Here is a 72,089-nt window from a genome sequence, read left to right on the forward strand (position 1 = left end):
ACAATCAATACGAAACTACACTCAAAAAATTTCACACGTTTGATCGAAGTGTTTAAACACTTGATTTTTTAAATGCAGAATCACATTTTCTTTAAGTGTATTTCACCTTGGTTCTATGTGTTATACACGTTAATTTAGAGTGTTCCAAACTTTGAAATGTTGAAATTTTTTCACTTTCTATTCAAGTGTATTGCACATTGAATCACGCTACTGTTCAAAACAGATGGATTTAAAGTGTTTTGCATTTCAATACGATGTGAATTGCTTGCTCAGAAAGTTAAACATCGAAAACAAGAGTTGTGACTTTATCCTATTAACCCGCCTCATATATGAGAACAACCCTGGCACAGTGAGATAGAACGAAGACTCCGGCAGCAGCACACCCCAACAGTCCATGATCGAATCCCAAATCAGACCCATTAAAAAGATATGTGAAAGCTCTGGCCTCTGGCAGTTTTGATTATATATTTGTCGTTTCAATTTTTAGAGTTGGTAAAGTAGAAGTCGATAAAGTAGAATATTGTAGAATATTGAACTACGGTGTGCAAAGCTATTGATATCACATAGAATCCAAGTGTGTCACAATTCAAATCCATAGTGTTCAGGCATGGTTCATAGCATAAGATTCACACATGAAATGGATGTGTTTCACAATAAGCGCAAAATTAAGTGTGAGACGTGTGGAATTTTTTGAGTGTAACGATTTTAAATTGGCTCACCACTTTAGTAGCCTATTGGTCCCAAGCAAACGATTAACGTACCCTATTCTAGTTGAAATTCTATTACTACACTATGTTTGTTTTGATTCGCTATGAAAGTTTGACAGATAACATCAGGGGTGTGTGGATTCATGCAGAACATGCAGGGGTGAGTGAAATAGCTTGGGACTGCTTGGGACCGTTGTTCTGGTACTGAGTGAGCCAAAAATAATAATGATTTTCTTCGGGACCCAGTGGTCTTAGAGTTACCTCTATGGTAGTATGGTATTATGTATTATGGTATTATGGAAGTGAACCTTACAAATAATGAGTTGTTTAGAACATTCCAAATTCTTGTTTCCTCCACACACTGTTTTGAATCTACCCAGTAACTGGGTACATGGCGCCCAGTCTGGTATCGTAAGGAGTTGTCAAAATCTTGGTAAATTAGTTTTGTTCTGTTGAGTAGAATCTATCCAGATTTTGGATAAATGGTTCTAATTGAAATTTTCCCAAAGTTAAAAATGGCGCAGGTATGAAAAGGAGATTGTTGCGCTGCCAGTGAAATGCTTACTGTTCATAGTATATAATTCTGACGCTAAAAATGTTACAGCTACGGAACTGTTTGGATGACAAATGCTACCAGCATAGTTAGTTAGTATATTGTTAGATTCTGAACTTTAAACTTTTTTATAATTCTAGGTTATCCAGATATTCCGTGCCAACATCAAATCTCAATAAATGGTAAGCATATCGTTACATATCCTTATTAGGGAATTGCAATGCTGTATTACATAGTTATATCATAGAGGTAACTCTAAGACTAGAAGGTCCCGAAATAACGTGCTCAACTTTTTGGCTCAGCTCTGGTACTCTCTTCGGTCCCAAGCTAATCGATTCACCCCTCGAAACATAGGAAAAACCAATAACCCCTCATTTTATCTGTCAAACTTTCATAGCGAATCAAAACAAACATTGCGTAGTACTAGAATTTTGACTAGAATGGGGTACGTTAATCGTTTGCTTGGGACCAGAGCCAATTTAAAATCGGTAGTTTCGTATTGATTGTTGGTTATATTGTGCATTTCACACCAAACTGAACTAATAAGCGCGTTTTCACTTATTAAAAAGTGTGATTAAAGTGCGAGCTTCCGTCTAATCGTCTTGGTGTCTTCGGTGCACTTATTTCTTATGATGCAAGCAATAAGTGCTCCGAAGACACCAAAACGATTTGACGCAAAGGTGCACTTTTATCACACTTTTTGCATTTTTGGGGCAGTCCAGTTTCAGATGCAATCAGCAATACATTTTTCCGACAATCATTAACAGGCTAGATGAGCTAATCGGGTGAGGTTATGTTTGATAGAGCTGCTGCAGCGATCATATCAACAAATTTCTATTAAGTGGGTAAAGTTTACCCAGTTATCAAATGTCAACATCTACCATTACGTTACCCAGTTTCTGTCGCAAGTACTGATTTGGGTGAATGCATGTTTACCCATTTTTTGGTAGGTTCAGTTTTGACCGAACTGCGTACACTCTACTCATTTTTGGGTTGTTTTTAAATAGCGTGCATACATTTTTGGAAAAGGAATTATTAGAACATTTTTATTTATAATTTTATAACTTTAATGGCAATCACACTTAATCTAGCTCGGTAAAATCTCCAACAGCCGATTACCTCGGCATTTACTTTTGCTGACATATCTGAAAAATATCTGTTTGTTAGCTGATATCTCAGCAAAATGTTATTTGTTAGCTGAGTCTCGGCAATTGTTTCACTGAATCTCAGTAAAATAAATTGCAGAACTGCTCGGCTGTTGGAATCTCGGCGAAAATATTTAAGTGTGATGGTTATGGTATACCACGCAGAGAAATATATTTTAATTTCAACAATATTCTGCACGCTTATTTTTTTCTACCGAGCAAATCTCGGCAAAAATAAGTTTCACTGAGATCTCAGCAAAGTGACATTTGATTACTGAGTCTCGGATAATGCTTAGCTGAATCTCAGCAAACAAATAAAAATGTTTACCGAGATCTCAGTAAAACTTGTTTTACGTAGATTTGCAGAGCTGAGCTCTGTAGAAAAAAAAAACTAAGTGTGATTAAAACAATTTTAACCAATTACAAAAATATACTCACCGATAAAACAGCAAATAACCGTGGCGGACAGTACAAATCTGTTAAGAACCTCCACAATTTCAAGCGGACATTTCTTCTACCACTTTTATTTTCGATTACGTTTGCAAAATGGTGGTCACTTTGCTGATTGCGTTTGATTACATAAAATATTGTTGATTCAAAATTTCGAATTGTTGAGTTCAAAAAAATTGTTGAGTTCAAGATTTTTTTTGTCTCAGCCACATGAAATTTCTTTGCGTGTAGTCAGTAAGGTCCATGGATAGTTTTGTAACATCGACATCGAATGTCGCGTGTGGGGTTTTCCGACCGACAATATACAAACTCGGTCGCTCCTCCATACAAAAATCTAACATGGCTGAATCATGAAAGGAATAAGAACACCACATTTCTTGACTTGTGCTTTACAAAATTCATTATATTATAAAGGAATAAATGTTTTCAATTCGATGCCTAGACCTCGGCCTAGACATATCAAACGTTCAGCAAAACTTACAGAATTTAAAAGACACTAGATTTCACACGTTAAAACTGTCTTTTGAACAGTTATCCAGTGATTTTTTTATATGAATTGACAAATTATGTATCTTGACAATGTTATCTCTAACGGATTATTTTATATGGATAGCTGTCATAACTACTTTTTTTTTTAATAATTATTGTAGCACTGCAAAAACTATTTCTGTTCGCCACGATGGTGATGATGGATTTTTTATATTTGATTTAATAGTAGATTAATTAAAAAAAAGTAGTCTACAAAGGTTTGAGCCTCGCGCGCGTTTTACGGATATAGAGAACTTGCATTTAATATTTGATAGAAAAAATGCAATTTTGAAGCTTATTTTGAAGATACCTTAAGTTAGTAGTAAGTTTTCTGGCAAATGTTCGGGGTTCGTGAGCATTCCTGACATTGCTGAAAATTATGATAGCATCAGATTGCGAGGTTGCTAGTGTAATAGGATGCTTTGTTGATTGTTCACTAACTCTTGATTGCTTGTAATACTTATGAATATTTTAGGTGGACAAAAAGGCGAACTAAGAGGTGGATGCCTGAGCTTTTCCACATTTATATCGCTGTGAAGCAACTGTAAACTCTAGAGGGAATTTATATCTGTAACTGAAACCAGTTCGATTTTGTTTGCCAACCTGGTTAAAATGTCATATTTAATTATCTTAAAGATAAATCGTCCAGCTCAAACCTTAAGAGGGGTAAGAGGTGGGACCATAATCATTTAAATCATGAATTTGCCTCATTAGAGCCCCTATATGTACTCACCTCGGATCGATGGTTGTTCATTTGTCATTTTGTCACTCCTATAGGGAGCTGTACCGTCTGGTTAACCCATTTAACCTCACTTTTTTGACATCTGGCAGTGGTTTGTTTCCGTGGACTTAAAAAAAATGAATAGTTTATTAATTTTTTTTTAGATTTTTTGGAAATCATATCTTTTAATTCGTTTTATTTAAAACCTCAAATCCACTTGAAACGACTAACAAGCAAAGGTAAACAAACCACCACTGGATGTCAAACTGATGAATGCGGGTTCATCGCGTTCATTCGTGGCGTCAGCGTGCAGCATCCTAAACAGCAAAAAAAAAAATGTAATATCGATCAATGTAATACCCCGGACACACTGTGGCTTATATCATGTAATATAGGCTGCCTTGCAATGAGCACTCATACATATAGTTTTCACTTGAAAACCTATGTTTGAGTGCTTATTGCAAGACAGCCTATATTACATGATATAAGCCATAGTCTGTCCGGGGTATAATAGCAAAAAGCAGATACAATATTACATCAATGGATGTAATTTTGTTCGCAAAATCGATGTACATGGTACAACGTTATATTACACAACCGATGGATTCCCTAATAAAAATTGTATGGTTAATTTGCTTAACGACGTGTTCTGGGTATCATCCAAACCATTTATGGAATAGTTCAATGATTTGGGTTATCGTTCGTTTATGGTTATTTTTTATTCGGGTTGACCTGGTTGCATCAGTTTGGATGTAATATTCAACAACTTTTTTTCTGTGTATAGTTATAACTTGGTTTATATTTTTAGGTAGGTTCTGGGGTAGGTTCAGTTTTGGCCGATCTGAACGGATTCTACCCAAATTTGGGTTATTTAAAAATAGCGTGTTTTATACCAGTCCAAATGGCACTGCTCTATAAAATGTGCGGAAATGTTGGCAATACCGACTGTCAAATTTCGTTGTGCCCATTCCTGAAAATGGTCTAAATTTCATCCTCCTCTCGTTGTCCCTTCGCCTTGCTCCCCCCCTCTCATCCACAAACCGTACGTCGAAATTTCTTTCTACGAAACTGACAATATGGCGACCTTTCGCTTGGTTTACAAAAATCAAATTCAGCACGTGTGTAAAGGTGCCAAACTACAATCGTGAAAATGTACGTGAAAAATGTACCAAAACCGGTGTTTAAGTGCAGTAAAAGCGAGTTTAAGGAATCGGCAATCGTGTGGTGATAAAGTTGAGACACAATTTGGCGTATTTGTGTAGAAATTTTGTGTTTAAATTCCGTGCAGAGTGGTAATTTTCATCGAGAGGGCCTTGTTCAGTCTCGACATCTTTTTCCTCTTGGTCTTCCCAACATGACATAGCGGTCGGTGCGGGATGTGAGCTGAATAAGCAACGGAGTTAACTAAATTTTAGTGATTCTGTATTACAAAATGTTGGCGAAGATGATTGTTGCTTGTTTTTGGAACATACTGTGCTTTTCATTGTAAGACGTTGCAAGAGATAGCAGAACGAAACTATTTACATGTAATTCCATTGAGCCAAACAGTACTGTTACGTTGTGAGTCACTGTTATTCAACTGGAACAGCAGTGATTCCGAAAGCACTTTCAAATCTAGAAAAATAGGTTATGTGACGGAATATTTTCCGCTCCTAGTAATGCGAAATTGTATTATAAAATGTATACATATACAAGTTATAATCGGCTTGGTTAGGCTCGTGCTGGTTTTTGTGTCAAACAAAAGAGATTTTCAACATTTCAAAGGAATAATCATTCCTTAAATCTAGACTTCAACGGTCTATCCTTGAAAATCGATTGGAGCAATCCGCAAGTGGCCTTTTTTCCATACATGATTCGCATAACTACGATGATTCAAGAAAGAAGATACCGTTTTCCATGCCTTGAAGAAAATGCAAGTGATGAAGAAATCCCACATGAATGGACGATGGAAAAGCAAACGAAGATGTGGACCGGGGAAAAATAGTTGAAGCTCCATCAGAATCATTAATGAGATCCAACTGAGCCAGAGCAATGATTCCACTGCAGATAATTATTTCGAAACTGTCTCATCTGTTGGGAAGTGCAAAAAATTACTCATGTCCACACGATTTTGTAAGGGATTGGAAAATCTGTGACATGTTTTTTTGTGGATTGAATTTCTTGATGGGACTGATTTATCTACGATGTTCAAATTCAACTTAGCATTGTTTTTGCTTGTTTCCTATTTTTAAATAGCATATCTTCTTTCCAAAATCGAAAGGTAGTCTGCCTCTTAAAATTGAATAATCTTAATTCAAAATTGATGAACATGCAGGTAGGACTGTCTTGTTCATTTGGGAAGTCCAGTTCAATACATTGTTGGATTGGGATTATTTTAAACGTTTATGTGGTAGTGAGAGTGAGAGCAGGGAATAGACGGGAGCATGGAGCAAAGTTCGCTCGACTGTCGAAGTCGGCTACTTTTGGAGAGTGGTGCCATGCATGGATCATATTACTTAGGTGAATCTTCATAATATGCTTGAACATTTTGATTATACAAAACATTTGTGAATTTGTTGGTGCTGCGTTTCTCGTACAACTAGGTGTACCGTAAGGCATTCTTAAAAATGCGTCTCCTCGACGATCTTAATAACGTACTATTTGTTATTGCGCATTTTGTACCACTTCAGACTATTGTGCAAAGAATAACTGCACAGTAATATTTTCGCAAAGATCAGATAATTTAATTACACGGCCACAACATTCAAATCTACTTATTTAAAAGCAGTAATAGCTTTTTTTTCTACATGCCTAACGGAATACAGTACCATTTTGTTTTTGTGTGTCTTCGCTATGCTCATTGCGAAATGTATCAAATGTTAGAGAAAAAATGTTAAACCCCAGTACTCGTGCCATCACTGGTCTGCCCCACCAGACTCTACCTGAAAAAAACATGGAAATAATTGGGAGTTCTTTGAAATATCCAGGAATTTTGCCACTAATCAATCAAATATTCAATCGAGTTGTTAAATGTTTAATTTTTTTGTTCAGTTTTTGATGCAATTTTTAAGGAGTACATGGAACTTAGTGGTGCCATTGTCTTTGAAATACAATGAAATCATACTTTTCTTCATCTCTTGTTTCATCTTTTATATTATTTTTTTTCTCATCAGAAATCTATAAAATACACCCAGAATTTTCAAAACATTTCTATGTACGTAATACCGTATTTTTTCCTAGTTCCAGAATAATTGACACACATAATACCTATAGTCGCTATAGTCGCTATATTGATTGAATATAATGTACCTGTCAATTTTGCTACATGAGAGTCGCAATAAGCGATTTTGTCATTTATCTTACCCACTTTTCGCGAAGAAGCGATCAGAAAATCGCTCAGTGACCCTTTCAAAGCTAAATTTGCTTGCTTTGTGTGTCAAACACAAACTCTACAATCTTTTCTTGTTACTTACATATACAAAATATCATGATAATATCTTATTATTCCATAATTTAATAAAACATTTTGTTAGCCAAAATGAATGAAAGGCACCCTTACAGAATAAATGGATTTAAATTTTTCATAAAAAGATCTCGAAGAACTAACCTTAGTTGCATGAAACATTGATTATTATTTTTGTAAGTTTATCAACCCCAATGAAATTCATTTAAACACATGCTTGGCATGCACAGTTGTACACACCAACTGCTCATTTGTTAATAACTTTTCACTCAGTTGTTGAAATTTAGATATCTTTAAAGTGATTGATAGATTAGGATCATATTTTACTGTAGACATGCAAAGAGTAGGTAAATCTTATCATTTGAATCAACACCAATGAATTTTTACACTTGAAACCCGAGATGTGCATTTTTGCAACGCAACATCAAATACAGTTTATTACTAAAGTTAAAATCTCCTTTTTTCAACGTGTATATAACAAGCTTAAACTGCTTCAAACAGAACTATGTTTTGTTAACTCTGTGCAAAGTTATTTGCAAACGAGCAGTTCGTGAGCAAAACTGTGTATGCCAAGCAAGTTTAAACAGAAAAAATACACTTCAATCGGAGTTACTAGAAACTTGATTTCTCACTATAAATCATAAGCGCAAATATTTAGGTACCAGAATCTCATTAACGAATAATAAAAAATACAAAATTATATTGCGCGTTTCACAAAAAATTGGACTAATAAGCGCGTTTTCACTTATTAAAAAGTGTGATAAAACTGCAAGTTTATGTCTAATCGTCTTGGTGTCTTCTGTGCACTTATTCCTTATGATGCAAGCAATAAGTGCTCCGAAGACATCAAAACGATTTGACGGAAACGTGCACTTTTATCACACTTTTTGCATTTTTGGGACAGTCCAGTTTCAGATGCAATCAGCAATATCAGATTCGTTAACAATTCACAAGAAGAAAAATCGGTTTAAACCATATGTGCCATGTACATCCACGTTTTGAACATTTGTATTTCAAGTTCAGTTCTCGGGTTCCACATTCTTTCGCGTAAGGATACGAACTCGTCAAAACTTAATTCCTGAAGGCCATGTTCAAGGCCAAAACCAACCCTTTCTATTTACTATCTCCACTTGGAAAGAAGCGTAATCGAGCTGACCCCAATCTTCCCACTCTGGCACAAGCTTAGAGCATTATGTGATATGGTACAATATTTGACGCTATGTACCTTTTGGCGGAAATGAATCCAATGTTTACTGAAGGTGGCAGAACACCTTCAAAATACTCTGGCGAATGAGAGTCGTACTGACGACAGAACATATCCGAAGCGTTTTTGGAAATCAAAATTCTATCTATCTAGATGAGAAGGGCCGCTTTATATATAGCCTATGTAGAAATTTCACAAGCAAGCTAGTGCCCCATAGTGAAAACAATCTGAACTGATATGTTAACCATCGGGAATGCCTTTACTAACGACACCAATACCAACTTCACAGATGATCAGGATTTTGAAAGACATTTTGATTTGATCATTTTTTGATTTCTAAATCTAGCGTTGACGAGTATCTAAGGTGCATAAAAATTTACAAAATTAGTTGCAGCAACTTACAGTAAAAGCAAGTACGGGAACAGACCTATTGCTTCTGCAAAAAGGTATGCACGCTAAAGGTTATTCCGCGAAATATCCGACCGCGTAAATAAATTTTGTTAAATACTTTTCGGCAAAATTTTAGTGCCATTAGTTTATAAATGTTTTCAAACACTTTATGAAACGTAGACAATTTTTGCAACTCATTTCATTTAGCGAATGCCGTGTTTTAGTTACCGTTACAGTCCTGTTGAAAAAGGGATAATGACCAATTTTAACCCACCTGACTCTACATATGTATGTATTAGGAATAAACCGGATCTGATAACAATGGTTAAGCTACAACAGGCGTAGTCTGCCAACTCTGTTCGAAACCGACAGTTCTCCTATGTGTTTGTGCAACTTCATTGACTGGCTGGGAAATAACACATCCGAAAGGAAAAGAAGTGACCGACCGTATCTAAAAGAGCACGAAATAGAGAGTGTATGTTTTGAGAGAACCCCTCGCTCTTTGTCATCATAGAACAATGTTCACTCTGCCGAGTAGGTAGGTAATATTCCTACACTGACTACGACGACGAAGCAAAGTATCACCCCATCACACACCAGCCAGCACCACACCACGCAGTACGAACAAACGAGACTGACTCTTTAAACTCGCTTTACGCTACCTTTGCCTGGTATGATTAATCGCCATTTCGTATTACACCACGCAAAAAAGTACCGATAGGAAATTTTGCCTAAGGAAGAAAGTGGCGAAATCGAGTGCATTTCGTGTCATCGCAAAATTAACCGCATTCTAATCGAACGTAAAATCCATTTCTTCCATCACATCAAACACGTAGATGGGTGATAATAGACAGGAGCAGACTTACGATGGCCCCGCCGGAATGAATCCAGACGGAGTCATCGAGTCCAACTGGAACGAGACCGTCGACAACTTTGACGACATGGGTCTGAAGGAGCAGCTGCTTCGCGGCATCTATGCCTATGGTTTCGAGAAGCCGTCTGCTATCCAACAACGCGCTATTATGCCGTGCATCAAGGGTCACGATGTCATTGCCCAGGCCCAGTCTGGTAAGTGTGGTTTTTTTTTAATTATTGTTTTCTTTTCTTCGAATAAAGCATCACTACTAGTTTGTTAAGAAAGCATCGAAAACAAATTGAATCTTTCCCAACTGCGACTTCTTGATGTTAAGAAGACGGGAGTGGAGAGAATGATTATCGATTTTTCCTCGCCGCTGCCAAAGAGCTATCAACGATAACCTCGTGTGAGTGTAGTATGTAGGTGCCTGTTTCTCCCATGGCATTCCTTGTTCGTAGATGATTCAGTCACATTTCCAAAAAAGGATATACCTAGGGCACAGTATAGAACTATTGACGGAAAAGTTAGTTACTTTAGAGAGGGACGACCTTGGTAGTGTTTCTGGTGTTTCTATAATACCGTCATTAGGAATTACTTTTCCTCAATCAGTGTTACCAGTGCTACGGTTATGTTTTGGTTGACGTTTGCTGGAGAAAAAAGGAATCTTCTATTACGCATCAATGAGAATCCAGTAAGATTATATCGGGTGTCTACTTATATGACAAACCTGAAATTAGCGTGGAAATTTTCAATATATAAAAAAAAAAACGAATGCTGCGAAACTTCTAGACGAACATGTGAAAAAGGCCAATGTGCCAAACATAAACAATAACTTTAAACGCGGATTGAGGTAAAACTCTCTTCAGAAAATCAACAACAGCAATTTGCAGAGGAAGTTTGTTTCTATAGTTATTTTACGTTTTGTGTTTTGATTTGTGAGGAATTGACGTTTTCATTGTTTACATTTGGCACTTTTCACATGTTCGTGACTGAAATTTTTCGTAGAAGGTATACTACCGGTAGACGCATAATTATCCTTAATCTTCAAATCAACAGAAATACTTCAAGTCTCCTCATCCATTCATGTATGAGTTACGTAAAGAAGTGTGCGTTTGGCTAGTACTGTCGCATTAATGGCCCTTCGCTCATTTTCAACTTCTATTCAATTTTCATACTGCCGTACTCTAGCGTAACTATGAACCTACCCTCTTCAGACCTTTATATAGCTAATAAATTATCGCACTAAAGCTAAATGTTAGTAGATAGCATTTCCAATCAACTCTTAAAAACCTTAAACTTCACGTATGAAGTAACTTAAAAACGTTTTGAATATTATAAATTAAATAGGATTAAAGCTTGTCAAACTGTATTTGATATTACTGACTTAAATCGTTTATAAAGAAAATTAAATTTGCTCGTATATGGCCTACATTTTTGTACGTTTACCATCAAAACGTAAAAAAAAAAACAGAATGTAGCTGAGTTTTTAAAGAAAGATTAAATCGATTAATAGAATCGATCAATGCAGATATGACCTTTTGAAATGTTCATTTAGTATGTTTAATTATCTAGACTAACATTAGAAAGGGGCGGAAGAGCCAAAATGTAAACAAACCATATTTTGCCACATATAGAGAGAAAAGTTCACAAACTATTCGATAAATACGAAAAAGTAGAAGAAAGTATCATATCAAATCATCAAAAACATTTGCTTTTCACATGGCGTATTTCCAATTTTCAACTCTATGATACATCTGGTTGTTACACCTTGCACCAAAACTACGAATTATATTCTTTTACGGAGCAAAACGTACTGATTCTATAGTAATTAGTCACACCCGATTCATTTTAAATGCATCCGATTGATATTTCACGTTTGAACAATGAACAAAAAGAAGACCAAAAAAAATCTCCGAGCGTAAATCCACTCTCACAAAATTTGCGAACGAAGAACCAAGGCGGAACAACAAACCAAAAATCCCGAGGGTATGTTTCCAAGGCGTATCACCAGTGTTGGCAGTTCAAAGGGTGGAAGATCCGGGGGGTAATAGTAATGCAAGACATTATCAGGGCGTATGATGTTTTCTTCTCAATTTCACGGCAAAAAAAAACGTTTTACGCTTCTTACAAAGAAGGGTATAGATATTACTTGAAAAACCGACTATCGATCCGAGGCCCGGAGGGCCGAGTGTCATATACCATTCGACTCAGCTTGACGAGATCGGAACATGTCTGTGTGTGTGTGTGTGTACGTGTGTATGTGTATGTGTATGTAACGAAATGAATGCGCTCACGTTTCTCAGCAACCGCTCAACCGATTTGGACAAACTCGGCGCCAAATGATAGGTCTTGGGGTCCCATTGGTTTTGGAATCGGTGAACCGGTTCCGGAGATATGGCCGGAATAAGATCCGGTGAATATGGGCCTTCACGCTGGATTTAACGGAAAACGTATCAAAACCATCATGCGACACATCAAATTACTACAGAATTCAAAAATAATATCAATGCAAGTCGTGTTAAGTGTTCCAGACCACATTGGACACACTTGGACATGTTTCGGGTACCCCGGGGAAGTTGCTTGAATATGAATTGAATTAAAACCCATTAAATCACATTAAAATACGATGATAAGGTGATTGGTAGCCTCACCAAATAGACTACACCCGGATATATTCCGGGTACCCCCAGGCAGTGGCGTAGCGTCACTGGATGACACGGGGGTGGGGGGCTTGGTCATTGATAATGACAATAAAATAAATAAACTTGAATAAGTAAGAAGGGTCTGATCACACCATAGGTGGATAAATTCGGGTTTTTTTTTTAGTTTTTAGTGATGCATGATGATAGATTACACTATTTACTATATGTTAAGCTAATAAAATCATCCAGAAAATGGAAAGTCGTGAATAAGGATTAATTTTGAGATCTTTAAAATTCGGAAGCGATTTTCTCGATATGGTGATTTTGGAATTCCACCCTTTTCAAATGTTAGTCTAGATATAATGAAAACAACAAAAAAGCATATCAGTTCCATCTGGAAAAACAGCAAGCCGAGAACAACGCTATTGGAAATTTATTTGACCATAGCTCTTATGGATGGGACAACCTGCTTTTGGTATTTTCAAAATATTTTTTGGACAAAGCATGCAACTTTTAGTGCATAGTATAAAATGCCGGTACAATCGGTTTTTATGGAGCAGAGAATGAAAACAAAATAAAACCCAAATTTGATATTTTGATAGGGGAAATGTTGGCTTCGGCAATACCTTAACCTATTATCGTCAGGGGGGTAAACAACGTCCTTGAGAGCTCAATTTTGACATGTGGATACATTGTGTTTCAGAGCATCTAATGGCCAAATTTGAGTGCTCTAGGACTTTGGACGATAATAAGTTAAGGTATTGCCGAAGTCAACATTTCCCCTATTTGTTTATTTGTTATGGTTGCATCAACAGACTAGAAATAGTCCCAATGATGTGTTATAAAAAAAAGTACAGATTATACAGACGACATACATACACTACAGTTATTACAGTTACAAACGAAAATAACTAGGAAAGCATTGTGAAGTTACTAAAAATTTATAAGTCTTAAATTTTACGCTTAGCTGTTGGGCATCAAGCGCCTTCGGTCAGCAAAAAAGGCAGAGAATCTTCGGCGAAGCATATTCCGTGTCAAGTGGAAATCGAACATCGACGCTACTCGGTTGAACACTCGCTGCAAGCCGTAAATAGCGCTCCCTATGCTATAATTTGTTCGAAGAAGTTGAATGTCTCAGCATAAGACTGTTGCGTAGTGATCGAGGTTGAACATTAATGTTCACTTGTAGCAGAATTGCTTCGCAGTCGATTCTTCCTTGCAGAGTATCGGCGACGGTTAAGGCTCTGAAAACATCTCTTCGGATACGTAAGGGCTCGACATTGATCAATTGGCAGCGATTCTCGTAGCTTGGAAGACGAAGTGGGTATCTCCAAGGCAGCTTACGGAGCGCGAAGCGAAGAAAACGTCGTTGAACAGATTCAATTCGCTCGGCCCCATTATTGTAGTTCGGGCTCCAGACAGCAGAGCAGTATTCCAACGTAGATCGTACGAGAGAGCAATAGAGCGATTTCAAGCAGTAAATGTCCGTGAAGTTCTTAGTAATCTTGAAGACAAAGCCAAGCGTTCTGGACGCTTTGTCGACGACATACGATATATGGTGTGAGTATGCCAGCTTTGAGTCTAGAAAAACGTCTAAGTCTTTCACGCAGTGCACCCGTTCGATAGTCGTGCCTAGTAGTTTGTAGTTGAAAATAATCGGTTGTTTCTTGCGTGAGAAAGTAATAACTGTACACTTAGCTGGGTTGACCACCAGTCGGTTTATACTACACCAGTCAGCAAAGATGTCAATCTGATTTTGGAGAGAACGGCAGTCGGCGAGTGAGCGGATGCGCAGAAAAACTTTCAGATCGTCTGCAAACGATAATCGTGGCCCTGTGATAACATGGTGAACGTCGTCGAAGTAGAGTAGAAATACCAATGGTCCCAGATAGCTACCCTGAGGTATACCGGACTTTGCGCAGAAGCTTGCTGAGCGACAAGTACCCAAAATTACTGTCAATTGGCGCTTCGTGAGGTATGAACGAAACCATCTCAAAAGATTTCCACCGATCCCTAGCCTATCAAGCTTAGCGATCGCAATTTCGTGGTTCAGCTTATCGAAGGCTGCCGTAAGATCTGTGTAGATAACGTCCGTTTGGGTCCGAGCAATCAAACTGTCTGTGATGTAAGGCGTTAGGCACAGCAGGTTCGTAGTTGTGGAACGCCCAGTTATGAATCCGTGTTGATCTGTACTTAGATATTGCTTGCAATGCGCATTTAGGGACTCTATGACAACAAATTCAAAAAGTTTTGATACAGCACTCAGCGACGTGATTCCCCGGTAGTTGTTTACGTTGCGTTTGCTTCCCTTTTTATGAACAGGAAACATATCCGCAGTCTTCCAGCAAGATGGAAAGAGAGAGCTGGAATATGCGGCGCAGTGGATCTAAAAGACAAGTGATGTTCTTTTTAAGAATAATCGACGGAACACCATCGGGTCCAGCCTTAGTTGAAGTCGTAAGTTTAAATGCTGCTCTTGAAATCGTATCTGTAGTGGCTTTGACCATGCTGAGCGTTTGGTTGATCAAAGGAACATTACTGGCCGCGGAAGTAATGATATTAGCGGAGAGTTGCTCGTCTTCAAACACACTAGCAAATTTGGCTGAGAACAGGTTGCAAATGTCTTGTTGATTTCCAGCAGTTTCACCATTAAAAATCATGGAAGAGGGTAAGCCAACTTCCCTGCGTTGCTCATTTACGAAGTTCCAGGAGGATTTCGGGTGTGATTTTAGCCGCCGTTGAATCCTCCTTTGATAGCGTTGAAAACAGAGACGACTTAACCGCTTATACTCGTGGTTGAGTCTGACATAGTAGCATTTCAGCGGCAGTGTGCGGAGTTTAGTAAATCTTCTGAGAGCAGCCTTCTTAGTTCTTTTCAACGAGCGAAGATCTTTCGTCATCCACGGGACGCGAGAGTCGATATGGATGATCTTTTTGGAAACGTATCTGTCAATGACATATGCCAAGACGTGAGAAAAGGTTTGTGCAGCAATGTTGACGTCTACAGGATCTAGAATATGCTCCCAATCTAGGTTAGGCAGCACATGGACGATACTGCGATGGTCAGCTCTACGGAAGTCATATGACACAGCGTTTGGAGTGCTGGTGAAATCATGGACAATATTATTTTCGATCACGATAACTAAAGCAGGGTGATGATGCACTTCCTTGACTAAAGGTTCGGGTGCCGTGGAGAGGAAAGGAGCTGTATCACGAGCACTCACAAAGCAGAGATCCAGGGTGCGGTTGTTTTCATTCAACAGGCCATTGATTTGTGACAGAATTGCGGTACTATAACTGTCCAGGAGCTGGATGGTTCCTACGTGGAAAGGTGAACGCTCGTGATCAGGACAAAAGAAACCACTATGGGTTGGAGTCCATGCAATGTCCGGTAGGTTAAAATCGCCAAGAACAATAACTTCGTCGAAAGGGCCTGCTTTGTCTGAAGCGGCCAAGACGGATCGACAATGTGCGTCAATAAGCTCCAAGTCACGGGTTCGATCTGGAGGAATGTACACTGCACAGAGAAGCAATTGACGATCACCAAGTTGAATAGCCACCCACATTTGTTCAACCCTGTTCCAGGAATCGTCCTCGATAACTTCTGCTTTCAGCTTGGAATTAACTGCGATAAGGACGCCTCCCCCAGTAGTTTTCCTACTATTATTCGTGTTTCGATCGCAGCGAAATATTTCGTAGCCAGCACCAAAGACATAGTTTGAAATGGTTCGATAATTGAGCCATGTTTCGGTCAAAACTAAAATGTCGTAGCAGTGATCCATGACGGCCAGATGATAATCTTCCACGAGGCCGTTCATACCGCCAACGTTCTGATAGTAAATCGTTATGTCCGACCTCCGCTGTTCGGGAACAATGATCATGATAACATATTTTCCCAACCGAGTTAACAGTAATCATAACAAAAATGAGATTTAAACGGCAAGTTATTGAAAATATAACAAATTTAGCTATCATGATAACAAATCAATGTATGGTTTTGATATCGTAATTTTCGTTAATTTAAGCAAAATAGGTAATCAATATGTTATTACTACTATGGAGGAAAAACAACATAACAAAATTTGTTATTATTTTAAAATTTGATGTCAAATTTAGTAATCAGCGGCATCTCTCCAACGGGGGAGTTTGGTGAAGAGAGATGATCAAACCGATTTGTACCTTCCTAAAAGTTGTCCCTGCTCGCTTTCTACTCTCTATATACAATTTTCACACTGCCGTACTCTAACGTAACTATCAACTCTATACTTTCATCTCCTCATCTACCGTATAAAAATTACCACTTCAGCCTGTTATTTGAAATGTTAATCGCTAACTTCACGCAGAAGTAATACACACAAATATTAAAAGTAGTTTAATATTAACAGTAAAAAATGTTGTAATATTTCTCATAGTCCTCCTTATATTGTTCATCAATAAAGCAGTATGAATCCTGCGTTATTTCGAAGACAACATATTAAGAAGACTGGCAACTTTGCCTGAATCCGAGCGACAGACACAGTAGCGCTGTGCTCGAGCGAAGGTGGAAGCAATGCATAGAAAAATGAGCAAATGCACAAACATTTCTTCTGAGCATGGAACCTTTGCTATCCAATTCGCGTGGATCATTTATCTTTGAGCGGCAGATGACGCGATTGTGCCTTTCTCATGCCGGTCGTTTGAGAAAATGGAAGACTTGCCAGTCTTCTTGATATATTGCCTTCGTTTATATCCTCATAAATATGTTATTAGAATTCATTAATGTAATATTAACTCCAAAGTACTGGAATTCCTTAGATAACTAGTTTACTTTTACATGAAACAACAGAAAGATTTAAAAAGTAACTTCCAGTGCTAAAGGTGCATGCTGTGTTTCAATCAAATATCATATTTTATTTTCAATTAAATAAAATCAAAATAATATTGAAATGGCTCTAATGTTGGCCTATGGATCTAAGATTGGGCCCATCGCTGAAAATCTGCTATTTATAAGTTTTATCTAGATGAACGCGTCATTGGGAAGGTACTAATGGATATTTTTGGTCGCTATTGAAAATTTAGTCAATTGCTAAATTTATGTATGAGCCCAAAATAGGGGCATTTAGGCTTACATTACATCCATTTCCCCTATCTAGCAATAATTACATTCAAATCGATTGCAAAATGTACAAAATCTTCTAGTTTTACTGAAATTTATCCATAGTAAGTAATATTTAAAAATTTGCGAACGTTTTGAGAGCTGGTGCACAGGTAGATTGAGGTTAGGGCGACGTCACTGATGCTTGATAAGATTGGCCACCCCTAGGGATAAGACGTTTAGATGGAATATGACATAATCCCGGCCATATCGAAGGTTACTGTCTTGAGCAAAGTTTTACAGTGGGTTATGTCAAATTTGTTAGAGAACAGTAGTTCAGAATTTTGTCACTATGCGGCGCTATTGTGCAAGTCAATTTCCTGTATAAAATATATCTGGAGATCTTGACTATATATGTAGGAAGTTTCCGTCTTCGGGAATGTTGTTGAGCTGACTAAGGTCTTCTAAATTGTGGACAAGTTAGTTGATAATTCTCTAACTACGCGGCGTTAGTTTACATGTGGACTTCGCATAGATGTCCTCATCATCTAAGAAGTTGCCCTAAGCTGACCATCTGTTTAGAAATAAAATCTAAGAAGTTTTTGTCTTCGGAAAATTAGTTCAGGTGATGGGGGACAGATTAGCTAACAATTTTCTCACTACATGGACAAATATTGATCGAATTCCGAATTTATTCTGATAACAGATGTTTACTGCATTCAGTTCCAATCTTTAGGTATAACGCATTTAATCTAAAACTGACCGTCATACCCCGATACAAGTCAAGCTGAAACCGATTATGTAATACCTACCTTATAATTTAAAGAAAAATTTCTATTTTTCTCTTCAAGTACATCGAACAGACTTGTGTTTTCCTAATAGTAACATTACTTTTACATGATAAATGATGTAGGGTAGAGCGCTACTTCGTCGTAATCGCCCATTTCCGTTCTATCTAGCAAAAAACAGCAGTATAATCAATGATTTCACCGTGCACAAATCAGTAATACGTTTGTACCGATGCGTTAGTTCACAAGCTACAACACAAAGCCTATTTGAGCGTATTGTGTAAATATTTACACTCATTGTTCTCAAAACAAAAGAAGCGCTCCTAGCAAACACGCTTTTTCTACCTTCACCCGTACGACGAAGAAAATCCAATGGCGTTTCAATGCGTTTGGACGGAATTGAAACTCGTAGGACGAATTTGGAATCAGGAAGCAGTGTTAGATTTTTAACAATATCTCAACAATGTGTGGCTCTTTACCAAATTGAACGGTAACTAATGAAAGGGGAATAAATTTGGAAGTCATCTTTGATAGAAACATTCCATTTATTGTTAAAACCCGTTCAAGAAAGAGGGATAAAGCAAGGATTGTACTTAGTAGGACGGAAATTAGATCAAAAACCCTAGTAGCTCTAAAACTTCAATTTCGTAAACATAAAATAAGTGCCGGTCGCCGCCATACACATTGTTTATTTGTTTATTTGTTATGTTTGAATGAATAGACTAGAAATAGTCCCAATGATGTGTTGTAAAAAAAGTACAGATTATACATACTACATATACTACAGTTACAAACGAAAATAACTAGGAAAGCATTGTCAAGTTCACTAAAAATGTATTGTTACAACGTTTACAACGTCAACTATACTAACACATGCATAATTTTTTTCAAGAGTTGATTGTTGCAATAATCCAAATGGTGGGCATCTTACCCCGTCGTCGCCTACCTATGTTGATCGAATTCTGTTAACGACGTTGACGTTGTATGAAGAATCAAGATTTCGGAGAATATTTTTTTTTAGATTCCCGACACAACGATACTTACACTCAGCTTCAATTATGATTCGGGTAGACGAGGCAAGATGAGCATCCTTAACGTTTACAAACAAAATCTTATGTTTTTAGAAATTGCATATAAATCTGATGAAAATATTCCGACCGAAAAAAATTCTCTTATTGTAATATGGATTTGCAATAAACAATATAATCTTCGTTTGTTATATATTTCTATTTCAACCTGGTGCTGGTATTTTGTTTTGATTAACTAAGTAATTTCTCTTCTTCCTCGCATTTCAAGCTTATTGCTTATCCATATTAGCTTATTGCGTGCTCTCACCCTAGTGTTCTAGATGCACTTCCACAGTTATTAATTAATTGAGAGCTTTCGATGCCTTCATACTATATGCCCAGGAAAGTCAAGTAATTTTCCAACCCGAAAAATTCCTAGACCTGACCGGGTTTCGAACCCAGCTACCTCCAGCATGGTCTTGTTTTGTAGCTGTGCCTTTACCTTTACTGAGCTAAGGGAGGCCCCATTAATTAAGTAATATAATTCTTAAAAACTTTAACACTACTTCTGTTATTGGTGCACGTCTTCATCTTGACCCGGGGTGTCTGAGAACAGTGTAAAAAGTAACGTTTTTAATTTATAAAAAAAAAATAAAAATGAATTGTATCAATAAATTCGTAGGTGCTAAAACAGACATGAAAAAAAAACGAGAGTAGGCAATGTTCAAATGTATTTATAGCAATTATTACATATACAAATGATGTCAACTTTTAGGGGATCGTTTTGCCCCGTCTACCCCTGTCAATGGTTCGTTTTGAGCGAAGCTTACACGGGCAGTTGGCATTGAAAGTGGCCACAAACAAAGTCAATCATCAAGCAGCGCACGTTATAGAGTTGTGCTACGCGTAAGTTGAATGAGATATTTTTATCTTGCCATAAATAAATCTCACGCGTTGTTTTCGATGCTTTCCGTTACTATCCATATGCCATAATGAAATCTACACGCTCCGATTTGATTGACGATATCTTTTCTCTTACAGGAACTGGTAAAACTGCAACGTTTTCCATCGCGATCTTGCAGCAGATCGACACCAGCATTCCAGAATGCCAAGCGCTGATTCTGGCTCCAACCCGAGAGTTGGCCACCCAGATCCAGAAGGTAGTGATCGCCCTTGGTGATTACCTGAACGCCCAATGCCATGCTTGCATTGGAGGTACGAATGTCCGCGATGACATGCGTAAACTGGAGATGGGTTGCCACATCGTGGTCGGAACCCCGGGACGTGTGCATGATATGATCAATCGCAGCTTCCTGCGAACCACCCACATCAAGCTGTTCGTCCTGGACGAAGCTGATGAAATGTTGTCCCGTGGTTTCAAGGACCAGATTCAGGACGTTTTCCGTATGTTGCCCAACGATGTACAGGTCATTCTTCTGTCTGCTACCATGCCAGCTGAAGTGTTGGAAGTCTCCACCCACTTCATGCGCGATCCGATCAAGATTCTGGTCAAGAAAGAGGAATTGACACTGGAAGGTATTAAACAGTTCTACATCGACGTAAAACAGGAAGGCTGGAAACTTGGTACACTGTGCGATCTGTACGACACGCTCTCAATCACTCAGGCCGTCATTTTCTGCAACACCCGTCGCAAGGTCGACCAGCTGACTGCCGATATGGCCGCTGAGAGTTTCACCGTATCTTCCATGCACGGTGACATGGACCAGCGTGATCGTGACTTGATTATGAAGCAGTTTCGTACTGGATCGTCCCGTGTCCTCATCACCACGGATCTTCTCGCTCGTGGTATTGACGTGCAGCAGGTTTCCCTAGTTATTAATTATGATCTACCAACGTTACGAGAAAATTACATCCACAGGTAAGTCTGTAAAATGTTTGAGATATGTTTTCCATTTTTTTCAGATCCTTCAATGTTTGTTACACACCATTCACCGTGAGTGGTGATTGCTGTTTTATGTGACTCATAGGAGATTATTCCTCATGCTACGGATATGAATGTTCAGGAAACTGAGAAGAAAAAAAAAACACGTGACGCGATACGTATGCGCATTTCTGACATCATTACATTGAAATGAGCGAAAAGAGAATTGTTGAACAAAAAAAAAACTGGCATGCAGCATCAACGCGCGAAGGTTAAACTGTAGCTCATTATCGGTTATCGTGTTGCATTTGTTTTTGAACTGATAAACTGATAAAAACACCATCACTACTAACATAGGGTCAGTGTTCCTATTTTGGACCAACTCTGGAAAGCAAATTACGGTTTGAAATTGGTCGCTGGATGAATAGCTACTTTTTATATAATTATCATTTTGAAAAATTAATCGAAATTAATTTCAATTCCGAGATTTGTTTAATAAAAGCTAACTGCTGTTACGCTTTCATGGGCAGTGAAGCCGTTCCCTATGTAATAATTTGCTCATGAAATCATACTGATAGCAAGAGGACAGCCTTGGATTAGTAAATATGCTGTGTCATTGGCATAAGCTTTGTTGCTCAGTATATTGGATTGCTGTGTAGCTATGTAGAGGAAAGTGGGGTAAGATGGCCATATGGCTCAAGATCAACAAATGAAACGGTCTCATCAGCTTTGTAAACAAAATTTCTTGCGGTCTTTTCTCGTGAATCGGAGCTTGCCTACGCATACTAACAACACTATAGGTTCACCCACAATAGATCCGATTGCGTTACATTGACGTAAATTTGACAGTTAGACAATAGATAGATCCGGATCTATCGGATGGGGGAAGCTTTCCCCTACCTTATCGATTCGCAACCTGAAGTTCGCGAACCCCCTCTTAACGATAAGAACATACAATATATAATAAATATAGCTAATAAATTATCACACTAAAGCTTCATGTTGATATTAGTATAGCATTTCCAACTAACTATTATGACTTTTAGTTTCTCCTTTCACGAGATAAAACAAAGGTCCTATTAGCATTTGTAATTTTTTTTGTTGTATGACAGATTGGACTGTAAACATGTTTTAAGGTCCAATCAGAGAGATGTGCGATATTATAAAAAAATCAAATAATTGTACGTTTTTCACATATTTTTTATAATTTTCTGAATATTGGTAATTTAAATTTCTAGAACAATACTTAGAGATGGTGAGCTCTGCATTACAGAGAAGCATTAAACTCGATTTGTTTACAAACCTCAGATTGAACCTTTTGAAATGTTTATCTAGATATGTATATAAAAAGTCCTATGGATCAAACATCTAACTACTGGGAGATGAGAAAGTTTCATTTACGATTCCTGTAATCAATCGCTCTGGTTCTGGTATGGAGTTGACGAATTAATCGCCATTCCAAGAGTACACCAAGGCAAAAGCTTATTCAAAATTCTGTCAAATTCGACATGCGATATTACAAGCGTGGATTTGGATCCAATTGCGGATCAATCACTTGAATTGCCAAGCACTAAATTGGACGATTTACGCAAACTGATGCCATATATCAAGCAAAAAGACTATTTTGCAACATTCCTTAAATATTTAGTTCCAGAAAAAAAACAGGAAGAAGAACAAATAATACCGTTGTAGACCACTTTGATGAGGATCTCGATCCACTGGAGGACAGCGATGTAGATTTGATCGAATACCGAATATTAATAAAATATGGAAATTTTCCATATACTTACATTTTTCCTGCATACATCAGAAAAAATAATCGACAAGTTCTTAATATAAACGTTGTTTACTCAATAGTGACAGAATAGTAATTTTAAGCCCATCAACAATTACAAATAATGTTGTAGTTGTAATTATCTGACCTCTAAACCGTATTCTAAGTAACATTAATCTTTGCTATCAGACCAATTTGACAGGTCCTAACTGATACTGAAAAAACCAAAGGTCCTATGTATCGTGTATCCTATGCATTTGAGAATACAGCTTGAGCTTGAGCTTGATTAGGCAATACCAGCGCCGGCCGCGCCCGAACACAGGTCAAGAAAGGAATGGGAAGGATTGTGACACTCGCTTTGATGGAAGCCGAGAACACCTCTGCACTTCCACGAGGAATCACTGGGATGTTGGATAAGAGGGTTGGGTTTGCAGCAGGGTTCGTTTTGGTAAACGATAAGCTGAATTGATGTCCTAACGATCATATAACGCGAAGGAGCTTGGGACTAAACCCACGGTCTTCTGCACAGTAAGCAAAAACGTTTGCCACTAGGCAGACGAGCACCTTTTTAGTCATCGAGTTGCTGTTATTACCATGTAGTCATATTAACAAATAAAACGATTGACGAATCTTGAATGTGGATGGGCCTGAGATTAGACTCATGATGTTCTGCTCAGTAAGCAAAAACGGTTGCTCTAAGGCCACCGAGCCCCTCATATCACATAATACCGTTGCTCAAATTTTTGTATCGATTCAAACCCGGAACCAACGACAACAACGAGTTTCGCAAAATACACGATACACAAGCGATTTTACCATAAATCTCTTTGATATGTAAGGACCTGGGACCGCGTTTTTCTGCTCAGTAAGCAGGCCACTGTAACCGACGATCTTTCAAATCCGAAAACTAAAAACTACGAAAAAGTACTTAGGCCTTCATTAAGTTCCACTTTCACGCGACGTTCAATGTTTCAATTTGCTCTTTACGTATTGTTCAGGCTATAAATAGGCCCTTTTCAAAAGTTACGCGAGAAATACGTACAATCGTCGCCTACCTCGCAAAACTGGTTCCAAACGACAACAAAGGCATAAGCAACGATGGATTGTTGAACTTTGCTGGCTCCGGTGGTGTAGTGCACAGCAAAAAAAAAAATATAATATCGATCAACGTAATTCAAGCTGATATATGAAATAATGATGTAATTGTAATTTTGTAATTTATCAGCAACGTATCCTATGCATTTGAGAATACAAAAGAATTTGGAATTTCAAGAAAACTAACTTGTGAAAATTATTTAGTGCATATTTAATTTGAAGAACTTTCACTTATGTACATCTAGTTATATCCTGCTCAATTTCGTCTATAGTGGAAAGTGTATACAGAAAGAGAGAGGTATTTCTAATATCCATTTAGTTGCATTACCTTAATTGCGACAGATACGCGTAATTCGTTTACAATGGGCAAAATTCTTCAGTGTACTAACTTAGTGAAAGTCGAGCATTAGTACAAGACACTGAGGAAGTCTACAATTCCCGTATCTGTCAAAGATAAGCAATTAAGGTAGTGGAATTAAATAGCAATGGCTAATCCTTCTTTCTTTCTTTATATTTGGTATATTTCTCAAAACAATATTTTTTTTATATATATATTTGTTAGTCTTTCTTAAGTAGCATTTTTTCCATGAGCATTTGAAACATTCTAGAAACAGAACATCTCTTCACACGTCAAGTCTATATTTTTGCTGTGTTCATAGATAATAAAAGCTATCGAATATTAATAACCGCGAAAAGTTTTGAACCGGATAATCGGGAAAATATTCAGAAATTAAAATGAACATTTAATAGTCACCCTGTGTACATGTATATATTTTTTTTTTTTGTTTTTTTAATTTATTTGATAAGGCTCAACCGAATTAACTTTACAGAGCCGAGGATTCTTGGTCACTATACAATACATCTTAAAAATATAGTCAAAAGGTACAACACAATAAACACTTTATCTTCCGCTATCCAAAAAGCCTCCTCCATCAGAACTGGAGCCGCTTCCAGTAGTTTCATTGTATGGCAAATTGTTGTACGCCAACGAGGGTCAGAGCGCGTCCATTGCAGCAATGGACGCAAAACGTGGTCAGCACTCACACACTCATCACGAAACGGTTGCTTTCCAAAGTCGACGACGCATCGACCGAAAGAACTGCTGATGAAGAACAATGAGGAGGACCACACAATGGTTGCTGCCGAGAAAACAGACGATCGCGTGGCACACATCGAGAGTGGTCTGCTTTTGTCGACAGCCGAGTGAACACTGTGTGTACATGTATATGTAACTTGCTAAAACAGTTTGTCTACTCGACAAAAAAAAAAAAGAAAACCAAAAATTTGACTAACCATTTCCGGGTTTGGGCGGGTGCGGGTAACAACAAAAGTGGAATAGTCGGGTACGGGTATTTCTTGCATCCTTTCAAATTAAGAAAGTAATGATTTTGAGCAACAAAACAAACTTTTTGGCGAATTTCTTCAACAAATAATAAATATTATCCATGTGCCTTCACAAAAATAGAAACCATACAAATAAGTTTATGTTTTCGATGAACTGTATATGATCAGGAACCATGTCTCAATACCAGACCAGTTTGAACCATACGAAATATGAATTAATTTCCTTTCCAACAAGATGATAAAACATCAGAAGTCCGTTGATTATTACCGAAGATATTTTAGTAAAACATAATGTGACTTTGGTTTGGCGCACTAGGTTTCCCCTTATACTGTGTACGTTCACATTGCCCTTTAGATGCTTCCATGTCACTACGTCCTGTGGATGTGGCGCTGGTAGTAATATATGCCCCACAGTAATTCATCTTATTCGCAGAACTTCCAGAAAGTCCCATATCTTTAGAAAAGAAATTCTTAAGGGACTCACAGGAAGAATCTCAAATTTACTTTAGAAGCATTCTGAAAAGAACTCTGTGAAGGGAAATGCTTGAGAACAGTGAACTGAAATCCTGGAAAACTTCACGCAGAACCAAATTTAGGGTCCAGAAAAAATGATGCTGTCTTAATAATGACCCAATTAACCTAGTGATCTCTTCAGCTCAATCGCGTTCGCTGTTAAGCTTAATTTATGGAAAATTACCAAATATTGGAACTGGAAAATTGCTAATCGAGATTTCCTGATCATCATGAATATGGAGTCGTGACCTGAACTGGATTCTGGAAGACATGGGATGGTACTGTAAGGGGACCTAGAAACATCCGTATTGTGTGCAAATTAAAAACGTAAAACAAGTGAACTTTATTGCGCTGAATTACATAGTTTTGCAGTAGGTATTCTGTCTCTTCGGTTGAGAATATAAAATAGACACGTGGTATACCAACTCTCATTGAGAAAGCACCTTTGCAAGCAAAAGCTATTGCTTGGGTGTTCTATTAATGAGGGATAACAAAACAAATCAAAATAGACATATCTGTTTTCCTTTTTGTGGACTGCAGTGCAGCAATTTGATTTTACATTACCTATTATACCTACATGGTTGTGATATTACATTTAGGAAACAAATTATGATGCCATTTACTAAACTATTCCTGTTTATATTCCCATTTCAGAATCGGTCGAGGTGGACGTTTCGGTCGTAAGGGAGTTGCTATTAACTTCGTTACTGAAGCTGACAAGAGAGTGCTGACAGACATTGAGAAACATTATAACACCACCATCGAGGAGATGCCAGCAAACTTGGCTGATATGCTGTAATTCCTACTCTCCCAGCAACACACAACAAAAAGAGCAGCCGTAATTAAAAAAAAACATCAGCAACGTCAACTTCAGAAACAACAACGTCAACTTCAAAAACAACATCAACGACCGAATTCAAGACCGGGAATACCAAATTTCCAGACGAGAAGGAAACCTGCAAAACATCTAATCTACCCTTACCACCATCCAAGGACGTGCGTCGTTAACCAAGATCAAGATCCGAAGATAAAGAAAGCTTCTTTCAAATTCAGGTGAAGAAACACGACAGATTCATTCGTACATATTTACTTAGAACCCAGTTTATGTGAGCCAGAATTGCGCGGGAGAATGTTTGAGATTTTCCGAGATTAGCGTCAAAGTCAAAGATACGTCACGTTTCCTTCCAAAACAAATTGTGTGTACTTCTAACGGAACCTTTTCAAAGATAAATAAATTCCTAGTACTATGAATTATCAAACTAGAACATAATGTTCAACATTACCAGGGAAAGAAAACCTACAAAACTTGTATGATTTATATCCCAATTAATTTGATTTCTTGATTCGAGTTAACTCTTATTGAAGCTCATAAGAAAACTCAAATGTTTAACTGGGTGGCTAATTATGTAAGATAACAGTTTTAGTGCAAACTTGACTAAACTAAACAGGGAGAATAAACTAATATTGGTATTATTCTTATGACAATGTTTCTTTTCCTTTCCTTTCTTATCTCGTTTCAGGTGTATGAGAAATTTTCAGTTGTCAAACTCCGGAATCTATCATTGCTAAAATCCAATTTATTGTATGTGTACCAAGAAACCGAACCAACAATCATCAACAAGTTGAATAAAAACTTAAAGGCAACAAAACAAAACTAGACACAAGAACTATTAAAATAACCAAAACCTTTATCATCCTTGAAGAAAAATCCTACTTTTTTTTTCTATTTTTACCTTTTTTATCCTTACTCCACACATATATGAATGTAGAATCGTTTAGTGCTAGTTAGTGTCAGTTAACACAGTTAAAATTATTCTTATCATTGGCGGCCGAGATCACTGTTTCGGGGCCTCACCTCGCGGGCCGGTACGATCGTTCTCGCGAGGTGAGGGCCCGAAACAGTGAGATGTCAGCAATACGAGTATGTATGCGATTGAGCGAGCCACAGCGTGAGAACAGAAACTAGCATTAGAAAAAAAAAACTATCTTTAAGATTTAACCTCCAACCGCAGTCGCAGAGAAACAAAAACAAGCATTGATTCGCGCAAAGAACGAGAGCTAGCGAGTATTATCTCCATCGGTGGACTCGAAGGACACTCGAAGGATTGGAGGAACTCAGGGCAAGCAAATAACGAAAATAGCCCGCGAACTCTACTCTTTCGTTTTGAAAATCTAAAATCTTTAAGCTTTTCGGTTGTAAATTTTTATTTAATATAAATGGAAAATGTGAAATCAACAGCTTGTAATAAATCAGTATAGCCTATTTGTTCGTTTTCGTGTCTATTCGATACACATCGTCCATTGTTCCTTTTTCTTATATGGCGTTCGTTTCCCTTCGAATTTGTTGCACATCCTCTCGAGCGTTCTTTCAGTTTAATCCGAAATATTTGGCCGATTTAGGTGTGTTGGAAAGTGTTCAACAAAGTATCAAGCTGCACCGCCATAATCTTTTCTGGTTGGGTTTCCATACATTGTTTCCGAATGAAAAAATCCATGGAAAAACCATATTGTCGTTTTCCGAGAGCTTTTTGAATGTAACATTACAGTTCGAACGTAGACGAGAGTACCTTCAAGAGACCGATGTAAATCACATTATTTATCCATCACCAGGCTTGAAAATGCTCATTACAGCTAAAAAATGCTACTTTGTCAAATTATGAAACTGCCGGTGCCGGTGGTGTAGTGGTAAGCGTGACTGCTTTCTCACCACAATGGGTCTGGGTTCAATCCTAGCCGAGGTCGGTGGGGGTTTTTCTGCGGCTAAAAATCTCTGGTCACGTCTTCCTTCGGACGGAAAGTAAAGCCGTTGGTCCCGGCCCATGTATGTTGAATGGGTGCGATATCCTACGCAGGTGGGTAAGCTAAGCTGTCTTCCTGCACATTCGATTGCCGTCAATGGATGGCACTAGATTGCGGAACAGAGAGCGACGTTAAATAAAGAAAAAAAAAACAAATTAGTGAGTATTCTTCGTTATAACTAATCGCTAATTCTGACACTCTGGAAGCGAAATTGACAGGTTTTATGTGTCATACACACACTTTACCTCCTCTTCTGGCTAATTATATTACATATAAATTATTATTATAATAAATCATAGTTTCATACAGGCCCAAGTAACCAAAAGTTCCGCATTCAACGATTAAAATCACTTCCAAGTTCCGTAAAGTTCAAATAAAGTTCCGACCGAACCTTCAAGTTCCATAAAGTTCCGACAGAACTTTCAAGTTCCATAAAGTTCAAATCTTTATTTGATATTTCGGACAGAACTTTCAATCCACATGAAGCAATCCGCACAAGTCTTTATTAGTAACAAAATTTAATGTACGTAAATATGAAATGAACAGTGGCCCGAATAAATCACAATTCTTATATTTATGCAGTGCATCAACATTCCATCCAAACAAAAAAAAAATTAAAAAGTAATTTCCTGGATTCAAACCCGTGTATTCGGCATGCGATCTACGAACGCTAACCACTGCGCAACAAATGTGATGGAATACCATGCGGGCAAACACCAATTTAAAATTCATCAAGGTGTTGTGTTTCGTATTCAAGTCAGTCAGTCAGTTGGCACTGAAAACTCCAACACTAGGCGGGACAACAGCTCACTATATTATATCTCATCAGATGACGCAGCGGTTCATGCTGGAGCTCTCACGGAGAAGGACTGGGTTTAATTCTTCAAACAGCTCCAATTCTCTATTACTAATGCTTATAAATCAATACACATTAATACCTGCCTTTAGAAATAACTTTCATAAAAGTGCGAACTAATAGAATTGGTGTAGAGAGGACACAAACCTTTTTTAATTTATTTTCTAAAAGTTCCGTTCAAGTTCCGCCAGAAGCTGCTTAGAATGCTCTTCAATTATGATACCGGAACATTCAAGTTCTTATAACGACTTAAAAATGAGGCTGCTTAGAATTCTATAGACCACCTTCAACCAAGCTGGGGAAATACAAGTAACACGTCAAAAACTCGACGATTTTCGGAATTTTTTGTGAGCAAATGAAACAACGCAAACGTTTGAGTTTTTTGGCATTCAATTGCTTAAATCTTCCTTTACATTTGAGATTTTTTTCATTGGTGTGTGACCTCTGTGGGGTCACATCGGAAGGAGGTCGCCTCCGGTGGGGATTGGTAATTGGCGGGCATTCTAGAGACCTGAAAAATGGACAAAACTTACTTTTATCAATTGAACCTTATTCTGAAAAGATTTTTGTTCCATGTGAACCTCTAAAACCAAAAAAAAAAACAATTTAAAAATTTAGAAAAAAATATCTAAAAAAAAATTGATTTTTCACTGTTTTTTTTCCACTTTAGGCAGACCTGAACATTATTTTTTGTAATTTTTTCATGATATCAGTGGTTCACATAGAGTAAAAATCTATTTCCTTCAAGATGCGCCAGGTTTCAAGTCATTGAGATGAGAACTTTTTGAGTTATCTTTCCCGCCAATTTGGAAAACACCGTTTTGAAAAAAAACCCGTTTAAAGTTTTGGGTTGTGTAAAAACATGATTTCTGGAACTTACGGTTAATCGGCGATACCGGGGCCAAAGATCACTCCTTCATCGTGCTCGTAGCATTTAAAAAAAAATTGAAGTAAAATATAAAAAATCAATAAAAAAATTTTTTTTACTTGTATTTCCCCCCTTAAGCCACAAATAGCCTTTTATTAGAACTTTTGGTTACTTGGGGGGTTGCTTCCACTCACTTGCTATAAAAATGATTTTCTGAATTTTGAGATCATTAGATGTGTTTTTTTTTATAATGCGTTTATTTTTCCAGGCTCATTAGCCGTAGCTTTGCGGAGCCGATATTCATCGTTTGGGTTACAAAATTACTTAAAGCTAACGTTAGTAAAGCGGGGACCGATTACTCGCGGCTATCTCGAGGTTAGGGGTAACAAATGGTAACAAACGGATGGTAGGGTAGGGATTGAGAACACAAGGTTTTTTCGAGCAATGTGCTCTCGATCTCGAACTAAGCGACATACTGATGAGATGAAAAAGACAAACATGGGGGTACACCGATGGGCAGCAAACAAGGGGCTGTCCATAAACTACGTTGACAGTTTAGTGGGCGGGGGGGGGGGGGATTTGACAATTATCCACGGCTCATACAAATTTTTTTTTGTATGAACAATTGTCTACGCAGGGGGAGGGGGGGGGGGTTCAATAATTCAAAAAAACTGTCTACGTAGTTTATGAACAGGCCCCAACTTGGGAGAACACAATATGACACTAACTACTAAATCCTTAGATCGATCCGTTTTAAAAACACATAAATTAAATTTAAATAGTCGAGATCTCGGCTCGCCAAGATGTCTCTCTTGGCGAGCCGAGATCTTGCAAAGGTTGTTTTCCTCGGGCCCTGAGGGATGCGGATAACTCGGATCTAGCAACACAATGGAGGGTGCATGATCAAAGCACGTGGTCGATAGCGTGATAGCCACTACCACAAGCGCACAAATTGCTGCCTGCGAGTCCGATTAGAAAGAAATGCAAGTCTAACGAGTAGTGATTGGACATGAGCCTTGACATGACACGTATAAAGACACGGCTAATGTCCAATCCTTTGAACCCCGGCTTGTTCGATACATGTGGGAGAATAGAATGTAACCATCTTCCCAGATCACTCTCATTCAATTTTTGTTGCCAGTTGGTGAGGACTTGCTGACGGGTAATTGAGAAAAATTCCGCAAAGGCGATTTGTCGATCAAAAATATCGCCTTCCATAGCGCCCACTTTAGCCAACGAGTCTGCTTCCTCGTTACCCGGAATAGAGCAATGAGATGGGACCCAGACTAAAGTGATGGTATAGGAGCAGTTAGATAAAGTACTCAATTTAGCTCGGATTTCGGTCAGGAATTACGAGGAGTGCTTCATGGGCCTCATTGATCGAATAGCCTCCAACGAGTTAAGGCTATCTGTAAAAATAAAATAGTGATCAGATGGTATAGTGAGGCAATTTAAACCCGGGGGCAACTTGACAACTCCAGTATATTGCCAGTGTACCCCAACAGTTTGGTTCTGGTGGTTCTGTCAAACTCACAAGTTTCAGAAGGGTTATCTGAATAGGGCGAATGCGGAAATGATGAACAATAAATAAAATCCAAGCTTAAAATTCATATCATTGTCGTGCGCACACCAAACCGCAACGCGCGTCTCACGTCAAAATTAACATTAGTGGCATAGGAAGTCCAGTGATGCCAGCGAGAAATGTCGTTTTGATTTTCAGTCGTATGCGAGGTCGTATGCACAATTCATAATCAGTTTATTAAACTATTTTTGTAGTCTCGTGTGTCTTTGAGCAGAACAGAACCAAATTTGATAATCTGACTGTCAAGTCCATACAAATCAATGTTACCAATGTAAAAAAAAGCTCCGTTAGAGACCGTGATGTCGGATTAAGGAAAGCCGGAGGAGATACTGTATACCAGAGTACTGCGAACTAACTCAAAATGTTTGTCATCTGGGAGCCGAGTCAAACTGTCAAACGGGAGCCAAACATTCAAAAGATCTCAGAAGTAACGTAGGTAGTTACTGTTTGAACCACAAGAGGAGTTCTCGAGTTATGCAGAAATTTCTGTTTCATTTGTATGGGAGCCCCCCTTACAGAAGGGGGAGGGGTCTCGAACCATCATAAGAACCTTCCACGGCCCCAAAAACCCCTGTATACAAATTTTCACGCCAATCGGTTCAGTAGTTTCCGAGTCTATAAGGGTCAGACAGACAGACAGACAGACAGACAGACAGACAGACAGACAGACAGACAGACAGACAGACAGACAGACAGACAGACAGACAGACAGACAGACAGACAGACAGACAGACAGACAGACAGACAGACAGACAGACAGACAGACAGACAGACAGACAGACAGACAGACAGACAGACAGACAGACAGACAGACAGACAGACAGACAGACAGACAGACAGACAGACAGACAGACAGACAGACAGACAGACAGACAGACAGACAGACAGACAGACAGACAGACAGACAGACAGACAGACAGACAGACAGACAGACAGACAGACAGACAGACAGACAGACAGACAGACAGACAGACAGACAGACAGACAGACAGACAGACAGACAGACAGACAGACAGACAGACAGACAGACAGACAGACAGACAGACAGACAGACAGACAGACAGACAGACAGACAGACAGACAGACAGACAGACAGACAGACAGACAGACAGACAGACAGACAGACAGACAGACAGACAGACAGACAGACAGACAGACAGACAGACAGACAGACAGACAGACAGACAGACAGACAGACAGACAGACAGACAGACAGACAGACAGACAGACAGACAGACAGACAGACAGACAGACAGACAGACAGACAGACAGACAGACAGACAGACAGACAGACAGACAGACAGACAGACAGACAGACAGACAGACAGACAGACAGACAGACAGACAGACAGACAGACAGACAGACAGACAGACAGACAGACAGACAGACAGACAGACAGACAGACAGACAGACAGACAGACAGACAGACAGACAGACAGACAGACAGACAGACAGACAGACAGACAGACAGACAGACAGACAGACAGACAGACAGACAGACAGACAGACAGACAGACAGACAGACAGACAGACAGACAGACAGACAGACAGACAGACAGACAGACAGACAGACAGACAGACAGACAGACAGACAGACAGACAGACAGACAGACAGACAGACAGACAGACAGACAGACAGACAGACAGACAGACAGACAGACAGACAGACAGACAGACAGACAGACAGACAGACAGACAGACAGACAGACAGACAGACAGACAGACAGACAGACAGACAGACAGACAGACAGACAGACAGAAATTCATTTTTATATATATAGATAGATTAATAATGCCAAAACTGGGTTGCTGAAACAAGAATGTAATCAAACTTGATAAGAGTCATGTGAGCTTTGTGGGCAGCTGCACCATAGAGGTAACTCTAAGACCACTGGGTCCCGAAGAAAATCATTATTATTTTTGGCTCACTCAGTACCAGAACAACGGTCCCAAGCAGTCCCAAGCTATTTCACTCACCCCTGCATGTTCTGCATGAATCCACACACCCCTGATGTTATCTGTCAAACTTTCATAGCGAATCAAAACAAACATAGTGTAGTAATAGAATTTCAACTAGAATAGGGTACGTTAATCGTTTGCTTGGGACCAATAGGCTACTAAAGTGGTGAGCCAATTTAAAATCGTTAGTTTCGTATTGATTGTTGGCTGCACTCCCACCACCATGTATACGTTATTTCTGGAGCAGAGGAGAAAGAGGCAAGAGTTCATTTGACAGCATGTATATACAATTTCGTGAGCTGTTTCAGCAAAACAATTTGCTGTATACGCAGCTAGTACTGCAAAATGTACAAGGCTAGTATTGCAAAATGTATGAAGGCCTTAAATGCATTTAAGCTAAATATATAATATATCATGCAATTTGACTAATTTTAAATTTCAGTAGTTTACTTTACTTACGCCGTAAGAGAAACACGGGAAAGTAAACATATTTTTTTAATATTATATGGGCCCAGGACAAGTCTTCATTGCACAACTATGCTGAAAGCAATAAACTGAAGGATAGTCAAATTCAAGAGCAAAAAATAACTGCAGAAACCAAAGTATTGTTATTGCCATTAGATGATATAAGAAAATTAAACTAGGTTCAATTTGTATGGATTTATTTCACTTCACCACGAAAATCATAAATTAGCTCTTTTCATATGGCATTCTTGTCCGTTGTTTGGCATCCACACATGGTGAAACAAAAAGTTGGCTTTCCATAGAGAAATATCGCAGCGGCGGTGAAGGACAATCCCTTTGTTTACGTCGTATGGCGACATCTACTATTTGCAAGTGGGTACGTGAAACTAAGGTTATCTGTCACCTTGCCGGGGACTTGGTAACAGCAACAATCAATACGAAACTAACGATTTTAAATTGGCTCACCACTTTAGTAGCCTATTGGTCCCAAGCAAACGATTAACGTACCCTATTCTAGTCGAAATTCTAGTACTACGCAATGTTTGTTTTGATTCGCTATGAAAGTTTGACAGATAAAATGAGGGGTTATTGGTTTTTCCTATGTTTCGAGGGGTGATTCGACAAGCTTGGGACCGAAGATAGTACCAGAGGTGAGCCAAAAAGTTGAGCACGTTTCTTCGGGACCTACTTGTCTTAGAGTTACCTCTATGGTAACAGGGTTTTTGCAGTTGATATGAGGTTCTATGAAATTCGTTGAATACTCCAAATCCAGTGGAAGCGTTTATAGTTGACCGATCTGTGAAAAAAAGTCTTATTGTTACTGACATGGTGGTACTTGTTTGCAAAAATCAAGGGAACAACCATGGACCGATGGTGATCTGGTATTCCACAGATATCTTGCAGCATGGTCAGATCAAAATTTACAGAGGAACTATAAAAGTATTGGAGGCAAACACGAGTGGAATTGAATGAAGAAGGGCCAATCTTCAGCATCATGTACTCGTAATAGTTCCGGTAATTGTGCGAAGAAAATTGATTCTTTGTTGGCATTTTTGTTTCACATACGCAATATTTTTTCTCCACGTGCTTTTGGAATCGAACCAGACACCTAAATACTTGAAAGATATACTTTGAGTGATTGTTCTACCCTGTAGTTGAAGCTGCAACTGTGCAGGATGATGTTTCCTAGATCATATAACTGATGTAAGAACTCAGCACTCACCAACTACCTACTCGAAGATCAAACATACAGCACCCGGTCGACGTAAGCTCCGGAACACCCAGGGTCGGCTAGCTACCGGGTAATCAGAGGGTTTCGCAATACAAAAATTAAGAATTTTTAATTTTCTTTAAATGCATTTATTTGTCCCTTTCTGTATTATGTGCGTGTAGCCTAATCGCGTTGTTCACATACCGCTGCTGCCGTTGCTGGTGAATCGGGATGGTCGACACAGTGACTCCTGTCCTACTGTGCGACCGGAACTCTCGCCAGATTGGCGAAGCGAGCGGATGACGGGCCAGCGGGCGTTGCGGTGGGATCACCGACAAACCGACATTACACTTAATTCTGACTTATGCCCGAAAATCGTTAACGGCCGATTTAAATGTGCAGTCTCATTCCTAGTTGAACACTCAGTCGGTTAACAACGTCCCGGTCTCAGTCGCGCGGCATCTAATTTTTTTCGGTGTTTTTTTCCGCCCGAGCGGTTTTTTCACCCCCCCATTGGGTGCCCCAAGTGACCAGTGTGCAACAGAGGAAGTGGAATTTCATGGGCCGAGCCCCTTGGAGTTGCCATCCAGCTTTAATCCACCCCGGTAATCCATCCGGTCGTCAAGCCATTTTTTCATCATCGTGCCGACCCACCAACACCAATCATCACCACCAGCAGCAGCAAACGGACCATCTAGCTGCAACGGCTGATAGGTTGTTTACAACCGGCATAAGTATTAGACAATACATTTTGCAAGTCCATTGCCTCCCTATTGTAGTTTAATTTTGCCTCGTGGCGCGTGACTCTGTCTCTCACCCCTGGTAGGGGAGTATGGGTCATAGTGAGACAACTTTTTGCAAGTAGATATAAGTTTTTTTTTTGTTTCGATTTTTTTTTTCTTTTTGATTTGTTCGTACGTCGGGCAAAAAATTTAATTACTAGTAATTAAAATTAATTAATTAGTGAAGGTTTTATTTTTTTTTTCCTTCTTAAGTGGTTGCGCACCGCTTTTGCGCAACACTTATGGCATCTTCCGATGCCTACGTTACGCGAACCAGATACTATGAACCGTCTTCGAAAGGACCATGGGTTGTCTTTTTTCGGCCCAAAAATAAACCTTTGAAAACTCTCGACATAACGAGAGATTTGCTGCGTAAGTATCCGGGAATCTTGGTACACAAAGAAAGATTCAACAAACTGCGTGTAGAAGCACCGACTTATGATGTGGCAAATAAAATTGCTGATCACGAGTTGTTTAGTGTTGAGTACAACATCTACATCCCTTCTCGAGATGTGGAGATAGAAGGCGTGGTCTCCGACGCGAGTCTGACTGTCGATGACTTGAAACATGCCTCGGGAACTTTTAAAAACTCGACATTCGCTACCGCGCTAGTGAAGATACTGGATGTAAGGCAACTGCATTCAGCATCTTTGCTAGACGGTAAAAAAGTTTATCGGAATTCAGACTCGTTCCGGGTGACTTTCGCAGGTTCAGTTCTCCCAAACTTTGTTAAAATTGATGGTGCTTTTTTTCCGGTGCGGTTGTTTGTACAGAGGGTATATAATTGTACCAACTGCAAAAGGCTGGGACACTCGGCCAGCCATTGCGGCAACAAAACTCGTTGTGGCAAATGTGGTGAAAACCACAAAGAGGATTCTTGCCACAAAGAATCAGTAAAATGCGCTTACTGTGGCGAGAATCCTCACCCCTTGCAGGAGTGCCCGATGTACAAACAGCACTCCGATAAAGTGCAGCGTTCAATCTCTGGACGCTCCAAGCAGACATATGCTCAAATGTTGAAGGCTGCATCAGCCGTCCAAGATGCAAACCAATTTTCGGTTTTGTCAGTTGAAGAATCGGACTCTGACTCATCCGATGAAGGTGATTCTACGGTGGTACACGCACCTTCAAAAATAGACGGTTCCTCAAAAAGAAAATGCCCCTCCCCGAAAGTGCGCCGTAAGAAAACTAAAGTCACCTCCAGACGATTGCCAAATTCCCAGGGTAATGGGGATGAAAAAACAAAACCGAAGGCTCCTGTTGATCCAATCCCTGGATGCAGCAAGAATTTTCCGCCATTGCCCAACAAAGATAAAAAAAATAAAAAAGCTGCTCCTCAAACTTCTCAAATGAAATCCAAGTCCGAACGAGGTTTGCTAGCTTTTTCGGACATTGTGGAATTCATATTAAACATGTTCAACATACAAGACCCTCTAAGAAGCTTAGTTTCTGCCTTGCTTCCAACATTAGAATCATATCTTAAGCAATTGACTGTTTCATGGCCCCTCCTTGCATCAATCATATCTTTCGATGGATAATTCGTCGAACGAGGTCGAAGATATGATCACTGTGCTACAGTGGAACTGCCGTAGTCTAGTGCCTAAACTAGACTCGTTCAAATTTTTACTTCACAATTCTGACTGTGCTATATTTGCTCTCTGTGAAACATGGCTTTCTTCCGATAAAGAACTCAACTTCCACGATTTTAACATTATACGCCTGGATAGAGACGATTCTTATGGAGGAGTACTTTTAGGGATCAAAAAGTGCTACCCTTTCTACAAAATTTCCCTTCCTGCTCTATCCGGCGTCGAAATCGTTGCTTGCCAAATAAATGTGAAGAACAAAGATCTTTGCATAGCTTCAGTATACGTTCCACCAAGAACCTCCATTAGCCGTAGTCAACTCTGGAATCTAGTTTCGATTCTTCCATCCCCAGTATTAATTCTGGGTGATATGAACTCCCATGGTACTGGGTGGGGCGATCTATATGACGACAATAGAGCGGCTATTTTTTACGATTTATGTGACGATTTCAATTTGACTATTTTGAACACTGGTGAAGCGACACGTATAGCAAAACCTCCGGCTCGAGAAAGCCGACTCGACCTATCTTTGTGTTCAAGATCGCTATCATTGGATTGTCAGTGGAAGGTTATCAATGATCCCCATGGTAGCGATCATTTGCCAATCATCATTTCAATAAAGTGTGGCCCTCACTCTGCAGAACCATCTCGGGTTCCATTTGATCTTACAAGGAACATCGACTGGCAGAAATATGCAACGGCGGTGACAATCGGTGTCGAATCAATAGATGCGCTTCCACCATTGGAAGAATATCGATTCCTAGCCGATTTGATTTACAAAAGCTCACTGGAAGCACAAAAAAGAAAAGTTCCAAGTGCACCCTTTAAAAGGAGACCAGCCACACCTGGTTGGGACGAAGAATGCACAAAATTGTATGTAGAAAAATCAGATGCTTTCAAAGCTTTTCGTAGACACAAAACCTCCACTTACTTCGAGGAATATTCAAAGCTTGAGACAAAGCTGAAACAATTAATCAAAGCAAAAAAACGCGGTTATTGGCGCAATTTCGTCGAGGGACTCTCACGAGAAACCTCAATGAACACCTTGTGGAGGGTGGCTCGCAACATGCGTAACCGCTCATCTTTCAATGAGAGTGAAGAATACTCCAACCGATGGATATTCGATTTTGCTAAAAAGGTCTGTCCGGACTCAGTTCCAGCACAAAATATTCTTCGAGAAGCGTCTCCTAGCGGCGGCTCTCTGGATAGACCATTCTCAATGCTGGATTTCTCTATGGCTCTTCTTTCATCGAACAACTCCTCACCGGGAAGCGATATGATTAAATTCAATCTTCTGAAAAATCTCCCAGATATCGCTAAAAGACGCTTGCTAGATTTATTCAATTCCTTACTAGAAAACAACATTGTACCGCCTGAATGGAGACAGGTCAAAGTAATCGCCATTAAAAAACCTGGCAAATCAGCGTCTGACCATAACTCATACCGTCCGATTGCTATGCTTTCGTGCATTAGGAAATTGTTGGAGAAAATGATCCTTCGGAGACTCGATCACTGGGTCGAATCAAATAACTTGCTATCAAATACACAATTTGGGTTCCGCAAGAGCAAAGGAACAAACGATTGTCTAGCGCTGCTTTCCACAGATATTCAACTGGCCTTTGCACACAAGGAGCAATTGGCTTCAGTATTCTTGGACATTAAGGGGGCTTTTGATTCAGTTTCCATTGAAATTCTGTCAGACAATCTGCACAGATGTGGACTTTCTGGAATTTTAAATAATTTCTTGTACAATTTGTTGTCAGAAAAGCAAATGAACTTTTCTCTTGGAAAACTGACAACTTCCAGAATTAGTTACATGGGCCTGCCCCAAGGCTCATGTCTCAGCCCTCTTCTTTATAACTTTTATGTCAAAGATATCGACAACTGTTTGGCAGAACAATGCACGCTAAGACAACTTGCAGATGACGGTGTGGTTTCCGTAAGAGGTCCACATGCCGTGGACTTGCAAGGACCATTGCAAAATTCCTTAGATAACTTGTCTTCTTGGGCTATGAATCTAGGGATCGAATTCTCGCCGCAGAAAACTGAACTGGTAGTGTTTACTCGAAAGCGGTACCCAGCCCAAATGCATCTTAATCTTTTGGGCAGAAACATTACTCAATCATTGTCTTTCAAGTACCTTGGGGTCTGGTTTGATTCAAAGTGCACTTGGAATGCCCATATTACGTATTTGAAGCAAAAATGTCAGCAGAGGATCAACTTTCTTCGTTCAATTTGCGGCACATGGTGGGGTGCTCATCCGGGAGACCTCATAACGCTTTATAAAACAACTATTCTCTCTGTTCTAGAGTACGGCTCTTTCTGCTTTCTCTCGGCAAGAAAAAGTCACCTAATAAAATTGGAACGAATTCAATATCGTTGTCTGCGTATTGCTCTAGGCTGTATGCACTCAACGCATAACATGAGTCTCGAGGTTCTGGCAGGAGTAACACCCCTCCAGAACCGTTTCTGGGAGCTCTCTCTCAGAATACTAATCAAATGCGGAGTGACGAACACACTTATAATTGCTAATTTTGAAGAAATTCTTGGGTTGAACACACAATCTCGATTTATGAGAATCTACCACCACTACATATCATCAGATATGTGTCTTCCTTGTTATACTCCAGACCGTGTTCACTTCACCAATCGCAGTTCCTCAATTGAATATGATCTGACCATGAAACAAGCAACTCATGGGATTCCCGATCAACTTCGACCTATTATTATCCCACGTATTTTTACTGAAAAGTACCAACAAGTCAATTGCATGAAAAGATATTTTACAGACGGGTCCCGTCTCAATGGATCCACTGGCTTCGGTGTCTTCAATGAAAACTCTAGCGCCTTCCGCAAACTTCAGGAACCTTGTTCCGTTTTTGTTGCTGAGCTGGCAGCAATCAACTTCGCATTGGGGATGATTTCCAATATGCCCACAGACCATTACTTCATCTTCTCGGATAGTCTCAGTTCGATTGAGGCTATTCGGTCGATGAAACAAGGTAGGCACTCATCTTATTTCCTTTCAAAGGTAAGGGAGCAGATGTGTGTGCTGGTCGAAAGATCATATATGATTACCTTTGTATGGGTCCCCTCACATTGCTCAATCCCAGGCAATGAGAAGGCGGACTCTCTCGCAAAGGTGGGCGCGCAGGAAGGCGAATGTATGACAGGCAAATTTCACACGATGAATTTTACCATTTAGTGCGTCAGAGTACCTTTTCGAGTTGGCAAACCGATTGGGACACTGGAAATCTTGGACGGTGGTTACACTCAATTATTCCTAATGTTTCTTCGAGAGCGTGGTTTAAAGGCTTGGGCTTAAGTCGTGACTTCATTCGCGTGATGAGTAGACTTATGTCCAACCACTACTCGCTAGATGCTCATCTCAATAGAATAAACCTCGTGGACAGCAACATCTGTCGGTGTGGAAACGGTTACGATGACATCGAACACGCAGTTTGGCAATGTACGGATAATGACGCCGCCAGAGAGCGACTTTTGAATACCCTCGAGGCCCAAGGAAGACAACCCTATGTTCCTATCAGAGACGTGTTGGCAACCCGTGATCTCTGCTATATGCAGTCCGTTTATGTTTTTCTTCAAATGTCTAGTATAAGAATTTAATTCCTTTTGTCTTTTGTCTCTCTTTATTAGTTTTTGTTTGTCTTGTCCCCCCGTCTCGATGAGTCTCATCGTCGCCCACTGGTCACCCACCATAGCCGGTCGAACTCCGGACGAAGCTAGAACAGCACTACCGTTTATACTGGCGACAACGCTCTGATGAGACAACGAAACCCTACCCCAAGCTCCTCCCCTGATCCTATCCTTCGAAAATGTACCCTTCTAACCTCGAGTAAGCCGCGAGTAATCGGCCCAACTCCTACTAGACATAGAATTAAGTGAATTTTGTTACACACAGTGAACAATGAATTATCGGCTCCGTAAAGCTAACGCGATTGAGCCTCCCAAATAAACGAACTAGATAAAAAAAAAATGTGCAGTGATCCGAACTGTCAAAACCATAGGATTTTTTATCTAAATAAAAATAATGGGTCCAGAATAGATCAGACACGAACCAATTATTCTTTTTTTTTCGAGAGTTGACCAACTGCAGTCTTAATAGGCTAGCATCTCGGTTGGGCTCTCCATACGATACACAACCCTAACAGACGACTCGAGCTATGGTGCTCACTAGGTCACTGCAGCTTTTAGGCTCGTATTGTGATCAAATGTGCTGCTGGACTGGTAGAAACGTGCTCAACTTTTTGGCTCAGCTCTGGTTAGGCACGTGAAAAGTGCCACCCATCGCTTTTCCTTCCTTCGGCCAATAGACACTTCCAGTGGACCAAAATAGTCTATGCCGACGTACGAAAACGGATCGACCCTCGCCGCCAAACGCTGCCCTGGTCGAGGGGCGATTCACTACTGTATTTTCGATTCAGGCCAACGTATTGATGAACGTATTGAAGTATTTTTTTATCGAATAAACGTGTATTTTGGGTAATAATGTATTATTTTGCACTTTTTGAATATATGTAATTTTCCGTGTATTAAAAAAATAAAAGTGTATTTTTATGTATTCAAGAGCAAATTTTCATTACGTCGAATCTAACAAAGGTAAACAAAGTCGAGCTATCAGTGTCAATCGATTCTCCTGCTATTACACTATATACTGTCCGAATATAGGATCAAATCCCATTTTTAAATTTATTTACCAGTCAAATTGCTTTTTGACGTAATCACCTTCCGATCAAAATAGTTTTCGATGTTACTTAAGTCACCCAATTTCTATGGAGATGCCGTTTGACTTAAGTAACAGTGCTGAGAAACCCGTGAAAAGTGTACGTTCGTCGTTTCGCTTTCTCATTATTAAAGTGAATAAATCGAACTGTTTGTTGCTAAGATGATTTCGGTGGTCCTAAAATGATGAATGGGCTGCATGTAAGGAGACGTAAATGATAATTCTCCCGAATATCCTGGTAAATACACTTTGACTTAAGTAACAATAGGGGCCACCAAACGACGTATAATAACTTTTGACTCAAAAACCAGTATTTTTTAGCATGAAAGCTAGCGATTTGCATTTGTATGATTAAAACCCTGCTAAATATGTTAAACATTGCTATGACTATGAGATTATATGTGTTTACTTGGAAATAGGAATAACTTTTCGGTCATCAAAACAAAACTTTATTTTTCTCGGATTGGTGCGAATGTTACTTACGACATAATGAAAATTTGCTCTTGCATTAATGTATTGAAAATCAGATATAAGTTTATTCTGTCATTGCAGTGTTTATGTTTACCACTCGAACCGAGAATCAAACGGATTAAAGAGCCTTGTAAATTCAGGCTCTTTAAAACGCATCAAACTCATAAGGCCGTTCGCAATGCTGTTGTATTTTATAAGGACTGTTTCAATTTGAAACTAGAACAGAAACGCACCTCTCGCAATGCTGAGTTGCAGTTTCATCACAGACAAACAGACGTAACTCTTTGAAAAAGTTTTTCTTGAAAACATAGCATCTCAAAACATAGGACCTCAGTAACGACATCTCTCGGGCTTCTCGCAGAAAACAATCTTGCTCGCTAACTCGCAAACAATATTGCATGAAAGTTCAATAGAATGTATAGAAACGTCAAAGTGATCCGATGCCAGCGCTACGGCGAGTAGTTCGCGGAACTGATAATATTCAAATCAACCGTTAAATGCGTGAACGAAGATACACAATGAAGAGTTACGTCTGTTTGTCTGTGGTTTCATTATTCGAGCACTATTTTGCACCAGATTTGCAACTGCTCGACTATTCTGTTTTATTTCTGAGCGAGTTTGAAACACGAATGGAACTCTGTTTCAAATTTCTTTGGATGTGTTGAAGATGTTTTGAAGAGCTCCACAAAAAAAAACGGAGAACTTCATAGAGAACAGTAAAGTTTATGGAACTTGATGATTACAAACATGTTTTAGAACTGTGCGTTGCGCTGATCGTGTTGCAGTTTTATTTTTGACAGTTTCAAATTATAGAATTATTGACGAGTAGTTTGAAACAATTTTGAAACTCAGCATTGCGAACGGCCTTTAATGTTGACTTTTTGTTTGACAAATGCACAGCACACGCTAACTTTAAAATATCCACTGATGAGTAGAATAGAATTTCACCCAATTTAAAGAAAAGAGGCTTAACTCATAAACTCATTAGGGGCTGTTCATTAACTACGTAGACAGATTTTTGGGATTAATGAGAAACCCCCCCCCCCCCCACCACCTTACGTAGACAATTGTCCATACAAAATTTTAAAAATGTGTATGGGCCGTGGATAATTGCCAACTCCCCCCCCCCCCCCACCGTAGTTCATGAACAGCCCCTTACCTCGCTCATTACGCATTAATAAGCATCTTATTTTGGGTCTTTTGGGTCTTTGGGATTTTGGGTCTACTCATTAATGTTTTTTTATTTAATGCACTTTTCTTAAAAATGGGTGAAATCCTACTCATTAATGCATTGTATTGTGATTAGAGCTCGAATTAAAATATAATATAATAAATTTACGCATTTTGTCCGAATTCAGCATTTTGATTGTACAAATTTCGAATTTTTCGTGCAAATGACGAATTATCGTGTATTTTTATTATTCATCGAATATTTGTGTATTTTTCCGAATTTTGTATTTTTTGCATTTTTTTTTTGAGTAATGACGAGTTATAATGAATTTTTGTGTATTTTTTTCATTCACGTATTTTCAATTCATTTTCGAGAGCAGTGAATTGCCCGAGTCTGAAAGTTTACAGCAGTATTTTCAGACCGTGGAGCATGCTCACTGACCTCACGCGGTACACGATTTAAAAACCTAGGGCCTATAGAAGCAGTAATTAAACTATTCCAAAATTATCAAAAAGGGGATATGCCGTTTCGATCTTGTCCAGACTTGATAATCGTTTATAACATCGATTCTCAACGTTGCCCCACCGATCAGCTCGGTCTACATCGCCTAATTCCTTTTATGTGCTTTTCGTTCAGTGGGGGTTCGCTAACTCCAGGTTGAACATCGATTGTTTAGAATAAGAGCGTCGAAGGTTCCAAATACTATAAATTATCTTCCACTTTTAGATAAACACATTCGGCTAGAAGCTATGAGATGTATTTCTCGGGAGGCTAAAATAAGGTGCGAATGGTGTGGAAAGAGGCTTTCCACACCATTCGCACCTTATTTTAGCCTCCCGAGAAATACATCTCATAGCTTCTAACCGAATGTGTTTATCTAAAAGTGGAAGATCTCACAGCTTCTAATTCAGCTCCGATCAGCCTAAACTACTTCAGTTAGTGTCACACTGTCAATAGCCTAATTTCACATATTGCACAATGATGGAATTCAAATCAACGAGGAACGGGTGGAAGATTCACACGACTATCAGCTAGACAGAGCTAGACCATCGCGTGAAATATTTGAGTGCTAGCATAATGCGTGGCATCACAGACAAACAGACGTAACTCTTTGAAAAAGTTATCCTTGAAAACATAGTATCTCAAAACATAGAACCTCAGTAACGACATCTCTCGGGCTTCTCGCGGAAAACAAGCTTGTTCGCTAACTCGCAAACAATATTGCATAAAAGTTCTATAGAATGTACAGAAACGTCAAAGTGATCCGATGCCAGCGCTGCGGCGAGTAGTTCGCGGAACTCATAATAATCAAATCAACCGTTAAATGCGTGCACGAAGATACACAATGAAGTGTTACGTCTGTTTGTCTGTGGTGGCATCATTCAATTTGTTCTCGAAATTGAAGCCATAATCGGGATAACATTCCGTCACTTCAAGGCAACAAAAATGATTGAATTTCTTACAAAGGATAGGTACATTACAAATGTTCGCTGAAAAATGATAGATGATATTAGATAAACAAAAATATTAAATTTGTTTGGCAACTGTGGTAACCTAAGGTGGTAATAAACTAACGCTAAATATTTCGTAAGTATTTTTAAGTATTTCCAGGTATCTTAGATATCAGTAAGAACTTTCTGTGTAGAACGCAAGAAATACAAAGTTTAGAGTGGGATGCTCCTAGGGCGTTCCTAATAGAAACTAAGTGAAAACTTTTTTAAGTGCAGCAATGGATGTAATTTTGTTCGCAAAATCGATGTACATCGTACAACCACAGACAAACAGACATAAAACTCTCAAGTTATTTATGGAACAAGCATTTAACGGACAAGTTAAAAGTATCGTAGTGGGTAGTATCACCACCTGTGGCGCGCATAGTCAATTACCTTGTGTTTGACGTTTACACACTACCGCCATCTGTTCAGCATACTACGCACCACAGTGTACTCAACAGATGGCGGTAATGTTTTAGCGACGATGTTTTACGGTGAGAAATATTCAATGTGTTATGTCTGTTTGTCTGTGGTACAACGTTATATTACACAACCGATGGATTGACCTGGTTGCAGCAGTTTGGATGTAATATTCAACAACTTTTTTTCTGTGTACCACTTGAAATTACTGAAATGGGTCGATTTTTGATGATCGAGTTCCACATATGTTATGTGCCCCGACTCTATCTACGATGCAGGAAAAAATGTGTTTTGCTGTAGTTGGCAGCTCGAACCTTGATTAGATAGAAAGAAGATTAATGGCGATTCTGAAGATTTAATGCAAAAAGATGATGCGCGATGCAAGTAGATGCGAGAAATGAAAGAAGATTTTTCAAACTTTGATTCGCTAGTGTGAGATTTGTTGTGCATCTAGAATTGAGATTTAGATGTGTCATCCCCCTTGGCCCAAACCCAAAATTTCATCAATTTTGGTACACTGAAACTATTTTAAATAAGTACGATTGCATTTGCAACATCACCTTATTAGCGCCCCTCGGTGTCACTTTGTATTGGAGCGAGCTGTCAGTTTAGTGTCAAACAGTGAAGTTATTTTTTAAAAATCGAGATGAAAGTGTGTGGGTTCGAAAAATTATCACTATGCTCATAAAACCTAGAGTCGGTGTATAATGAGTCACGCCAAGAGAAAAACAGTTGAACTCGCATCACGGTTTTTGAAAGATTCCCTTTCTTTTAACTTGGCAACAGAGGACTTCTGCATCAACTTCAAATGACTTCTAGCGAAGAAAAAAATTAACGGCTGTAGTAAATCATTATATCAGTGATTTTGTCGAATTATCTTAAAGAAAAATAGTAGAAATTGTCATTACTGATCATTACAAAACGTATCGCATGACAAATGTAATGCTCACTTTGTGTATATGATCATTTCTTCGATTATATTTTATATTTAATTGCAATACCTTTCGTGGACCTTTTATAGCATCGTAATGCTTGTTTATTTTGCACGATAGGTAGCCGGTTTGACAGTTCAATAGGTAGACTTGGCTTCACTCTTGGCGTGACTCATTATACACCGACTCTAATAAAACCCATAAAACGAAGCTTTATCAGATGGCACAGAAAGAAAAATCTTTGCTAGAATTAAAAAATCGATTGGTGTAATTAAAAGTTTGCATTGGTCCTTTTTGTAGAAAGCGGTTCCCGCATAAACGCGAACCATAAATTGACCTTACCTAAAATGGTTAAAATTTGTTTATAATCTCTGCTAAACTTTAACTGAAATGGTTATGGAACTTTACATGAACGTTTAATGATAAAGTTTCAACCTTATGTATTATGGTTTTGTGGAACTGAACCTTACAAATAATGGGTTGTTAAGAACCATTACCGTTCCAAATTCTTGTTTTCTCCATACATTTTCGGAAAGAGAACTATATTAGAACCTTTTAACTTATGGTTTGAGAACTTTAATGGTAATGGTTATGGTAGTCAGTAAGGTCCACAAATGGTTTTGTAACATCGATCAACTTTATGTGGAATATATCGCGAATTGGTTGCCTGTAATTTACTGATTACCAATTCACGATATATTCCACGTAAAGTTGAGCAATAATACAAAACCATTAATGGATCTTACTGACTACCATAACCATAACCATTAATGTTCTCAAATCATAAGTAAAAACGTTCTTATATAGTTCTCTTTCTGAAAATGTATGGAGAAAACAAGAATTTGGAATGGTAATGGTTCTTAACAACCCATTATTTGTCATTCCTAGTTGAACACTCAGTCGGTTAACAACGTCCCGGTCTCAGTCACGCGGCATCTAGTTTTTTTCGGAGTTTTTTCCGCCCGAGCGGTTTTTTCACCCCCCCATTGGGTGCCCCAAGTGACCAGTGTGCAACAGAGGAAGTGGAATTCCATGGGCCGAGCCCCTTGGAGTTGCCATCCAGCTTTAATTCACCCCGGTAATCCATCCGGTCGTCAAGCCATTTTTTCATTATCGTGCCGACCCACCAACACCAACCATCACCACCAGCAGCAGCAAACGGACCATCTAGCTGCAACGGCTGATAGGTTGTTTACAACCGGCATAAGTATTAGACAATACATTTTGCAAGTCCATTGCCTCCCTATTGTAGTTTAATTTTGCCTCGTGTCGCGTGACTCTGTCTCTCACCCCTGGTAGGGGAGTATGGGTCATAGTGAGACAACTTTTTGCAAGTAGATATAAGTTTTTTTTGTTTTTTTTTTGTTTCGATTTTTTTTTTCTTTTTGATTTGTTCGTACGTCGGGCAAAAAATTTAATTACTAGTAATTAAAATTAATTAATTAGTGAGGGTTTTAATTTTTTTTTCCTTCTTAAGTGGTTGCGCACCGCTTTTGCGCAACACTTATGGCATCTTCCGATGCCTACGTTACGCGAACCAGATACTATGAACCGTCTTCGAAAGGACCATGGGTTGTCTTTTTTCGGCCCAAAAATAAACCTTTGAAAACTCTCGACATAACGAGAGATTTGCTGCGTAAGTATCCGGGAATCTTGGTACACAAAGAAAGATTCAACAAACTGCGTGTAGAAGCACCGACTTATGATGTGGCAAATAAAATTGCTGATCACGAGTTGTTTAGTGTTGAGTACAACATCTACATCCCTTCTCGAGATGTGGAGATAGAAGGCGTGGTCTCCGACGCGAGTCTGACTGTCGATGACTTGAAACATGCCTCGGGAACTTTTAAAAACTCGACATTCGCTACCGCGCTAGTGAAGATACTGGATGTAAGGCAACTGCATTCAGCATCTTTGCTAGACGGTAAAAAAGTTTATCGGAATTCAGACTCGTTCCGGGTGACTTTCGCAGGTTCAGTTCTCCCAAACTTTGTTAAAATTGATGGTGCTTTTTTTCCGGTGCGGTTGTTTGTACAGAGGGTATATAATTGTACCAACTGCAAAAGGCTGGGACACTCGGCCAGCCATTGCGGCAACAAAACTCGTTGTGGCAAATGTGGTGAAAACCACAAAGAGGATTCTTGCCACAAAGAATCAGTAAAATGCGCTTACTGTGGCGAGAATCCTCACCCCTTGCAGGAGTGCCCGATGTACAAACAGCACTCCGATAAAGTGCAGCGTTCAATCTCTGGACGCTCCAAGCAGACATATGCTCAAATGTTGAAGGCTGCATCAGCCGTCCAAGATGCAAACCAATTTTCGGTTTTGTCAGTTGAAGAATCGGACTCTGACTCATCCGATGAAGGTGATTCTACGGTGGTACACGCACCTTCAAAAATGGACGGTTCCTCAAAAAGAAAATGCCCCTCCCCGAAAGTGCGCCGTAAGAAAACTAAAGTCACCTCCAGACGATTGCCAAATTCCCAGGGTAATGGGGATGAAAAAACAAAACCGAAGGTTCCTGTTGATCCAATCCCTGGATGCAGCAAGAATTTTCCGCCATTGCCCAACAAAGATAAAAAAAATAAAAAAGCTGCTCCTCAAACTTCTCAAATGAAATCCAAGTCCGAACGAGGTTTGCTAGCTTTTTCGGACATTGTGGAATTCATATTAAACATGTTCAACATACAAGACCCTCTAAGAAGCTTAGTTTCTGCCTTGCTTCCAACATTAGAATCATATCTTAAGCAATTGACTGTTTCATGGCCCCTCCTTGCATCAATCATATCTTTCGATGGATAATTCGTCGAACGAGGTCGAAGATATGATCACTGTGCTACAGTGGAACTGCCGTAGTCTAGTGCCTAAACTAGACTCGTTCAAATTTTTACTTCACAATTCTGACTGTGCTATATTTGCTCTCTGTGAAACATGGCTTTCTTCCGATAAAGAACTCAACTTCCACGATTTTAACATTATACGCCTGGATAGAGACGATTCTTATGGAGGAGTACTTTTAGGGATCAAAAAGTGCTACCCTTTCTACAAAATTTCCCTTCCTGCTCTATCCGGCGTCGAAATCGTTGCTTGCCAAATAAATGTGAAGAACAAAGATCTTTGCATAGCTTCAGTATACGTTCCACCAAGAACCTCCATTAGCCGTAGTCAACTCTGGAATCTAGTTTCGATTCTTCCATCCCCAGTATTAATTCTGGGTGATATGAACTCCCATGGTACTGGGTGGGGCGATCTATATGACGACAATAGAGCGGCTATTTTTTACGATTTATGTGACGATTTCAATTTGACTATTTTGAACACTGGTGAAGCGACACGTATAGCAAAACCTCCGGCTCGAGAAAGCCGACTCGACCTATCTTTGTGTTCAAGATCGCTATCATTGGATTGTCAGTGGAAGGTTATCAATGATCCCCATGGTAGCGATCATTTGCCAATCATCATTTCAATAAAGTGTGGCCCTCACTCTGCAGAACCATCTCGGGTTCCATTTGATCTTACAAGGAACATCGACTGGCAGAAATATGCAACGGCGGTGACAATCGGTGTCGAATCAATAGATGCGCTTCCACCATTGGAAGAATATCGATTCCTAGCCGATTTGATTTACAAAAGCTCACTGGAAGCACAAAAAAGAAAAGTTCCAAGTGCACCCTTTAAAAGGAGACCAGCCACACCTGGTTGGGACGAAGAATGCACAAAATTGTATGTAGAAAAATCTGATGCTTTCAAAGCTTTTCGTAGACACAAAACCTCCACTTACTTCGAGGAATATTCAAAGCTTGAGACAAAGCTGAAACAATTAATCAAAGCAAAAAAACGCGGTTATTGGCGCAATTTCGTCGAGGGACTCTCACGAGAAACCTCAATGAACACCTTGTGGAGGGTGGCTCGCAACATGCGTAACCGCTCATCTTTCAATGAGAGTGAAGAATACTCCAACCGATGGATATTCGATTTCGCTAAAAAGGTCTGTCCGGACTCAGTTCCAGCACAAAATATTCTTCGAGAAGCGTCTCCTAGCGGCGGCTCTCTGGATAGACCATTCTCAATGCTGGATTTCTCTATGGCTCTTCTTTCATCGAACAACTCCTCACCGGGAAGCGATATGATTAAATTCAATCTTCTGAAAAATCTCCCAGATATCGCTAAAAGACGCTTGCTAGATTTATTCAATTCCTTGCTAGAAAACAACATTGTACCGCCTGAATGGAGACAGGTCAAAGTAATAGCCATTAAAAAACCTGGCAAATCAGCGTCTGACCATAACTCATACCGTCCGATTGCTATGCTTTCGTGCATTAGGAAATTGTTGGAGAAAATGATCCTTCGGAGACTCGATCACTGGGTCGAATCAAATAACTTGCTATCAAATACACAGTTTGGGTTCCGCAAGAGCAAAGGAACAAACGATTGTCTAGCGCTGCTTTCCACAGATATTCAACTGGCCTTTGCACACAAGGAGCAATTGGCTTCAGTATTCTTGGACATTAAGGGGGCTTTTGATTCAGTTTCCATTGAAATTCTGTCAGACAATCTGCACAGATGTGGACTTTCTGGAATTTTAAATAATTTCTTGTACAATTTGTTGTCAGAAAAGCAAATGAACTTTTCCCTTGGACAACTGACAACTTCCAGAATTAGCTACATGGGCCTGCCCCAAGGCTCATGTCTCAGCCCTCTTCTTTATAACTTTTACGTCAAAGATATCGACAACTGTTTGGCAGAACAATGCACGCTAAGACAACTTGCAGATGACGGTGTGGTTTCCGTAAGAGGTCCACATGCCGTGGACTTGCAAGGACCATTGCAAAACTCCTTAGATAACTTGTCTTCTTGGGCTATGAATCTAGGGATCGAATTCTCGCCGCAGAAAACTGAACTGGTAGTGTTTACTCGAAAGCGGTACCCAGCCCAAATGCAGCTTAATCTTTTGGGCAGAAACATTACCCAATCATTGTCTTTCAAGTACCTTGGGGTCTGGTTTGATTCAAAGTGCACTTGGAATGCTCATATTACGTATTTGAAGCAAAAATGTCAGCAGAGGATCAACTTTCTCCGTTCAATTTGCGGCACATGGTGGGGTGCTCATCCGGGAGACCTCATAACGCTTTATAAAACAACTATTCTCTCTGTTCTAGAGTACGGCTCTTTCTGCTTTCTCTCGGCAAGAAAAAGTCACCTAATAAAATTGGAACGAATTCAATATCGTTGTCTGCGTATTGCTCTAGGCTGTATGCACTCAACGCATAACATGAGTCTCGAGGTTCTGGCAGGAGTAACACCCCTCCAGAACCGTTTCTGGGAGCTCTCTCTCAGAATACTAATCAAATGCGGAGTGACGAACACACTTATAATTGCTAATTTTGAAGAAATTCTTGGGCTGAACACACAATCTCGATTTATGAGAATCTACCACCACTACATATCGTCGGATATGTGTCTTCCTTGTTATACTCCAGACCGTGCTCACTTCACCAATCGCAGTTCCTCAATTGAATATGATCTGTACATGAAACAAGTGATTCATGGGATTCCAGATCAACTTCGAACTATTATTATCCCGCGTATTTTTACTGAAAAGTACCAACACGTCAATTGCGTCAAAAGATATTTTACAGACGGGTCACGTCTCAATGGATCCACTGGCTTCGGTGTCTTCAATGAAAACTCTAGCGCCTTCCGCAAACTTCAGGAACCTTGTTCCGTTTTTGTTGCTGAGCTGGCAGCAATCAACTTCGCATTGGGGATGATTTCCAACATGCCCGCAGACCATTACTTCATCTTCTCGGATAGTCTCAGTTCGATTGAGGCTATTCGGTCGATGAAACAAGGTAGGCACTCATCTTATTTCCTTTCAAAGGTAAGGGAGCAGATGTGTGTGCTGGTCGAAAGATCATATATGATTACCTTTGTATGGGTCCCCTCACATTGCTCAATCCCAGGCAATGAGAAGGCGGACTCTCTCGCAAAGGTGGGCGCGCAGGAAGGCGAATGTATGACAGGCAAATTTCACACGATGAATTTTACCATTTAGTGCGTCAGAGTACCTTTTCGAGTTGGCAAACCGATTGGGACACTGGAAATCTTGGACGGTGGTTACACTCAATTATTCCTAATGTTTCTTCGAGAGCGTGGTTTAAAGGCTTGGGCTTAAGTCGTGACTTCATTCGCGTGATGAGTAGACTTATGTCCAACCACTACTCGCTAGATGCTCATCTCAATAGAATAAACCTCGTGGACAGCAACATCTGTCGGTGTGGAAACGGTTACGATGACATCGAACACGCAGTTTGGCAATGTACGGATAATGACGCCGCCAGAGAGCGACTTTTGAATACCCTCGAGGCCCAAGGAAGACAACCCTATGTTCCTATCAGAGACGTGTTGGCAACCCGTGATCTCTGCTATATGCAGTCCGTTTATGTTTTTCTTCAAATGTCTAGTATAAGAATTTAATTCCTTTTGTCTTTTGTCTCTCTTTATTAGTTTTTGTTTGTCTTGTCCCCCCGTCTCGATGAGTCTCATCGTCGCCCACTGGTCACCCACCATAGCCGGTCGAACTCCGGACGAAGCTAGAACAGCACTACCGTTCATACTGGCGACAACGCTCTGATGAGACAACGAAACCCTACCCCAAGCTCCTCCCCTGATCCTATCCTTCGAAAATGTACCCTTCTAACCTCGAGTAAGCCGCGAGTAATCGGCCCAACTCCTACTAGACATAGAATTAAGTGAATCTTGTTACACACAGTGAACAATGAATTATCGGCTCCGTAAAGCTAACGCGATTGAGCCTTCCAAATAAACGAACTAGATAAAAAAAAAAAACCCATTATTTGTAAGGTCCAGTTCCAAAAAACCATAATACATAAGGTTGAAACTTTATCATTAAACGTTCATGTAAAGTTCCATAACCATTTCAGTTAAAGTTTAGCAGGGATTATAAACAATTTTTAACCATTTTAGGTAAGGTCAATTTATGGTTCGCGTTTATGCGGGTTAGCTTTCAAAACAAAAGTCAGCAAACTGTTAAATCAAAAGTTGTCCGCTCACAACTTTTAAAAGCTAAAACTTTCAAAATAAATTGTATTACTGTCAAATTTAAAGCACGGCAGTGATGGCATTAAAATTGGTTTCTTTTCAATTCAAAACAGAGTTTTGATTTAAAATATGATATAGTTAAAACGATAAGTAACATTTTGGATAGGAAAAACAAAATTTAAAATTAAAAGTACGCATTTGCACCGTAATAACATCTTGTATTCATTTTAAATTCTAAATAATATTTAGTTTAAGGTTTTGAAAATTAGTAAATACTTAAAAAAATATATTTGTTTATTACTTAATTTCTTTACAACTAATTAAGCGTTTTGCAACGAGATTCACGGAGCGACACAGATAGATATTCCGGCAAGTGAAGGTCGATACGAGGAACACATAATCCGGACACTGGCAAGGCAATCTTGGCATTGTTTTGCACTCGGTTTTGCATTTCGTAATCCGATGAATCCAGTACCGAGCGCTACAGACGTATAAAATCCTATGCCGCAACATCAGAATGTACCAACTGGTGACGGATTCTCGTTATTATGCTGTAGGGCTTGATTCTTCTCCGACAGGAATTTGATACGGTCGATTCTGAAAACTGTCGTGACGTCGTCCTGGTTGATAGAATAGTATGATATAAAAAAGAATCTAAAATCCAATAAAATAACAATGAAAATAATGTACTTACCATTTGGAACTAGATTTGGAATGCCAATTCCAAGTGGGTCTCTACGTAGCAGCAAATAATGTCGGAATATCCAACGAAGAAAAGTTCAGTTTCTGGTATCCCATAAAATAATCATGACTCTTGTAACTTCTGATTTGGATGTTCAAAGCGGCCAGATTAGCAGAAAAGGCGGCATATGAGACGTCAGTGCAGCCAGTAAAACATCGCTGAATGGATATTTTTGACAGTTATATAACTTTTGTTTAAAAAATTTGTACTTTTAAAACCACGAGTCAAAATTAAAAGAAAAACTTTCAATTTAATAAGCTCACTTTTATTTTTAATATTTTTGCTGTTAAAACTACTAATTTTGGGAAACTTTTAATTTGAAAATGCATTATTTTTATTAATACAATTTTCGTTGTTTGTGTGGGTATTTTTCAAAATAAAAAAACCCAATTACAATTACCTCGGTATTTTCGGAAAATTTTAGATACTAGTGTAAATATTTATGTTTGCGTTTACTAAACCCCCTTGGCGCAGCTACGCGACGACACGGTAGCATAAAAAAGCTCATGCGAGCAAAAAGCTTAGCACCTTTGTGAAGTTAGCTGCGGTGTCGGCCATGTTTCCATTCAACATTCAGATTACTCATTTCCGGTTAGACTCGTCCTCTCTGTTATGCCGCATACGGTGAGAGCAACTCGAGTGAGAGAGCGTGATAGGTGCACTATTTCGCTTGCGTCGAAAAGGAACGGCAGCATTCCAACCGTTCTCTTTAAGAGAGAGAGAGGGAGAACTCTCGAGCAAGAGTCGATCGAAGCAAAACGGTTTTCGGACTTGGACAGTTCTGCATCTCGTCGGTCGCCATCAATCGTTTGTGTTAATTCACCCCGTGTGCCATTGAAGAGCAAAAGCGAAGCACTCAGGTCCCAACTTTTTCCTCCCTCTATACAACATAAAAAGTGAGTGTTGGAAGATTTTTGTTGCGCTGGTTTGTCGGATTTTGGATAGTGATTTAAATTTCGGGTTTTTCACGCACAGAAAATGTCCAGATCCGCGTAGTTTTTTCGTTTTTTTTTGTCTGGAATACCGGTGCAATATTATACGCCTTGATAGGGGGCTAGGATTTTTTTTTTTCCTTTTACAGTTTGTCTGTATTCGGTTAGCGCATAGCAAGAGGTCTCTTGTACTGCTGCGAGTGTATTCGTATTTGTATAATCATCTTTTCGAAGTATAGCGGTGGCAAGTTTTTTTTTCAGTCTTCTACTTGTCGTAAAACAAGACTAGCGGCAGATTTCAGTTCAGTCGTCGCGAATTCGTCGTGAAAAAATATATTTCTTCCAGAGTATTTTTGGACGTGAAAATCGTGTGCGTGTGTGTTGAATTTCGGCGAAAGGATTTTCTTGAACAGCGTGTGAAAAGAAGCTATTTTTACAGAGAATATTTCTTTCTTCGATTTTCCAGTTTAAGCAAATTTGCTCGGTTTTGAGTAGCAACACTCGTAGAAGTGACAAATTTCCTTTTTAAGTAACACCAGGAAGAAGAAAAGAATCACAGAATGAGCTGGCAGGATTATGTTGACAATCAGCTCCTGGCTTCCCAGTGTGTATCGAAAGCGGCCATCGCCGGTCATGACGGTGGAATTTGGGCCAAATCAGAAGGATTCGAAGTAAGTATCTGTCACTTTTACATTGTCTTGATATCTTTTGCTTCTCCTTGGTCAACTCAGACGTTGCGTGCCGTTGACCTCGGTTATCTCTAGCAGAAACGCCCTCACGGTTTAGGACGTTTTAGAGAGGGTTTTGCATTTTTTGTTCAAGGAAAACGTCCCTATCAACTTTAGTCGGGTAGTTGTGATGTGGAAGGAAAAAAAAGTTCAAGGGTGTGACCAATGTCTCGATACCACGCTGACTCATTCGCCGACACTACTAAGGCCAAATGAAGCAATGACATGGCCTAGACATTAATCATCCGGCAAATGCGACTGCAGTGCTCGGTAACAGATAAAGGAATTATCTCGCCATCTGTTAATCCGGCCGGTTGATTAGTCCGTAATCTGGTGGTGTGGAAACATCGATTAAAAATTTGCCGGTTCGCCCTACTTTCAAAATGGCGTTTGGGTGAATTTTCGTAGGATTTTTTCTTCCTTTTATTCTTTGCGCGCATACAAGTGAAAAACGGTCCAATACAGCGGCAGTGACAAGGCAACAAGCGGAATGAATGGAGACTCGTTGAGTCGTCGGGATGAATGCACGTACTTACTACTACAGCACTATTCTACTAGTACAACCACTACCGCACAGTTTCGCGATATGCGCCTACTACAGTACAGTTAGCTTGCACACATACTACGATACAGCTTACCAGCCAACCTTGTACATCTATCTAGTATGTAGGTAGTGTTGATTGTACCTACATGGCAACGGCGCACTTGGCATGGGAGTTGTGCAAAATTTTCGAGAAGCTGGTGTGCAGTCTCCTCTCAAATCACCCACCCACCCACTCCGCGTCAACACTTCGCTCGATTCGAATCCGATGAAGATTGTAGAGTGAATGTGTTTGGATGTGCAGAGTCCTGACTCACTCCAGTATCGAGTTCAGCCTGACAGCCAACAATGCCCGAGTATGGTATAGCACAGTCGTTAGTGCACTCATATTAGTGCAAAAAGGTTGGGTTGGGTAGTGGTATGCGCACTAGTGTGTTAGTAGTAACGGATTGCGTGTTGCGCTGTCCGGATCCGTCCATAGGATCATTGCTTTCCAATGCCGTGCTGGAGATATTTTTTTTTCTCCTTTGCTGTCTAGCCATCCCATCAGCAGCACATGCATCAAGAGGGAAAGTGTTAAATCCGTTGGTCATTTGGATAAGGAGTCACACAAGCATGACAAATTTTTGGATTTTAGCTCGGACATTGCAATGCCATCGATTGCATAGATAATATTATCTTTGACTTGATTTGATATAAAGTTCTACAACAGCCAGGTTTTCGTTAAAGCTAGAAATAAATTACAAATATAAAAATTGAACCCAGTTCCAACTCAAACTTTTTATCAGACCAAATCTCGACACGATACACGTTACAAGAACAAACGATAAACTAACGTTAACGTCCGCCATCAAAACCAACAGATGCAATCGAGTTTCTTACGTATTCTTTTTCAATGATACTGCTTCTTTCTCCTCTGACTCTGATCCTGAGATAGTTATGAATAAATTGCAGCATGCTCAGAAGCAATTCGAGGAATACCAGAAAAAAATTGAGGATCCAAATTAATGTCATTTTCTTCACCAAGAATATTGAGATATTGAGACCAACGGGCAACGAACACCTTGGGTGGATGACGTCAAGTATCTTGGTATTGAGCTGGACACTAAATTCAAGTTCGACAAACACATCAAGCTCGTTATCAGCAAGCTGGACAAATCTAATTGCGAATTCGTTTTTTATCGGGGTTGGAACAAGTTCCATTTTGCACCCCAGTGTGAACCGAACTTTTTGTCAACCTGAGGTAGATTTAAAAAACAAATGATCAAACTGGCGTTTGTCAGAAAACAAACAGACCCAAGCTTGATCCAGGTTGGAACTGAATAATACATCAATTCGCTATTACTGTGCTTTGTGCGCTTGAATCAAAATGCCAGTTTTCAAATCTATCAAGCAGTCCATGTTTAGTTATGGGGCACCGGCTAATGGTAGATGTGCCAAATCTCACCGTCAGCGACTGCAGGTGTAGCTCAATATTATTCTCATCCTTGATCCGTTCTATCCGATTGCCTCGCGTAAGCACATTCGATGGAATCATTGATCGCTTATGCCGAGCATCCATTCGGGAAAACTGGTAGATTCGGGAGTCGATTGATTAATCAGTAAAGTAAGCAATCTCAACATACTTTTGCATATATTTTTACTGTTTTATGTACTTTGTAATACCTCTGTATGTAAACTGATGTGCACTTTTCTACTTTTCAGAACCTTAACGACTTTATTTTCCTTTATAAAAAATTCTTGGTCTCATTTTTTTTCGACGGCCTAAGGTGGTTTTGTCGATCAGGCTATTAATGTTGGGCTCGACTTGTGAAGTGCTAATGAGACTTTCCCCTTCGATGAGTTTCCTTAGACCGGGATCATAATGATTTTGTAAGCTGATATCTTAACAGCTATCTACCGAATCCTGAATCTTAAATTTCTGGGCTTTAACAAATGTAGATATAGGAAAAATTGATCTTATGTTGGCCTAAGGATCTAAAGATTGGGCCCATCAATAAAAATGTCAAGCTCTTTCATTTGTCTTAAAAAAATGTGTCATCTGGACAATACAAATGAATATTTTTGGTTGCTATTGAAAAACAATGTAAAATAATGCTTTCCTTCGATATTTACGTATGGGCCTAATATTAGGGAATTTCAAGCCGTTATTGTATCTAATTCCTAAATTTCTAGAAAATAGCTTCTCTTAGGACATCTATGGAAGTTTTTCAAGAATTTCCTTATAATAATCCCAGGTGTCTTTCATAGATGCTTTCAGGATTTCCCTGAATAATCCTATGATTATCTTTGGCATTCGGTAACGAAAGTTGTACTCCGCTTTCCGCAAGTAAAATCGCTTGCAGTACATTTTAAGAATTTCTTGGCGAACTTCGACATCTTCTGTGTCCGGAGGTTCTCGGGAACATCACACTTATCCTAGACAGTCACATACAGGTTTCCTGGAATCTGGTTGAAGTCCACGTTCACATATGTCTCGTCATCCATTACGCAGCAGTTTCTCGTCACGGTTTGGGGACTTCTGAACCTTAAACATACGAAAGTCTTGCTCACATGGCACTTTTTAGCCACATCTCTAACTGAGGCGTTCGGTTTCAGTTTAAAGGCCCCAACCACGCGTTTGTGATCGGTCTTGTTAACCGCACGCACTGTTCTTTCGTCACCATTTTGAAAACTATCACCTGATGAAATCCACTCACAGAGCGTAAACAATACACATTAAACTATGTCTACGCAAAATTTCAATTAATTTTACCCAACAGATCAAAAGTTAGAGCAATTTGAGTGTGTGTGAATTTTAAACGGCACACCCTTTATGCAAGCCGTTGCAGACTAATCGACTTAGAATATCTAGCGCACAGACGCACTAAATATCAGAGGTGGGTTTTCTTTGACCTGGTTAAGAGTAACCTAGATTGCCCTTCATAAATTTTTTCGGAAAATTAGAGTTGAAGTTTTTGAATTTTCCTGGTCATCACGAAGGTACTTTGAAAATTCATAACTCAGGAACCAAGTATCGTAGAAAGAAACTTTTATAGGAAATTATCTCAGCAATCCATAAAAAATAAAATCTAAATAGGGAAAAGATTAGTTGCGGCCATTAGTTGGCCATTGAGAAATGGTACGAAATACCAATCTGATATTTACCAATGAAAAATAAGAAATTTTCAAACAAGAAAAAAATTTGTTGTTGATATTTTCTTTACTCAGGAAATGTAGAATTGAAAACCAATTTTTTAAATTTTTTCGTCGTTTAACTATAAACTCTACAATTTCTGTCCGATAATAAAAAAAACATTTCCGAGGACACCTCAAAACCTCCCACAACATTGGAGGTGTGAGACACCTGTGACACTTTAAACACGGTGGAACATTACATCTGCAACTTCTCATCAATACCAGGAGCCGCGCACCTTGTACGGAGTTCCCGAGGAGAATGTCAAGGATGACCCGGACAGGATCGTCATGCTTTTTGATTTCCCGAGCGAGAGGTCACTTAAGCGCCCATCTGAGTCTGACGGAAACGTTATGAATTTGAACTGTCAAAATCGATTTTTTTTGCTAGAAGAACGAAACGGATGGACGTCGGATTTTTAATGAAAAGTCAATTGTTATTTTTTTACAAATTATTAGGGTGTTACGGTTTGAAACACTTTTTTTTCTGATCGATCTTATTATTACAATTTCACAATTTCTAGAACCCAAATATCATGTATCAAAGACATATGCTGTGGATACACTTTTATGACAAACTATGAGCATGAGCATTATTTGTATAATGAGCACTATACAAAAACTATATAAGTGTGACCATGGATGAGCATGAGTTTTATTATACAAATAAGCCTCATACTAATAGTTTGTCATACAAATGTTTCCGCGGCAATACAAAGATAAAACTGCTTCCCACGTTTGTTGCAGTGAAGAAAATTTGGTGATGCACATTTCATACACGAAGTCACAATGGTATCCGAGGATTTTTCTGAACTGATAGTGCACTGCTCATAAAAGCATAACTGTTCCATATAAATAGGAAATTAAGCAAAGATGGGACAATTATGCTTTTATGGGCAGTGCATGTCAGTCATCTTGACGGTCATTTGAGGACTCTGTATCGTATCACCTTAATAAGGTGGTGAACTTGATTTGTAGCTGATAACTTTGCTGTCGCTATTCGCATAACAGTCCCATATCATGTGGATTTCCTATCTAGATGGGACTGTTATGAGAATAGCGGCAATTTGCGTAACACAGCATTTCAATTGCTTTTCAAAAACGAAACAACACTTAATAACTACATTCGTTACGAGAAAGTCACGCATTGATTTGTTTTGTTTATCAATTTGACATCCATCGCAGCTGTTTGAGGGTGATTGCGATTTGTCTTCGCTAGGCTCAGGTGACCATTTCTAAACATCAACCATTGATGGTATGGTGATGGTGATTGCTTATGGAATTGTAAACATCAAAACTTAATTGTTTTGCAGGTTAAAATAAAATTAAAAAAAAAAAACAAATAAATATCTATTACGTTTGTATTATACTTTACTATAATAGTTATCTACTAACTTTTTTTTTATTTCCGAGCGTAATGTAAATAAACCGCTTGAACGATGAACATAAGTGTTTATTGGAATTATGTACTACTGGATGTTATGGCGATCAAATATTTATTTCTTATGTAATGAAAGTGTGTCCCATGTCTGCATTTTGTGAAGCCCATTGTGCGATAGCAAGCAGCATTTGACCGGTTTGCGACTGGTTCGTGGATTTTTTCTTTGTTCATGAAGTCATTTTGCGGCTCTTGGCTGGGTGGTTCATTTCACTCATAGGTTTGCGTTAGTGTCTGTGCCAGACAGTTTGAAACACGCGTACAACACAACGAACATATTTATTTCTCTCTTCATTCATATTCATTGCTTCTACGGTTCGCCTCCTCCTTTCTCTTCGTATCTACTTTCTGACAACCGGAGGTACGATGTAGCCTCATGACAATCTGTCTTGCCTACCATGTGAAGGGGTTCTATCGGTGTAGAATCTTCTTCCTTTCGATCGATTCTTATCTTGTATCATTAGTGAAGGGCGTTGAGTTTACGATGTGTTAAAACGTTTCCCCTTAGCGAAGCGTGTAATTAGCGCAGCCCGTACCCATATCCTGTTCTGTTATCACGTCTGTCAGCTATGTTTATCAGAAATCAATCCACATGTGTGTAGGTTTGGGTGAAACTGCATTTCAAAAAGATAAGATAACAGCGGTCGTTTTTAATTTGCGATTGGTGGTACAATTTTTCGTAAGTAAACAATTTAAACCGTTACGATTTTAATTTGGACTCACGAATAGGTAAACTAAACTAAGGGGAGAATAAAAAGATACGAGAGGACAGGCACAGTATGAGTAATGAAAAATTAACATATTTATATCCATCGTTCATAATGCTTTTTTTCTTTCCAAGCTGCAAAATCGCCGGTGGCGTGTGAATGTTTATATATTTAAGTGGCTAACATATGGTCCGCAAATTTCACGTATTTACATAAGCTCTCTACTATTCCTATGCCAGGCTAGAGGAATGCCTCTCTTCTCATGGCTGAAACAGCACATTCTCTCATTATGATGCACTACAGTGGAAGCGTGAAATGTGATGATAATGTAATTGTTCAAGTTTCGCTTTTGCTTGTTTGGCAGTCCGGAATGTAAACTTCAGGCTGAGAGCTTTGTCAACGTTTACCTCTGGCAGCTGGCGAGAGTTTCTAGAAAGAATTCACTCAGCCTGCCTTCAGCTATGCAAACAAACATGTGTTACCTAAATGAGCCGTCGTTGGATAGAACGCATGAATAGCCCATATACCGCACGAAGTTTTGTTGACTACTTAGAGCGGCTCCAGCTGTGCTCTTTCCACAGACAGTAAAGATGTTGGTTTGGTATTGTAGCAAAAGATTTGAAATTAGAAATTAAACAAACCATGATTATCAAATGTGATGATTTACTATGTGCAGATGACGATTTTACTCGATATTGCCAACAATCATTTTTGTCATAGTCACTGAAAGAATTTACTCTCATAAACTAAATTCCCGTAAAAACTACATTCCTTTTTTCGTCAATGACAGAAATTCGCCTAATAACAAAAAGTGTAATTTCATGCATTCTTTTTCACATTAGTTTAACCAAGGCAATTATGGTCGTAATTGCTTGTTCACTTTGACGGTCCATGGATTCATTGTGCTTAATTAATTTAATTTCGTAACAAATTAAGCTAATAACAAAAATTCACTGACTAATTTGATGAGATGAACTCTGGCTAAAAATCTCAATAATAAAGAATAAAAAAAAACTGACTACTTTATTAGTAACAATTGACATGGTTTCCCTGAAGATCATGTTTAGCTCGAGTGGGTGACGAAAGTTGTTTTGTCAATATAATTTTGTATGACCGAGATTTTGCAGCACTGGTTCTGAGGAACGTACGTTTCCAGGTGAAACCTAAGGATAATACCGATAGCGGCGCCGGTGGTGTAGTGGTAAGCGTGATTACCCCTCACCCCAGCAGGCCTGGGTTCAATCCCAGTCGGCGCCGCCGGGATGTTCTGAGGCATAACATCTCTGATCACGCCTTCCTTCAGAAGGGAAGGTAAGCCGTTGGTTCCTGTTTCATGAGTTGCTGGGTCGATATGTAGGGTCCAGGTGTGAGAGCTGCCTCCCTGGCGTCGGTAGCATAACTTATATTGCAAATTAATTTTAAGGAAAATTTTAAAGGATTTCGGAGGAAAACTGCAAATAAATTCTAATTAGAACTCCAAAGTTAGGTAGTTGTGAGTAGAATCCCATGGAAAGCAGTAGAATACAAAGCGAATTATGGAAAAATAAATTAAATTTCTGGGGATACTTTCAAACGAATTCTTTGGAGTATTCTCAAGGAATTTTGAGGAAAGTTTCAAGGGCATTCCGAAGGAATTCTAAGGAAATTGAAACAACATTTTGAGGAACATTTCTATAGAATACCTAGGAAAGTTCCAAGGGAATTCCAAGGTGTATTCTAAGGTTATACCGGTGATACTTTTTAGATAATTCAAAGGAGGGTTCCAAATAAATTGTGAGGTTTAAGCCTTTAATTTGTTATTCATTTATCAATTTGGTATTGCTAATAGGTCCATAGCTCCATACAATAAAATATCTTAAATGGATGGTGACTATCTTGCATGTCTTTAACTTTATATACAAATTTCATTCAATTTTTATTAGTTTTGATTTTGTAACACTGTTCTTTCAAAACTGATTGTCACTAGATTGTTTTAAAAATCGTTTGTGGCTCTTAAATTGTAGTTTTACTCACAATATTAAATTTTTTAACACATTTAAAGTCCTGAAAGTTTTCAGAAAAATTCAGAGAATTTTATTTAGCAAAATGAGTAAACACTCAGTACTTATGTTTACCTTTTCTAAAAACCTTGTATGATAAGGCACGTTTCGCTAATAGGGGGAACGATACAATTGAATACCATTGTTTAATGTTAACATTAGTTTTGATCAAAACACGAGCGAGTGCGATATGATAACAGCTCGCATTATTTCAAGCCGAACAATGAATTATGTCCTAAGTAACATTGATCGATTCTCTTCATTAACTTTCGTTAGTAACTTGGCTGCAAAACCGTTTCTTGCCGTGCTTATCGTATTAAGTGCTCGATGGTGGCTTCTTTTATCGAACTCTGTTTTGAAAAAAGCTGGAAATGTCTATGCATGTCCGCGGGAATGCAAAGACGAACTCGAAGTAGAGAATATGTCATTGTTATTTTGGATCTAATCCATTGTTCGGCTTGATTTCGTGCGAGCAAGTTTTAGGGGGTCGAACTCGCTCGAGACTTTGACGTATGACCACGAGGCTTACGAGAAGAAGAAGAACAAACGAATCTACTTCCAATTAGAATTTTGTACAGGCAGTTTGCAACAAAAAAAAAAGAAAATTGCAAATCGGATGAGACAAGCAGGTCAAACAAGCTTTTAGTCGCTCGAGGTAGGTTTGACAGTTATTTTTGACAGGAAATCCCATGTAAGCCTGGGCAACTTCGAGCGAGTGGGAGCTGTATCATTAAACCCAGCTATTATGTATTGAATGTTCCAATAAATTTATAATATTGTTTGTATAGGGGTTGTCCACGTCGATTGTTTTGGGGGACCTTGAGACACTCTTTCATTTTTCGTCAATCTTCCATACCAGGTTTGTTAATCGTTAATCCTCGGTAACGTTTGCGTTATCGTCTGCATTAATAGGAAATACCACTGCAGACGTTATCACCAAATACGAACAATCGTTGCCTAGCTCGCATAACTGGTTCCAAACGACAACAAGCCATAAGCAACGATGGTTTGTTGTGTTTGGAACTAAATTTACATATAGAAAATCAATGAATATAAACAGGTGAGGCCCAGTGAAATGGATGACAGAGTTTGACGTCACGCTCCTTCAGCCATTTAAACAGCGGGAGAACGAAAGAGACAACAAATTCACTGGGCCTTACCTATTTACATCTCATTAATGGATGATTAGCCTTCTGATTTGATAGCACATTCCCGTCCCTCGTTAACACTATCGACGGTTATCGATTAACAACCCTGTTCCATACACTTATGCACATAAGCTTAAAAAACATGATGTACTTAAGTACGTACACTCAGGAAACTCAGGAAATCAGTGTTATGAAGTTCGAAACAACAGTCTAAAATTGATTCCATTAAGCACGGTTTAGATGAGTCTATTCTGCGTTCAATTCACTTGAACTGCGAAATGGTCAACCATAAAGCGTTTGGACTTGCTATATTCGATATCAAATCAATTGAACGCCGACTATCAGTTCGATGGTGAGTTGTATCAACTCACTGGAACCGTGTATTTCGACCTTAACCCTTTACTTCCCAGAAGGTTTTTGGTTGTTTTGAGATGCAAACATACATTTTTGGATAAAGTGCTAGGACAAAAGATGTTCCATACAGCTTAAAATTATGATGATGATGATGATGATGGTCCAACCTCTTACCCCTACAAAGGTTTGAGCTGGACGATTTATCTTTAAGATAATTAAATAGGGGAAAAGTTGGCTTCGGCAATACCTTAACCTATTATCGTCAGGGGGGTAAACAACGTCCTTGAGAGCTCAATTTTGGCATGTGGATACATTGTGTTTCAGAGCAACTATTGGCCAAATTTGAGTGCTCTAGGACTTTGTTTAACCCCCTGGCGATAATAGGTAAAGGTATTGCCGAAGCCGACATTTCCCCTATGACATTTTAACCAGGTTGGAAAAAAAATCGAACTGGTTTCAGTTACATATATAAATTCCCTCTAGAGTTTACAGTTGCTTCACAGCGATATAAATGTGGAAAAGCTCAGGCGTCCACCTCTTAGTTCGCCTTTTTGTCCACCTAAAATATTCATAAGTATTACAAGCAATCAATAGTTAATGAACAATCAACAAAGCATCCTATTACACTAGCAACCCCGCAATCTGATGCTATCATAATTTTCAGCAATGTCAGGAATGTTCACGAACCCCCAACATTTGCCAGAAAACTTACTACTAACTCAAGGTATCTTCCAAATAAACTTCAAAATTGCCTTTTTTCTATCAAATGTTAAATTTAGTTCTCTACCTATATCCGTAATACGCGCGCGAGGCTCAAACCTTTGTAGACTACTTTTTTTTTAATTAATCTACTTTTAAATCAAATATTAAAAATCCATCATCACCCTCGTGGCGAACAGAAATAGTTTTTGCAGTGCTACAATAATTATTAAAAAGTCGTTATGACAGCTATCCATATAAAATAATCCGTTAGAGATAACTTCGTCAAGATATATAATTTGTCAATTCATAAAAAAAAACCACTGGATAACTGTTCAAAAGACAGTTTTAACGTGTGAAATGCAGTGTCTTTTAAATTTTGTAAGTGTTGCTGAACGTTTGATATGTCTAGGCATCGAATTGAAAACATTTATTCCTTTATAATATAATGAATTTTGTGAAGCACAAGTCAAGACATGTGGTGTTCTTATTTCTATTTTCGAACCACAAAAAAAGTTTTTGTTTAAAATTAATTGGTATGTTAATTGTTTTTCAATAGTTAATCAGTTCAATCCCCAAGAATGCATATGGACGAGAATAATAAGCACACGGAGAAGCTTAAAAAAGTACTGACTATTTAATTGTAGATTGACAAACATGAGACGGACCGAAAAAGTTGTTAATCATCTGTGCTACCATGGGAAAGAGCGGGTTAAGAAATCATTTGAAATCATTGCTGATCGATGGAATTCGGGATGATGGTGCTCGGGGAAATGACATTCAATGAGAAAACGACGTTCAAAGTTTTACAGGCTTTCTCATTTTACACTTTTAGAGGGATAATTTTGAAAATTAACATACAATGTGATAGACTGCATCTATGTTTAGTAAAACATATTGGGTAAAATATCGTGAAATTTCAATTTTATGGATACATCTGAACGACTGACTTGCGGTTACATTTAACGTCAAAGAGAAATGACGATGGATTAGTTTGGCATAGTATTAAAAAGTAGAATGATACCATGGTCCCATAGAACGTTATTGAATGTTTCTGGAATCGTTCCGCTGGTCCCGGAGCTATGGCCGGAACATATTCCTGCAAGTATGGGTCTTGATACCAGATGTGTTCAAAAAAGTGCCAAACTTACCATGCGATAAATCAATTCACATTAGAATTCGTAAAGAAGATCAATATGAGTTCTGATGAGTAACCAGCACCATGTTGACCACACTCGGGCATGTTCCGGATATCCACGGAAATGGTAAAACCTTTTTATATCAAAATTCATCATGCGACACATCAAATTACATGAAAATTCGAAGCCATAACCATTGGCGGTCATTTTGAGGATCGTAAGAATTATATTGGCCACATTCGGACATGTTCTGGATACCCTAGGGGAAGTGGACAAAATCTGTCTTGATTCAAATCTCATGATGATTTACGTTTTCTAACATGCTTAATTCAATAGTAGCAAGCATAAAATCATAGCTGTGACGTTGAATTATAGATTATTTTAGATTTAGATTTTTTCCTAATGGGACTGACTTGCGATTACTTTTCACTGTGGGACAATTTTACTTGTTATTGTTTTTAATTTTTATAGAACAAACCACCTTTTTTTAATAGCACAGCTCAAAAAACATAGAAAGATAAACTGAATAATGATGCAAACTCAAAATTGGTAAATAATACAGATGGGACTGACTTGCGGTTACCAGTAGTACAGCTCTTGTAGCATGTTATAATAACTATCTACAAGAGAAATGTCATCAAGATAGCCTTGTAACATGTTACGACTAAGGAAAGAAATTGGAACAATCGATTATATGTCAAAGTCATAGGATAACGGCGCCGGTGGTGTAGTGGTAAGCGTGATTACCTCTCACCCCAGCAGGCCTGGGTTCAATCCCAGTCGGCGCCGCCGGGATGTTCTGAGGCATAACATCTCTGATCACGCCTTCCTTCGGAAGGGAAGTAAAGCCGTTGGTCCCCCGGTTCATGAGTTGATGGGTCGATAGGTAGGGTCCAGGTGTGGGAGCTGCCTTCCTGGCACGTCGGTAGCATTGGTGCTCAGCACGGAAAACAAGATCGACAAACCAAAAGAAAAAAAAAGTCATAGGAAAAGTTATTCTAATCGAGCAGAAGACCTGTCAAACGGATAAGATGTCGTCCCTTTACCCAATTCAGTCCCTTCATCTATACCGCCTGAGCACCCCCTTATAACTCTCTAGTCTGAACGTACCTCTGTGCGTACCTCATTCAAATCACACAGTCCTTGGTTGCGATTTTTTATAATAAGGAGCATTTTTGTAGGATGGTCGATATGATTGATAGGATAATCGAATGAATTACTGTCGATATGCTCGCTCATTGTTGACACCGATGAGGTGATTCATGTTAAACGTTTACTTTACGAACATGTTTTCTATACTTGATATGATCCCAATCGTAAAGTCGCCCAGGTGGTGTGGTAGAAACAGGTTATTCTACAGTGCCGAATGTATTCACTTAGCTGCATCTGGTTGTAGGTATCTCCTTTTCTCATCAAAAGATCAAACAAGTTGCTTCTTCCTATCGTGTTTAAGTAACTCAACCTGTTGGAAAATGTATTTTTTCTCGGTCCTTTAGATAGAGCACGATTGATGCGCGTGTTGTTAACCGCACGGAAGCACGTCCAGTTACTCGAGTTTCAATCGTCGTACGTAGTTCTCTGTTCATCAAATCATGCTATTTTGAACAAAGTGCCACAGGGTCTGTTGCCGTAGATATCTTCGATCTGTTGTTAAGACTTGTTTCTTTTTTTCAAACATAGTCCGAGCAGTAGATACCCATATCCGACCTATGTTGGAAATGATTGTAAGCTGCTTTCTACTTGCATGAATCAGTTTGAAATGTCAATAGGTAACAAACCGGCTCCGAAGAGAAAGAGAAAAGTACAACCATCGAAAGCGGTTGGACAACTGGACAAGCTCTGAACGGGTGCACGTTCCGTTAAGTTTTCGACTGGCCTGAAAGGAAAATACATTGGAGACAGAAACGGAAAAGGCGTTACTGGAGTGTGACCACATGGGTATCATTTCTTGCCTTTTCGTGGCAATTAAACACGGTTCAAGTGATTTACTCTCCCACTGCATCTCGCTGCGTTCGTCTGGCTGACGGTTTCCCTATTTGTACCAAGTACAAGCTGTAAAACGTACACATCAGCGATGAGTCGCCGAAGAGACTATTTATAGAAATGGAATTCAAGATATCTGTATTTTTCCATCGATAGGTTTGATCACCTGTGGTGACTAATCGACACACTTAGATTTGATGATAGAGCAGTGCAACATGCTTTGGTGGGGGTCAAAGTTTCATCTCTGGCATCGAGTACCGTAACGTACAATTCTATTTATATGATTGGGATTCGTCAAGGAGGCGCAAGCCAAAATCGAATGCGTGCCAACGTGGGATGATTGGCAGCAGACAGTGAAGGCTATAAAAATGTGCCAAGTAGAAATCGAAAGTTACAATTTCACTTTTTATTATCTTGTTCCTCTCCGATGATAGCAAATGACACATGTACCCACATAAAAAATGCTGAATGTTCGTTGAGCACTGAATGTGTATTAGTGTAACGCATGCTAAATGTTTTTATTTTATGTATTTTTTTCGCTTCAGGTTGTTACGTTTGGTGGCATTATACTGGCATTTAATTATGGTTAAACATACCTGCGCGTAATAGGTTTTGAGTTAATACTATTTGATGGTCGCGTCTTATCGGCTTAGTAAAATGTGTTGAATTGAGGAGGCATGGTGAAGAGTTTTGCTGTCAAATGAATGACGTCAAATTTAACAGTCTATACAAAAAACGCGAAGGTATTGGAATATAATGAAACTTAATTGTATGCAGGCACGCTAAAATAAGGTTTTTATACTGGTTTGGCAGAACCTTTTGGTGACTCCTTAGCATGAAATATGCAAAATATTTCTATACAAGTGAGGGTTCAAGCTAAGAGAGGGGTGTATACAAAACAAACTGCCTTGGCAACACTGCCAATTTAAATAAGGGGGCATTCTTCACCAATTTTAAACAGTATCCCCTTTCGTAGCGTATTTCCTATAACTTATACAACATTTGTAGACCCTCCCTCCCCTTTAAATGTTACGCCATCTATAAATAGGCACTGGCTTTGGCAGTTCATTTGGCTCAAACTCAGTCAGTTTGCTCTTCTTTTATCCTAAAACCCTTCTAGAAACAGCGGTAAAGCGTTGACACTTGGTTTTTTTTTGCCGAGATTGGCAGCGCCGACTAGCCCGGCATTTTATTTTGCTGGATCTCAGTGAAAAACTTGCCTGGATTCAGCTAACAAACGAGAATTTTGCTGAGATCTCAGCAAAAATAAATGCCGAGCTGTTCGGCGCAGCCAATCTCAGCAAATAATCTAAGTGTGTGCTGCACTTTCCTCTTTGATGACAAATTTACCGCAAGGTGGTAACTCATCCAGGAACACCGGGAAAAAGTCGGGAAGTTGATAAATCCAAGTTTTCTTCTGTTTTTGGCCGGCAGGAGTAACAGACTATAAGAATGTTTTTTTTTGTATGCTATGACCATGCTTGAATGTATTTTTTAAAACTATAGTTTATATGGTTAATATCATTGGGGCTTCATCCAGCCTGTTGATGTAAAACAACAATAAAAAATATATGAGCCCAGGGCTGAAAGTCTCCTTAATAAAGATATAAGAAATAAGCAATATAAAGCTAGTGTTTAGTTAAATTATCGCGTAAATATTGATCGTTATTTTGATTAAATTTTTCGAATCATTTGGATACATGATTCTGTGAGGATACCGACTTCTTTTTTGATAGCAGATTCGGTCGAAAATTGACAGTTGGGCATGCTATGGCTGATTTATGAGTCGTTGATAGAACTCAACGTTGAGTTTTTATAAACTTAATGTTGAGTATTTTTTTCCTTACCGTGCGGTCATCTGCTTGGTACGCGGGGTTTACGTATAGCGTAAAAATAAACCGCGTAAACTCGTTAATCCGCGTAAATCTAGAAATCTGTTTAAAAAACAT

The 72,089-nt window shown here is 39.1% G+C and overlaps 2 protein-coding genes and 1 long non-coding RNA gene across 6 annotated transcripts in view; all 3 read left to right on the plus strand.

The window, feature by feature from the left end:
- Nucleotides 1-5,163: 5,163 nt before the first annotated feature.
- eIF4A (eukaryotic translation initiation factor 4A) lies at nt 5,164-26,986 on the plus strand. Of its 2 annotated transcripts, none has more exons than XM_065222686.1 (4): nt 5,164-5,256; nt 9,977-10,208; nt 20,549-21,386; nt 26,770-26,986. In XM_065222686.1, exons 2-4 carry the CDS (start codon nt 9,977-9,979, stop codon nt 26,912-26,914), a joined length of 1,215 nt encoding a protein of 404 aa, XP_065078758.1. In that variant the 5' UTR covers nt 5,164-5,256; the 3' UTR covers nt 26,915-26,986. The 2 variants fall into 2 exon arrangements, with proteins under 2 accessions (XP_065078758.1, XP_065078759.1); XM_065222687.1 differs by lacking the exon at nt 5,164-5,256 and adding an exon at nt 9,745-9,811.
- A 93-nt stretch (nt 26,987-27,079) lies between these two features.
- On the plus strand, nt 27,080-28,378 carry LOC135701776 (uncharacterized). Its single transcript, XR_010517661.1, has 2 exons — nt 27,080-27,168; nt 27,636-28,378. It is a non-coding gene; the product is annotated as an uncharacterized LOC135701776 (long non-coding RNA).
- A 27,617-nt stretch (nt 28,379-55,995) lies between these two features.
- Nucleotides 55,996-72,089, plus strand: part of chic (profilin chic) — a 27,363-nt gene continuing 11,269 nt past the window's right edge. Inside the window, exons 1-2 of one of the 3 annotated variants that reach the window (XM_065222709.1) lie at nt 55,996-56,154; nt 56,657-56,861. In XM_065222709.1, coding sequence (XP_065078781.1) covers nt 56,751-56,861 — 111 coding nt within the window. In that variant the 5' untranslated portion in view covers nt 55,996-56,154; nt 56,657-56,750. The remainder of the gene's footprint in view (nt 56,155-56,656; nt 56,862-72,089) is intronic. The other 2 variants (XM_065222710.1, XM_065222711.1) reach the window with 2 other exon arrangements.

This window comes from Ochlerotatus camptorhynchus, unplaced genomic scaffold (assembly GCF_037179485.1).
Source record: "Ochlerotatus camptorhynchus isolate MF236.1 unplaced genomic scaffold, CSIRO-AGI_Acam_v1.1 ptg000176l, whole genome shotgun sequence".
Classification (NCBI taxonomy): Eukaryota; Metazoa; Arthropoda; class Insecta; order Diptera; family Culicidae; genus Ochlerotatus; species Ochlerotatus camptorhynchus.

What these genes read in the sequence shown, in the direction of transcription:
- eIF4A (XM_065222686.1), top strand. Translation starts at nt 9,977, where the DNA reads ATGGGTGATAATAGACAGGAGCAGACTTACGATGGCCCCGCCGGAATG. An exon ending in CATTGCCCAGGCCCAGTCTG is followed by an intron (nt 10,209 to 20,548) that starts GTAAGTGTGGTT and finishes TTTCTCTTACAG; the next exon opens with GAACTGGTAAAACTGCAACG. An exon ending in CGAGAAAATTACATCCACAG is followed by an intron (nt 21,387 to 26,769) that starts GTAAGTCTGTAA and finishes TTCCCATTTCAG; the next exon opens with AATCGGTCGAGGTGGACGTT.